Source organism: Glycine soja, chromosome 8 (genome assembly GCF_004193775.1).
Source record: "Glycine soja cultivar W05 chromosome 8, ASM419377v2, whole genome shotgun sequence".
In the NCBI taxonomy this organism is placed as follows: Eukaryota; Viridiplantae; Streptophyta; class Magnoliopsida; order Fabales; family Fabaceae; genus Glycine; species Glycine soja.
This window is the reverse complement of record NC_041009.1, coordinates 23,230,167-23,302,255: the sequence shown is the minus strand read 5'-3', so window position 1 is coordinate 23,302,255 and position 72,089 is coordinate 23,230,167. Positions and strand designations below refer to the sequence as shown.

Below are 72,089 nucleotides of genomic sequence, written 5' to 3'. Positions count from 1 at the left end.
ATAGTACATAAAATTATTATTCATGTATTTTAATTAACATGATATATATATATATATATATATATATATATATATATAAAACTTAAGCTTTTTAAATTTGGGTTGATGACACATATTTTTCTTCTTTAAGAAAACCACACTTGCTATTATCTTAACAATACTGGAAAAAGAGCTTTCTACAATGGTTTTTTTGGCACATTCAAAGACAGTTTTGAGTCATTTTTGAAGTCAACATCGATAGATAGATATAGATAACTTAAGCTTTTCAAATTTGGGTTGATGACACATGTTTTTCTTCTTTAAGAAAACCAGACTAGCTATTATCTTAACACTACTGGAGAAAGAGCTTTCTACGATGGTTTTCTTGACACATTCAAGACTGTTTTGAGTCGTCTTTGAAGTCAACGTCATGGAAAGTTTTAACTTTTCACGACGGTTCTTAAAAAACCGTCTTAGAAAAACTATCATTCTAAAACGATTTTTAGGCAAATAACTGTCTTAGAATGTTTCTTTTAAAAAAAATTGAAAATTCTAAGACAGTTCTCCCAAATATCATATTAGAATGTCTATGATCTAAGCCGGTTTTTAAAAGAGTCATCTTAAAATATTTTTATTTTTTTTAAAAAAAGTTTAAAATAAATTGAGAATTCTAAGATAGTTTTTCAAAGAACCCGTTTTAGAATGTCTTTTTAAAAAAAATATAAAATTGAGAATTGTAAGACAATTTTTCCAAAAATTGTTTTAGGATGTCTACAATCTAAGACAGTTTTTTTAAAAAAATCATCTTAGAATGTTTTTTTAAAAAAAAATTAAAATAAATTGAGAATTTTAAGACGATTTTTTTTTAAAATTGTACTCTTAAAAAAATAATGTTTTTTAAAAATACACAATAAAATAAAATATCATGACTGTTTTTGTACAAATATACAGGTCTACCTCCCTGCACAAATGTTGGAGAATAAAAATGGCCTAACAATCCAAATCTATATGCAATATATTACAAGAAATTGCAAGATTGCAAAAGCAAGACACCACCACACATATAAATTGGAGGCAAATTATTAGCAAACCATGCAATCAATCATTCCCAAAAATCATTTTAAGTGGTTCAGAACATTAAACAATGAAGCCAACATCATTAATTAATAACAAATGAGTTAGAAATATTACTTATTGGGAGTAGAAATATTACTTAAATAATACTCAATCACAAAGAAATTAATTATCATTACTATTATCATGACAATGAGTGCTCCTTCCCTATCTCTGTTGGTACTTTGTACCATCCCACTCATTGCCACACTTCAATTATCCATACTCAACTCTGATTGTAAATAAAACAACCAATATTACAAATATATATGAAACAATAAACATATTATAATAAAATAAAAGCAAAAGAAAAAAATAGTAAAATAAAATGAGTGATATTAGAAAAGAGACTATAAAAATATTCTTGGACTTATTATATGAATGTTATATCTCTTATCTCAATGACTAAATGATTTGTAATCATATACGTAGAAAATAGCCACAAAGTACCAACCAGAGACATATAAAATATGGCAAAGATAAGTACATTAGCTCATCAATCTATTATTACATTAGTCCACTTTTGTTCTTCAGTGTTTCTCTTTGTTGCTCGTTCCTTCTTTGATAACAAATGAGTCCAAAGGAATGAAAGGATTATGACAAGTGCGAGACCAAAAATTGTCATTGCTCCAATTAGCACCCCTTTCATGTAATGTGAAGGCCTTTTGGTAGGGATTGCATATATTGAAATGTTATTATCTTACAAATGTCAACCATGATTCTTAATATGTATATTGGTTATAAATCATGTAAATCAAATATCATTTAGAAATCAAATCCAAGTATATGACTTGCCTGCAACTTCATCACTTTCAGCATGTGGTATCACCACAGGGAAACCAAGTGATGTTTGACATGGCTTTTGGACCTGTCTCCAACAATGATCTACATTGCCAACAAACCTATTTACAAGCAATGAATTTGTTAATACAAGTACAAATATAATAAAAAAAGCTTACAGGTCATGGTGCAAATACATTAACAAAATACCAGAGATGATATAGAAAGTTTAAGAAAATCCAAGATTTTCATTATCCATGTTCAATCACAACAACTATTGTTGTCTGTAAAAACTTAACAATCGCAACATGTAAGAAGTATAGAAAGTAGAAGTCCAGAAAAAATAAGATATTGAGTTTAATCTTTGCTCCACATATTACAACCATAAAATTGAAATTTAAAATTTTATTTAAATTATTTGAAATGAACTAAAAATTGGAAAGCAGAAAAACTTACCATATTTCCATGGATGCTCCTAAATATAGAGCTTTGAACAAAACCAGCTCTCATTAACAACAATTTATTTTATTAATCAACAATATCTTCATTAAGGGCCAATAACTTTCTTTCCCTTCGAACAAAGGTTATGGAAAGGCCTTTGCTAACAAGTGTATTAGTAATCCAGACTCCCACATTTGCAAAAATATCCATGGTTAACCATGCCTAGACACAAAATAGCCCAGATTAGTGAGATTGAACTTTAGACCCTGAGAAAATGACCTGTTAGTTAATTCATTAAACGGACAAAATATTTTAGGCAAACTTTTCTTTATTAGTTTCTCTATGATCACCTGATCATTCAAGCTATTGATCAAGACAAAAATTCACATATATGAAAGAGATGCCCAGATTTAAGAACTTACAATTCTTCTTCTTTTCCACTTTTCATGGCATTCTTTGTCATGCATTGGAATGCTTCTTCAACATTAAGACCTTCTTTGGCAGATGTGTTGACCACCAGTAGAATATCTGAGCTAAATTAATTGGTGATATCCTCATAGAATTAACATTTGGGTAGCATAAATAATGAAATAATGAAATTCCTAATTTTAATCAGTTTCATACTGTAGAAAACATTGCTATTTCTTAATAGTAATAGATTCTATATCAACAGTTTCGATTGCACTCAAGGTTTAAGAAGGCTAATTTGTGCTCTTTTTCTTACACACTACTTTCCTTCTAAAAGAAGACTATAATCAATTCACTATTACAACTAATAAGCTTATCAACTTCTACCAGTGGATACAAATATTTTAAGTACCATAATCATAAAAATATCACTAAGCAGAGTACTAGCCTAATATATTTTTGGCAGATACAAACAACTTAATTGAAATACCAAGCATCTATAATTGGACAGAACCATTCAATTACATACATTTTATAGAAGATAACACTGAATCAACATATCCAAGCCAAGATAACATTGAATCACCCTAGCTTATACAAAATAGATAATTTCATAAAGGAAGCCTGCTAAGCGAATTTTGTCTCGCTAAGCGGCCAATGTCTTTTTCAGTTTTATTTCTCAGTTTTTAAAATTTGAATAATTGTGTCCTGATTAATTGTTTGATTTCGTTGTCTGCAAATGTCTTCCAAGAAAAGAAAGAGTGGTGGTTCAAGGCCCACCACTCAATATGATACAAGAAGATTCCGCTATTTTGAGGCTTGGACCAGATACACTGATAATGTCCTGGGAAGACATATATTAGCTGAGAGGAAAGTGGAAATATATCATACAGAGCTGGATGAATTTAAGGCTGAATTGGAGAGGCGTAACTTTCATAAACGCCTCACCAATTTAGCTGACAGTAGCATTGACCTGGCATTGGTGAAGGAGTTCTACGCCAACCTCTACAGTCCCGAGGGGCCTTCACCAAAACAAGTCAGAATACAGGGCCACTTGATAAGGATTGATGCAGATAGTCTCAATGCCTTTTTAGAAACACCTGTGGTGCTTGTTGAGGGTGAATCTTTACCCGCTTACTCAAGATACTACAGGATGCCTACTGACATAAGGGAAATTGAGGTTGCTTTGTGCATACCCGGGCGAGGGTTTATTTTAAATGTTGAAGGTCACCCTGGGAAGATCATCAGAAAAGATCTAACCACTCTTGCTCAGGTCTGGAGTGTTCTCTCTTACTCCAACCTGGCTCCGACTTCCCACACCTCAGATTTGACTGTGGATAGAGCTAGGTTAATCTTTGGCTTAGTTACTCAGCTGGACATGAATGACGGAGCTCTCATCTCTAGACAAATCACATCAATGGCCCAGTCTAACTCCTATAGACTTGGGTTCCCTGCTCTTATCACAACTTTATGTAGGTCCAGAGGAGTTGCTTCTGACAGCTTGGTCTTTGAACGTTTGAGCCCGGTCATTAATTTGGCCTACATAAGGAAAAACTGTTGGAACCCGAATGATCCAATAGTTATTATTAGGGGGCCAGAACACCAAGGGCAAGGCCAGTTGAGGCTCCTTCTACAATAGTAGCTCCTCATCCAGCTTCTACATCAGCAGCTCCTCCCTCAGCTCGTATGACAGCAGTTCCTTCTACCCTACCTCCTGCAGATTTTCAACATTTCGAAGCCATGCTTCGAAGCATACATCAAGGGCAGATTATTTTATTGCAAAGCCTATAGCTGGTAGCGCCTCCAGACTTCATCCCGACGGTAGAGCAATTTAATGAATGGGTAGCCTGGCCAGGGACTCAGCCTCCTCTTCACAGGGAAGACGAAGATCCCGCCACTCAGGTACCCCATCAGCCAGAGGATGAGTCATCAGAGTCTTCCACTCCTGAGCCCTTGATCAGGAAGAAGAGGGTAGTTGTAACCCAGGAAGTTGCAACCACCTCTGAAAAGTCTCTTGAAGCCACTCTAGAGCTTCCGACACCAGTGGTAGATTCCACTTCTCCACAACAGGCAACAGACCCTTCCACGCCTGAGGATCAAAACAACCCAGTCCTGTCTCCGAACACCTCTCCTGTAGCTACTCTTGTACTTCATTTGTCGAAAGAGGAGGAGGGTCAGACACAGAACACCCAGGACCAATTACAGGATCTTTAAATTCTTGTTGATTTTTTTGTGCTTTTTGATCTATTAGTATAATTATGGTTTTAGTACATTATTTACTTCTTGTTAGATTTGTGTATGTGTAGTGTAGTTGCTCATTCTGAAGCATCTGAAACAGTTCAACTTAACTTTTGTTGGTGTTGCAGTAAAATAGTTGATTTATTTTGAAAAATGGATGTATGCCTTGTTTTAAATTGAATGCATGCTGAAGATGAAATTTGTGTTTCTTTTCATGAACTTGAATGAATATGCATGTTGAACGAAGAAAGAACAAGAGTGTGAACTCACAGTAGAATTGTTAGTCAGTAGACAGATTGATTGTGAAAGAAAAGCTTGAACCAAAACCGGTGATAGTGTGACCTTAAACTGTGAGTGAACGACTAGCTGTGAGTGATAATCTTTGCATGAATCTCTGAATTTTAGAAAGAAATGTATAAATGAGGACATGATGAAGGCCATGATTATACATACACAAGCTCTTTTGACCAAACAACTTACCTTAAATGATAATTGCATCCTTTGCTCCCTTTTTGAGCTGAATGATATTGTAAAAAAATTTGAACCCTAAACTTAAATAAATATCTCCTAATACCTTGTTTAGATTCTAGGAGAGCATGCGGTTCAAGGCAAATTTACTCTAAATTTGGGGGAGGGAAGTCAATTCCAATGAAAAGAAAAAGGTTAAGCATCAGCACACACAACAAATAAGTTGTATGTTAAAAAAAATAATAAATTGTGCTGTTATAATAAGGTCAAAAGCAACTTGAAAGGAAAAGATAGTGAGAAAGATATTGGTATACTACAAGACCATTGGGATAAGTCAAGGATTTGTGCTCTCTTAGAACCTAAACCTTTGAATCCTAGAAAAACCAATGAATTTTTGTAGCCAAACCTCACTACAAGCCTGAGAAAGTCCTTCTGATTTTGTTTATACATTTCTGACTTGATGGCATGAGATGAAATGCAAAGATTGGACCTCTTGTTAGTTGTTATCAATGAATAGCTTAAACACTTGTGCTTGAGTGAAATAGTAGCCGTGAGACTGTGGTTTCAGCTACTTTCCTTGATATCTGTCTTATGATTAACTTCATCTAACTGTATAGTTCACATTTTGTTCTCTTATTTGTCTAGCTGCATATTCTGTGAAAACAAGTGATAGGTACACATTGCTTCATCTTTCTCATCATGCAATCAATAAATTTTGATGCATACACCTTTGTACATAAACACTGCATCTTTTACCACTTGAGAACAAGTGAGCTATTCTCTTTTGCTTGAGGACAAGCAAAATTGTAAATTTGTGGGAGTTGTTAATCGGTGAAAACGACTAACTTTTATGTATAAAACTTGTGTCTATTGTATCAAACTTCTCCAATTTATAGTTGTTTTATAATATTATAAGTACTTTATGTTAAATATAGGTAATAGATAATTTATACTTTTGTTTTGTGTGTTTAATAATCAATTTCTCTCAATTTCAGGTTAATTAGGCAAATTGGTAAAAGTGTTGTTTTCACCTTCTTGCTAAGCCAATCTGCTGACTTAGCGAGCATTCGCTAAGCATGAAACTCAGTGACTAAGCACGAGGAAGAATCCAAAAGAAGATGAGCTGTCAGGTTCGCTGAGCGCACTGCTCCAGGTCATCAAGCGCACCGCTTCAGCTCATTCGCTAAGCGAGAGAAGTGCGCTAAGCCATAATCCACTTATGCGTGCTAAGCGATCCAGATTTGCGCTAAGCGAGCGAGCACAGACCAACCCAACTATTTAAGCTTGAAATCAGATTTTTTGATGGAGTTTGACATTTTTCTTGAAGAAGTCTTTGCATGCACGAGAGTCTGGCCTTGGCTTGAAGCTTTTGCATGTTAGTAAGTTCTAGAGAGAGAAAGGTCCAAGTTCCAAAGAGTTATGAGAGATTTTGTTGTGTGAAGATCTGCAGAGACGAGAGCTCGAAGCGGAAGCCGTTATGAGAACTTGAGATGAGTTTGTGAGTGATTGTGAGATCTTAGAGGTGAATGAGACATCCTCACCACTTGTATTTTTGCTATCTTTCATCTTGTTCTTCTCTATGTTGTAAAGGAGGTTTCTAGATCATGGAAAGCTAAATCCTCTGTTGGATCTTCCCTGTAGGTACCTAATGTAAATATATTTCTATCTATGTAATGATGTTTTGTGTGTTCTTTGTGCTATTTGTTTTTCATTCCAGTATGCCTTTACCTTGATCACGTAGATGCATACTTTGTTAGGGTCATTCAACAGTAGAAACTGATATGATTCTAAAGTCCTTGATAGTACGGGGCTAAGTTGTTGTGCTTTCCCGAGGAATCGGGGTACAAGAACTTAGTTTTGTATGTGTGTCTTAATGCGGTTCTGGTTGAGTTTAGTCTTATAAGAGGAATCTGCGGACGAGGCTTGATTAGGATTAGGCTAGGCTATCATGAGGAATCAGGGTCTAGCAGTCCAGGAGACAACATAGGAATACATGGGCATTGTTAGATAGAGAACATTTGTTTTAGCATCAGGAACCTATTAGGAAGACCAACGAGTTCTCTACTTGTTTTTACACAACATTTCTCTTGCGTGATTTTCTTTCTTTTTGCATAGATAGTTTACATACCTATTCATAACCACAATCATCTTTTCTTACCAGACACCTATTTACCGAAATAGCTTGTCAGATAACACAAGTTCCTCGAGAGTTCGATACTCGGTTCTTACCGTTTTATACTACTTGTGTGATCCAGTACACTTGCCGGCTGCGAACATGTTGCAAAATAGTCCTTTCATTAAATTTTAAAGTAATGCTGTTAGTGAGGTCAATTTTAGTGCCACGTCATTTGATGATGATAGAATGAGTGGCTTCTTCAAATCTGATGGTTTTGAACCAATTGAGGCATATATACGAAAAAGAATCCACACACACTTGCACAAATAAAAAGAACCAAAAATCCACAACAACAACCTTATCTCTGTAGCCGTCAACACCAATGGGCGAGGTCTGCATAACCATTCTTTTTTCCTCTTTTTTTTTCTTCAATTACCATCAATGTATCATTTCGGGTTTTGATTTTTTTTTGTGTTCTGAATAGGAAGAGAAAAAATCAGAGGAAAACAAAGTGGAGGAGAAAAAAGCAGAGGAAGAAGAAAAGAAAGAAGAAGAGAAAAAACCAGAGGAATCAAAAGATGACAAGGAATCCAAGGAGGAATCTGTGCTACCAGAAATCGTGTAAGGCACAACCTTCGCAATGCATGGACACTTTAGGCACGATTTCTGACATCTTTTAAGTTAGGGACTATTTTGCAAAACTTATGTAAAAGATAGCGACTATTTTGAATTTTTCATTAAGTTAGGGACTAATATGCAACAGGGGTACAAAGTCAGGGACTAAATTGCCTATTTACTCGTTTTGTTATCATCAAATGACGTGACATCTTTTATGAGGCACGTCCATGTGCCATGCCACATCATCCTTTAGTGCCACGTTGGATAGTCCATGTGGCACTAAAAGTGACCTCACTAACAGCGTTACTTTAAAATTTAACGGAAGGACTATTTTGTAACACTTATGTAAAGATAGGGACTATTTTGAATTTAACATTAAGTTAGGGACTAATATGCAAAATGTGTATAATCTCAGGGACTAAATTGCCTATTCACTCGTGTAATTTCTCAAATGATAAAAGTTGAAAAAATGCACACACAATACCTCTATTTATAGTCTAAGTGTCACACAAAATTGGAGGAAAATTTGAATTTCTATTCAAATTTCACTTGAATTTGAATTTGAATTTGTGGAGCCAAATTTGGAGCCAAAATTTCACTAATTATGATTAGTGAATTTCAGCTATGATTCAGCCCACTAATCCAAAATCAAGTCTAAGATTCTCCACTAAGTGTGCTTAGGTGTTATGAGGCATGTAAAGCATGAAGGACATGCACAAAGTGTGACTATATGATGTGACAATGGGGTGTAGCAAGCAAATGCTCACCTCCCCCTTAGGCTGGTCCAAAATTTAATAGGATTGGGCTTCTCACAATTCAATTAATTTTCTCTCCCAACACACACACCAAATAGTGCACTTAATGCACGTGAAATTATAAAACAACCCCTAATACAAAAACTAGTTAGGTGCCCTGAAATACAAGGGCTGGAAAATCCTACATTACTAGGGTACCCTCCTTACACTATGGAGCCCTAAATACAAGGCCCAAAAATAATGAAACCCTAATCTAATACGTACAAATATAAGTGGGCTCATACTTAGCCCATGGGCCCAAAATCTGTCCCAAGGCTCATGAGAACCCTAGGGTCTTCTCCTGCATCTCTGGCCCAATCTTTTTGGAGTCTTCTATCCAATGCCCTTGGAGGATAGGATTGCATCATCTCGATCTTTTCTTTCTTTTTTTTAATGGACTCACAATGCATGGTTGCAAATTTGTGATATTAGTAAGGCTGAATTTGAAAAGGTTTATCAATGTCTTGGAGTTCTATTGGAAGCAAGGGTAAGGCTTCGAGTTTCCTTTTTTTATTGACTGAGTTCAACTGTATCTATTGCATGCTTTGTACCTTCCAGGGGGATATTCTAAGCTTTTTAATTTTTTTTTATTATTTTATTGTTTCATATGAACAATACATGACTACCAGCTCTATTCATGGTTAAAATTTTTTGGATTAAATTTCTGTCTTTTGACCATATCTCCCATATTCTTTATAGTTTCTATTAAGTCTTGTGTCTGTTCTCAAACTAGCTAAAGAAAACTAAATAATTTTAGTTAAATGATATCATATATTGTAACTAACCATGACCATGAAAATTAAAGGGTACCTAAAAATGAAACTTCCTTCACTCTTTCTAGCTATTTTTATTTTGAAATGTTGCTTAATTCAAGGAAGAGAGAAGCACATGAAGTTGTATATGCAATGTGTTGCAATGTGGAACAAACATGGGGTATGGTGAGACTTGTGAGAATGCATGGCCCTAAATTCTGAACAATTACAGTAACTGTCTCGCCGAAGGTAACAACAACTCTAGAAAATAGCATTAATAATTGCATTTCTTGTATTTGGCTTTGAAAATTTGAAATATTCTGCTTTGATTTTCAGACAAGTTGTATCCAATTCACAGTTGTGCAATCCAAATTTGGCCGCAAAGGTGGTAGTCCCATGGAGAAGAAGTAGGTTATTCATTCAATTTTCATAATCTTTTAATGCATTCTTGGTTATATGAATGGTTTTTTTTACCTGGAATGCAAAAAAGGGGAAAAAGACAACAGGAAAGAAATAGCACCACTTGTGGAAAAGTAGAGATTCTGCTTAGTCTGGCCAAAAGGCACTTGCTCTTGTTAGGACTGTATGTTTGCCTACCCATTGCTATCCTTTTCATTCAGAATCTTAGGTTTGGGGTATTACTGGATTCTCCACATTCATTAGCACTGTCATGATCTGATATTCGTCATCCTGTGTATTCAAAATTAAACTTAGTTTGCCACTAAAGGGTTAGTTTGGGTTAATTAGATTTAGTTATTTTTTTAGTATCTTTAACTGTAACTTAATTTTTAGATATATCATATTGCTATTATCATTTTATAGATTGAGCACATTCATTTCACTCCAATACAAAGAGTGATTTATCTCTTTTTTCTTCTGGTTTCTGGAGTTTTATAACTCTCCCTTAATTCCTTTACTGATTCTTGATTTCTTATAAGTTATCAGATTATGGAGGTGTAAATGAATGTGGAGAAGTTGGTAATACATGGTATGAAATGGACCATTTATTAAATACTATGAATTGATTATAGAAAAAGTACTGAGAAAATAATTTAATGAACAAGGGGAGGGTTCTTTTAATTTTGATCTTGTGCATTGTGAAACTTGAAATCACAGGTTTATAAACTCCCTAATGAGAAAGAGGTTGTTTATGGGGCATTAGACAAACGAACAGATTGGGAAACAAAGTTCCTAGTGATTGTAGTGTCTAAGGCTTTAAAAATCTTTAAAAAAGGGTAATTGGGTTCGTGTAATTCAAGTAAGATCATAACTATTCTAAAAAAATTCTTGTTTTGCATCATACCAAGTGCTTTGTTTGCCTTTATGAGTTTTTAAAGAATATTTGAAAACAATGGGAGCCATCTCCGCACGCTACCTTAGGCACATTCAAGCGCTCAGCCCTGCATGGTTTTATGCTCATGCAAGTGTGATCATCAACACAATTCTACATATTACTCATTAATTTCAACCATTCATATTTTTAGTTTGAATATTTTATTTTTAAAAAAATAACCATATACATGTTTTTTTTATATAATAGATAGTGAAAAGCTAAGTACCAGTGCTTTCCTTCCTGTTTGTGGAGGTCTTCTTCAAGCTCAGGGCTAATATCTTGGGGAAATGAAATTCAGCTCTTCATGCAAGGTTAGAATCTAAGTTATTGAAGGCTTTGATGAAATGATGTTTGGAGTTCATAATATGAGTTCATAATATGTTAGCTTGAACTGTTTTCCTTGTGCATTGGAACTAATATCGGTTACTCTTCTACTTTTTTAGAATAAGTGGGGAACAATAATCACATCGATTGTACAATCTCCTGACAAATCATTTTCTTTGGGTCTTGCTCAAGCCTTGGCTTAGAAGCGATTTGGTCTCGAGGTGGGGTCATCCGTTCAATTCAGGTAAAATGTTACATAGTGGCAGGGGAAATGAGTGGTGGTGCTGTGATTATTATTGGGGTTGCTAAGACACTTTCATAATGTTATCCTGTAGAAAATATTTGTGTTGCTTCACTTAGTTGATGTTGTCTATATGTGATGATTGTTTGCATGTCTACCTGCTTTGAATTTAGAATGAACTTCTCTAGTCTAGATAAAATTGTTTACTCTGAAGTATGGACAAATTTTTGTTCTTAAAAATTCAAACATTGTATTCGAGTAGTACACTAAAGTTTGAAAGCATAGTTCACTCTTTAAATAAATGTAACATAGTTTGATGGTTTCATTCATGAGAAAAAAGAAGCTTTTGAAGCTATGTTTTCTTGATTTTAATCTTGGTTAAGAAGCATCGGACTATGTGACCAGCCATACTCTATTCTTTAATTTAAGATGTAGTTCAGAGTTGAGAAATTTGGATGTGTAATTTAACTTCTAGTTTTCTGAACTGTGTTTTTGTTGTATTTGTTTTGCCTTTGCTTGGAAAACTATTTGTTTCAAATATTCTAATAACATAGTCGATCAAATGGTTTTTAGCCCTGTGTAAAAGGGTAGAGGGAGACCAAGAAGGACATGGACAAAAATAATTAAAAGGGATTTTATAGTGAATTAGTCCTTGAGAATTTGGTTTTTAATCGGGTCTAATGATGTTGTGTGACCGATCTAGCTGATTTCACTTAATGGGATTAGACTATTGTTGTTTTATTCTGGAAAAATAATAGTGTTTTGGATTAGTTTATTTTTGTTCAAATAGCTTTTGATCAAAATCTTACTGAGAAGGCTTGAGCTTTTTAGAAAAAAAAGCTATTGGCCCTGCAAATTATGCCAGTCTAATATATCTAATGCATCTATAATACAAATGTAACTAATCTTTTGGTGTACTTCATTATTGTCTCCAATTCTCTCGTTAACTTGCATTTTCAATTTCATTCATACACCCGATCTATTTTGATATTCTATATATGGTTAGTGTGTGTCCTATTGTTGGTGGAAGCAATCCAGGGTTGGGGGCATAACTCATTCATTCAGTTAAAGAGAAACTTAATCTAATTTTTGGATGTGCTTTCATGACATATCCTTCTGCCATTGCTTCAGTATCTATAAGTTGTTTCTGAATAAGCATAACTTGTTCTTGAATTATGCAAGAGTTATTTTGGATGTTTTCTAATGTTGAAAAGCATGTTTATGATAGAATGTGAAATCCACGTTATAATTCTTAATGTTGTTCATTAATCATAAAATGACTGTTATCAGTTGATCAGGGAAATATTGGTTCACTAATCATAAGGTGTTGCTTAGTTGCCTAACTGAGCCCTGTAGGATTTTAGGGATTGGGTTGCACGCTAAATTGAAAACTACAATGTTGTAATGCTAGATACTCACATAGGCATGTATACCCTCAAAATATTTTAATTTTTTTTTTGAAAATACATTCTAAGACGGTTTTCTGAAAAACCGTCTTAGAATGTAAAAACAGTTTTGGAATCCTCAAATATATTTTAATTTTTTTTATAAAAAAATACATTCTAAGACGGTTCTTTGAAAAATCGTCTTAAAAAGTCTACTCTTCTGAGACGGTTTTTAACTAAAAATCATATTAGAAAAATATCTTTTTAAGATGGTTTTTAGTTAATAACCGTCTTTGAAGGATACCTTTTACTAAAAAGATTTTTTATAGAACCGTTGTAGAAAATAAATACTTTCTATGACGTTGGCTACGACGACGGTTAATAATAATTGTAGAAAGTGTCTTTTAACTGACATAATAAAATAATTTTTTTCTAGTAGTGTATGGTCTTTGTTTGGTGCTTAGTGCGGGTTTATTTTAAGGGAGTTTCCAACACAATTACAAATATGGAGAGAAATTGGAGGGATCTTTTATATTGGTGAATTACTTTTATTTCTGATTTTAATGAAAAAATAAGGGATATCGAAAATTATTTAGCACTCAATTTGTATCATAGCCTAACCATGAAAAAAACGAAAATTCATGACTGGAAAGATTAAAGCCAACTCATTTTTCACCAATAAAAAAAATCTACTTTCCCAATAGAGAAAAAAGAATACTAAAGCTATAACAAAACAACAATATCCAATCTTACTCCAACTAGGCAAGGTAACTACTATATTCTTGTATGATGTTACTATTCTAGAGTTCAAGGGTTTTAAAAAGAAAAGGATCAGATGCAAAATAAAGCAATTGATTGCTTGAACAAAATATAGATTATAACATGATCTAGTCAAGCAGATTCTACATTTATGGAAACAAGTTATAAAGAAAGTAGAAACTAGTTTAACACAATAAACATAGCAACACTTAACAAACTTTTACCACATAAAAAATTTTGCACTACTATTCCTATTTGTGATGAATAATATTGCACTAGTGGATATTGTAGAGCAAAAGAACAAATTTATTTCACACAGTTTACCATTTGAAAGAAATTACATTGCCTACTAATGAGAAGGTAATCACAAAAATATTACAATATGATACCCAACTATAATCAATTTTAAATTTTAATACATGGAAAATAATTTCCTAGGAAGCTAACCTTGTGATCTGAAACCTCCTTAATGCTACGTTGAAGACTTACAAAGGCAAGTATCCTCTTTACAAGATCATCATCAACAATCACAACAATACCTAAAACTTCAACGAAAACATCAGCACAACAACGAATTGCAGGCATTGAAGTTTGAGACTTTTTTGACGGAGATGCCTATAACCAAATCCTTAGCCATCTAATTATTTAATTCCACTAGAGAACTTCCAAATTCACAAATAAACACAAAACAATTACTCATATAGTTGCATAGGGCGTCTAATATGCCCTTGTCACGGATGCACTACTGCATTATGACCATTCTAGGTAGCCATGCAATAGAAGCTTTCACACCATCAAGAAACCCCCATTTAGTATTCCTTTACAAAAATTAACAAAAACATCATAAGGCTCTCCAACCAGTAGTAGTCTACATCACAATCAAACCAAAAACACATAATAATATCTTCCTAACCTTGTATTAAGTATTTGTACTATTCGAACAAATTCAGGCTTGTCATGGTATGGCAAAGCACACAACATCAAATCCTCGTTGTTGTATACATGAGTCCTAAAAATCAAAACAAACCACATCAAAAATCACAAAAAAGGTAAACTAGGCAGAGGCGAAATGTGATTATCAACACCCCTAGGAAGAAAACAATTCATAACACATTGTTGAAAGCTCACAAGCTTTCTACGTATCAAGTACTCAAGTGTTAAAATAAAAACATAGCTCGATTGAGAAATAGATATTGCACAATGAAAGGAAATTGGATTAAATACCATTTACCTCTCTAATTCATTGATATCATCTTGAAGTTCTGAGTGTTTAGTATCACGATTGGATTGAAAGTAATTTTCCTATTTTTCAAGATCCTAAACCAAGAGTGAATAACACAAGCAACAAATCTACAAACGAAAATGACAATCACCAAAATACCCACTCAATATGGAAGATCGAGGATCAAGAACACGAAGAGGGGCTTTAAGAAACGGAATGAAACTAATCGGGCTTGAAGAACACAGAGAGACCAAAGTCTGTGCCCTTAAGCGGCGAGTTGTCGTCCTTGTTGAGGAACATGAAGTTCTCTCGCTTGAGATCCCTGTGCATCACTCCCATGGTGTGGCAATCGAGGACAACCGTCATGATCTGGCGGAATGGCATGTTCGGAGTAGTGGCCCTTGGCGATGATCCAGTGGAAGAGCTTGCCGATCCCATAAAGCTCCATGATGAGGTTGGCAGAGTGGTGGTCCTTATAAGCACCCTTGAGCTCCATGATGTTGCGGTGGTTGGTGAGGTGGTGCATGATCTACACCTCTTGTTGGACATCCTCCAAGTCGTCGCAGTGGATATGAGTTTGTGCATGGGTCACAAGTGAGCGCTGCAATCCAGTTCGCGTCCTTCCAATTCCTCATTCACTGGAAACCCTAAGCGCAAGAGAGTGGAGGGAGAGACATGTCGCATGCATCATTAAAAATCCCACTTACTTAGAATGACAACCTTTTAAGACGATTTTTTAAAATTCATCTTTATTAAAAATTTCATTTACAAAATTGTAACCGCCTTACGTATTAACATGTTTTTTGGAATCGTCATCGAATGCCTGTGGTAAACAATTGTTTTACAAAACATGGCTCAGATTGTTTTACGATTGATGACAATGAAACGAAAGAATATTGTACATATATAAAGATAGGAATTCAATCATGGGATGACGTTGAAAGAAGAGATTATATTAATTGCATGTGATGGAAGGACCAAAGGCAAAGGAAAAGATCGATCATGCCTGAATTCAATCAGGGACGAGTGAGGACAATGGTACTGCGTGCATGCCTGCGGCGTACAAATTAAAACTTCGGGTGGTGCATGCGTGCCTTTCATCTACGTACGACTCAACTTTGTGTAGTGTTTAAAAGAAATTAATTTTTTTTGGAAATATGGGATATAGACAAGTGAAATGATCCTTGAAAGCAAATAATTCTAAGTCACGCTGCACTATTAGGAGACTAACAATTATCATTCTGTTGTTAGGCCACAACATGCAATTTGATTCTAGCTGCTTGTATATCCATTAAGAAACCTAAGTCTATGAATGGTGACGGGTGTTGTCAGCAAACGTCATTGACAAACTTCTAATTATTTAAACTTGATATGGATATATATGTAAGAAAGTGTGTCAAGTCTATATCATGCATATATAAATGGATATGTATGTATATGTAAAGATCATATGTATCAGGTAGCAGGCATATGACCAAAATGTTTTTTCTAATGACTTTGATATTAATAATCTTTTCCCGAGCTAACTTTTAAAAATCTATTTATTTTTATTTTCTGTTTCAATATTTTTTTTGTGCTTTTACAATAAGACTATGAGATTTGAACATAATATTTCATGTAAACAACTCAAATTTTTATATGTGAATATATTTAGGTTCATTGTCTATTTCAATATGATAGAACATATTTTGATCTTAAAGTTATATCTAGTTAAATGTTTATATAATTATATAAACTTCACGTATGCTTGTAAATATTTAATTGGGAGCATGAAAGAATATAATATTCAATAATATGTCAAATAGAAATATGCTTAAAATACTTCTTATAAAGACTTTTCCACTACAAACTAGCTTTGGGTGTTTAAATCTAGTTTATTCCCAGTTATAATAGTACAATTTAAAAAAAAATAACTTTATCAATTTGAAAACTTCCCATAATACATTTTAGGTCAAATTAAACATTTGGTCCCCAATTTGTTTCCAATTTTAATTTTGGTTCCCCTTTAAAATTATTGACGAATTTTATCCCTATATTTTTTTCAATCAGGCAATCTTAGTCCCCTAGTCCAGAATTGGACGTTGACTGTTATAAAAGAATATTGACTGTCACATGTCACGTTTTTATTGAATGATAACTACCACATGTCATGTTCTGATTGACGAATGACAACAACAATACATTTCATCTTCCATGGAGTTGACATCCCATCAGAACATGACACGTGACAATCATCATCCAATAAAAACGTAATATATGACATTCAATATTCCTTTGTTCCAATTCTGAATTGAGGAACTAAGATTGTGTGATTGAATAAAATAAGAGAACAAAATTCGTCAATAATTTTGCAGAGGAACCAAAATCAAAATTGAAAACAATTAGGGGGACTAAAAATATAATTTTGCCTATTTTTTATTAAGAAAATAAGATGATTACCATTAAATTTAGGAACGAAAACTAAAAAAAAGATAAAATAATATAATAATTTAATTAGAATATAGACTCTAATAATATAAATATTTTTTATACCGTCAATCAATTATATGGTTGTAATGTAATTCACACAAATTATTTTTTAGTAATAATTACTTTAAAGATTTTGGGAAATTTGAGAGTAATTTGGGAATAACATTTTGTTTAGGGAAAAAACTATTGAAAATAATCATAAATTTCAAATTTTTTCAAATGCATGAAAACACTTTATTTTTTATTTTTTAAAATAGCAAATTTCATTAGCTATCCCAAATACACGGATTATTTATCAATTTTTTTTCTTAGAATGAGCTCGAATTTCTCTAACAAAAAATACCCTCAAAGATTAATCCCACTCATCAATGAAGGTGTTGAAAAACCTTATAATTTATTAAAAAGAAAAATAACCTATAATAATTAAAGAAATGTGTCTTTCTTTTAGTCACTTATAATCGTGTCACTGTCATTATTCTTTAAACGTTATGAAGCCACTTGTTCCAGAGCCAATTGGTGTAGAAGAATATGACAAGAGTCAAGAGATATGGATTTCGTCTAGCAATTGAGATGTGAGAGCTGTAAAAAGAATGTGAATTATGTAGATACTACCATAAAGTGGACATCCCAGTTATAATTTTCCCTCTTTTTTCACTTAAAAATATATAAATTCATAACTACCGTAAACTTGCACTCATTCCTAATGCCGTTAACATTAAGAGAGGAATAAAAAATTAAACAGATATTTTAACAAAATAAGAAGACTTTACTACAACATGCTGAGTGTTTATGGAACCACTTTAAATAAAAATTCAAATGAGAGTCAATCATGGTTAATTATGGGAAAAAAGAAAGTTGAGAGAGTGAAGAAAAAGAGAGAAGACCAAACTTGAATTAGGATTTTTGGGTCTTTCATGTTATTTGCGTAAGATTCCTAAAAATGTTACTGATATAAAATATTTATTGATTTTGTTATGATTAATTTTTATCTAAGAATCATATTTTTTATCTACAAAATTTAAATGTGAGTCCAAATTCAAAAACTTTTTTTCTATAGTAATCAAATTTTGGAAGGGATATCCGAGAACTTGAATTAATATAGGAATAACAATATAACATTTATTTTTTGCTTTGTTCTCAGCCCTTATGTTTGCCTGGTATGAGTGGGTTATATACCAATACTGACATGACCACACGATCATATTTCATAAGAAAGAGAGTATAGAGCAGCAAACTAAAAGTGGATCCAAGAATGCAATATGGCAAGCTTCCACTATCTTCACAAGCATCAGAGGAGAAAGAGGGGACAGTAGAAGACTTTGATGCTTATAATAATTATGCATCTTGGTCTTCAGAAACTGACATGTCTGAAATGGTTTCTGCTCTTTCTCAAGTTATGGGAACTACCAATCGGAACCCACACATGCCACAATCAAACTCCTTTCCTTCCTCAACTTCCGTGGTCAAAGATCAACCTCAACCATACCCATCTCAACCTCCTCCAGATCAAGGTTAATTTGCTAGCTATCTTAATTTATTTTAATTAATTAGCATGTTTAATTTCCTAAAATTGACACAATTTATATATGTTATAGTGATCAATCGCTCATTGTTTTGTTTCCTAAAAAACAAAACACTTTAGTTTCTGTATCTTTAAATTCCAATTAATGGAAATGGTGGATTCGTGGATCTATGTTGAATCAATTTTGTTTTCTATGACAAACTAAAAGTGAAAATAGAATCCATTTGTTTTTGGAATTTGCGATACCTCCTTCCTTGTTAAATCCAAACAAGTATATACTTACCATCTCATAAATTTATGAAAATGTCCTAGACTCCAACTCTCCAAGCCACGAACAACGATCTATGATCTTTGTTGTTAATAAATATATGGTAAAATACGTTTTTTTTTCAAAGATTCTCAAATTACACTATTTTCCACCCCAAGAAAATTGCACTGCTTTTCGCCCCAAGAAAATTGCACTGTTTTTCTCTCGTGTATTTTGAAAAATTACATTTCATTTATTTTTCACGAAAAATATTACTCCATTTTAATTTATTTTAACGTAAATATTTATTTATGGTATTGAATAATTAGGAATGAGTCTTTATATATATATGTCTCCTAGCTAGTATTATTAGTAGCTAATTGTAAATACTAAATATACATTATTAGTTTTATTTTTTAAAAAAAATATAATTTTATATTAACAAAACCTGTCAACTTTGAGATTTTATTTCTACAATTTTTTTTGAGATTTTATTAATTAAAATCTCCATCTCATTTTCTAACATTTCAAAATTAATAATTGAAGTTCAAAATGACCTATAAATAACATCGAGATTCATATATAGCAAAAAAATAACCTTAAAAAACCTTAACTCATTTAAATAAAAAGGAATTAAGATATAAGTTACATAATTTCTCAAAAGAAAGAACATATTTTTTTAAAATAGCGGTAATATGAATTAAGCATATAAAAATGTAATTAGTTTAACCATAAATGTAATAACAGTTGATACAGTACTTCTTAAATACCATGCATCTATATGTAACACATATTTAATTTGCCTTTGTTTAGATCCATGTGCGTCTGTATATAAATGTCACGTTATATATATTGAATGATATATCCACATACCACGTAAATGATGCACAAAATTTATCTGATACCAAATAATTTATATGTTGCTTTCTCACTTTCAGGAAAGAAACACACATATATATACATACATATATATACATATATATATATATATATATATATATATATATATATATATATATATATATATATTGTGTCTCTGATCACATCTTGTTTAGAAAAATAAAAAAAATATTCAAAACTAAAGAATTGAATGCCAATATTAGTATAAGTCGCATGTCGACAACTTGGTAAATAAAGAAATTCAATGCATGCGCCTGTCTTATATTCAAGTTGTCGTGACATTTCTTCTTTTTTCTTATCTATTCATCTCTCGTCTTTGGCGAAAATGTCGAAAAGTAAACATCAAGGGAGCTAAAACATGAGAGTTTCTTCACGTAGCAGAATATATATATATATATATATATATTTACACCATTTTTTATTTATATTTACATTTTATCCCTACATTTAGACAAGTGTAAAATTTACACATTAAAATAGAGTTATGTAGAAGAGCACATTAAATTATAAAGTCCAATCTGTTATTGATATGCATGTGATGGTGTAGAGGTGACAAAGAAGCCACACTACAGAGGAGTGAGGCAGAGACCATGGGGGAAATGGGCAGCAGAAATCCGTGACCCAAAAAAAGCAGCAAGAGTGTGGCTAGGAACCTTTGAAACAGCAGAGGATGCAGCCCTTGCATATGACAAAGCAGCACTCAAGTTCAAAGGCACAAAAGCTAAGCTCAATTTCCCTGAAAGACTTCATCAAAATGTTCCCTATATGCAACAACACCAACAAGGTTCCTCAAACAGAAACGTTTTTCCCTTCCATGCTACTTCCTCCACTTCTTCTAGTGCAACTGGGTCTGTTTCTTCTCTTGATGCTGTTGCCCCTCCTTCATTGTCCACACATGACCACCAAGTTTTCCCAAATCTGTATCAATATGCACAGATTCTTTCAAGTGGTGATGAAGAGTTCCCTTATTACACATCCCATCTTTTCAACCAACAACAACAACACCAACCTTTCAGTTCTCAATTCTCTACCACTTTTTCTTCCTCCTCATCTCCCTCATCCTACTTTTACAATCAGCAACAACAATATGATCAACAAGGACATGATCACTCAAACCACTAGCATGGTACTATTATTCTGTGTGATTTCCAACGTACCGTAACATTAAAGTTTTTCAAGTCTTAATTAATTTGTAATCACAGTATTGTAACGGCAATATTGATCGCATGCATGGGCATTAATTAGTCGTCCACAATTTTCCTTTCTAAAAATAGCAAGATTTTTTAGGTATGTAACGGTGGCGGCAATTTAGGGGCAAAGCAATTTTAAAGCTTGACTAGCTAGTAGTATATGCATCTGTCAATTTTGCTGTAGAATATTGAGTCAGGGATTAATGTATCTTTCTTTAAGCGTGCACAAGACATGGTTCCCACATTTAATTTCCAATTTAATTATGGATATGTATAAGTTTTTGTTGGAAAGAATATCGTGTCATTTTTAGTTATTAAATTAATTTGTATGCTTTTGAACTGATTGATAATTTTTAATTAGGTTCTTAAATTTTTATTTTTTAAATAAGATTAGTGATTTTGTATTTATTAAATATTTTTCAATCTTTAAACATCTAAATTGTTGAAAAATTATCATCAAATTTATAGATCAATTCACATCAGATTATGACAACCTATCATTTCTCTCTGTCTAGTCTAAATTCACAGTGGTTGTTTTCACTCTTTTTGAAAGAAAGAAAGAAAGAAAGAAAAGGTGTGGAAAGTTTTAGCGTTGAACAAAGGTCTGCAAATACCAATATACGAAGGATAAGTCGTTCAATATTAGAAGGAACTCACTCTGTTTCGAGAAATTAAAGGAGGGAGAGGTGGAAAAAAAAAGGAAAAGAAAAAGAAGTAGTGAATTGATTGAAGTATCTTTCGTCCATTGTTACACCCGTTTTTCGCAAAGCAAATCATGTCTCATGACGCATGCTTCATATAGAAAGTTCCAAAAGTGTATATGGCTTTACGTATTTGGAGTTCCGACACTTGATATTAATATATTATGTTAGAATGTTGGATTTACCGGTCTTATCTCATATTTCAAGTCTTGATCAAATTAGTTTTATTTTATAAATGATTCAATCAAAATTTTAGGTAAAATAAAAACAAAGATAAATTTATCTTAACTCATTACCTATTCACTTCCAATCTATATATGGGAATCTGAAACCAATTTTGTTGTATGATTTGTGATGGAAATCATAAATGATGGTTGTTTAAGAGTAGCATTATGGATTAGCTTTATTGAAAGAAATTCTAGAAACTAAATGGTATCATTGTCATAAAAGCCTTGAAACATGTTAGACCACACAAGTAGGCCGTAGGCTTGGCCTTAAAAATTATTATAGTATTTCTTAACTTCCCTATATTTTTTTATATTATAATTTCTATTTAATTATAGAAATAACTCATACATAAATACTTACATGATAAATATTTATTCAATACGAACTAGATTATTTAGCCAAAGAAACCAGTAAGTTTGGTTGTGTTATGTCACAAACTCAACCAACCAACACCATGAGAAAAGAGCTAAAATTAACAAGTTTAAAGTCGTTATGAATCACTTTTTCCATTTAAAAACAAATAAAAACAATTAAACATTTTAAAGTTGGGAATAAATAGAAAATTCTAGCAAATATGCATTCAGCAAGTGGAGTACAAATAAATGGCCACTGACAACATAATTAATTCATCACTTGGACCTAAAAGTCTTGAAGATTGCAGCAAACTTAATTAAGACATCAGGAAATAAATCCTCTCTTACGTTGCGCACATATACAAAGTTCAAAATTTATGCTTATTTCTCTCAATAAATATTGAACAAGTGCCCTGACCTTCACCAAATGTTTTTTTGAACAAGTGGTATTCAAAATTTGAACACGACCATCTCGTATCGATACAAATCATTTGACTTTTCATCCCAAAAGAAAGCTTAAAATTGATCCTAAAGCACCTGATGTTTTTTTCTATATAGATAGTGATTTCACGTGAAGGAGTTATTCTGCAAAAAAAATTATACCAGAATTGATATGCGTGATTAATACAACGGCAATATGCTCAAGGTGTTTCCTCAAAATACAGAACCAAATCATTCTTTAAATGGTGCATCACCATGATCACTTTGCATGTGTCTCTCGTATTTATCAGACATCATAGGCAGAGATGGGTGCAACTCTGAGCGGGGAAATAAAAGTTTCAGACGGAAAGCATCAACTCCATTCAAATAGTAGTGAAAGAGACGCTTGGCCCTAATAAAGCCAAGGCGACCATACAGTGCCAGTGCTCCTTTATTTGTCACTTCCGCTTCCAATGTAACCTATACAAATAAATATATAACTCAGAATGTGAGTCTAACCATTAAGTTTGGTTTCTAAAGTCAAGTTCTAAACAATTTAGGCTTAAGCTAAGTGAATATAAGTCTGGTTATACTAGTCTTTTCACTACATGCACATGAATAAAAAATCTATCATGGCACTATGGCAGTAGGATTAGTTACTTCAAAATGAACTAATCTCGTAACTAGCTGTCAGCACTCAATAAGGAAAAACAAAAAATTTAAGAACAGGGGTTATAACAAAATGAGGGACGGAAAATATGCTACTCCAAGAGTTCTTTTACCAAACAAAATGGAAGATAGCATAAAACAAGAATTCAACTGAAGTTTTAGAAGCAGAGAAAAAAGAGGCACAGGCACTATCATAATCCAGCTTTAATTAATGAAGATTGTAGAATCGGACAATGCAAGGCACAGTTCCATAACATGGACATGTTCTCACTGCTATATCTAATTCAACTTTAGAAACAGAAGTTAAAACAAACATCTTTCCATTTTGATATAGGTAGAATTTAGTAAACCTGTACTTTTGAATCTTTCTTTTCCACTAAATATTCACACATATTAAATCAACAAATAGTTTTAGTCTCGTCTTTGCGCCATATATTTAAGAGGTGCATGCCTGCATGGAGTAAACTGCAAGGAGGAAAAGGATTTTAATATTCTAATATACATTCAAGTTGCATGTCCTGCTCTATATCCAAGTGCCCATCCTTGCCTTGTTTTCTCACATGAAACAACATCCAAGTCAGCAAAGTTAAACAATAATCACAAATAAACTCTTGGTACCAATTTCAATTTCTTATCAGTTTCTACATTTTCTCTATTTGCAATAATATATCATAATGCAACTGATAGATAAATGACATAAGACCATGGCTGACAGTAAGATGGTGAGCCGTTGACCTGCATACACATAAGGAAAGGGAAGAAACGAAAAAAAAATGGGCCTTTAGGTGTGTTAGAGAAGATGAGAAAAGGGGGACAGGATGGGATTTGATGAAAGAAGGAAGAGAAGGAGCGGAGAAATCGGTTCAAAGAGGGAAATGCTTAACAGAAAGCACAGTTGGCAAAAGGAGATTGGGAGGAGAAAATTGGAGAGTCGTAAGAGGGGATGGATGAGGGAAATCATATAGGGGAGGGGCTGGAATGTGAGGGGATGAGCATTTTGGGTAGTAAAGGTGGCCTTGGCCTAGGGAGGAGAGTGCACTATCCTGGTAGTATTATGGGGCTGTGTTCTCTAGTTCACAAGAGATTTGGATTTGTGCTCCATTCCTTTAAGCTGAATATGAAATTTTTTTTAAGGTTTCCTGAATTAATAATTATAGGAAATCAACATAATCTTAAAACCTATAATTCTTATAAATAATAGATAAAAAATGTGTATCTTTCTCTATAGTGAGACTTCTCTTCGGTGTACTTTAATTTTCTTAAAAAAAAGAGAAGACAGAACTAGAATTATGAGTTTGACTTCCTTAACTATTCTTTCTATCTCTCTAAGTTCGTGATAACTAGGAATTAAAAAGAATATTTTTTTATTAGGAAGGGAACTTTTCACATTAGTGACTATTAACTCATTTTATAATCACTTATCTTTATAAACTTTTCTTATTAATCCAATTTTAATTTAATTCTTAATTATTATTTATTTATTTATTAATTTCTACATAAGTCACGTGTCTCTTACGTGAGACATTAATTTTAACATAATATTCTTCCTATTTTAAGTTTCATATTCACATGAAAAGGAAATAAAGAAAAATGAGTAATAGACAATGAAATTGCAAAAACTAATTCTTTGCTCCGCATGTAAAGGAATAAATAAGTGTGAATCATATTTGGGAGTTTGCCATTTTCATCCAATCAACAGGGTAATTATTGGACATGTACACCTTAAAGCATTTTAACTGAGATGCAATCATCAAGAAGAAACACATGAATTCTATGATAAATACATAACAATCATTCCCAAATTCCGATCTACTGACTTTTATTGTTTAGGATGAAAACACAGCGAAATTCATGTTTTCAGTTTTTCATACCGACCAACAGGGAAACTAAAAGCTTTCTCTATTTCTCTCCGCCTTCATTCATTTCCACATGCTTAAACTACAGAACACTGCACATACATACCTCTTCACAACCTGATTCCATAATCACCTTGATAGACCTAGTAACAAGCTCTGTAGCCGCAGAAAAATTAAGCAAAAAGCCAAAACCCAAGCATTAGAATTTTTTAGAATATATAATAATAACATCACAAAACAGGAAATTAACACATAAATTCTTTAAAATTTGGTACCAATGCCTCTTCCTCTGTAGGGCTTGATGACAACCAGCATGACAATGTAGCCTCTGAAAGTGTTACGGTGTTCCCCATCTTACATACCATCTGAAAGTGAAAAAGTTGAGGAAGCACCAGGAAAGAAAGCTGAGGCCAGAGATAGACGAAGTAACGGTACGTGAAGATGGAGTAAGGCTCGCTGAGTTCTTGATCAACAAGGTTCATTACGAGAGGGAGGTGTTGCTCCCCACCGTAACTAACGTACTCAATCTCCCAAGCATCCAATTCCACATCCTCGTCCATCGTCCCTCTCTTCTTCTTCTTTCTCCTCACTCGCCACAACCAAGGCTTATTCTATTTGGACCTTACTTCAACACTCCTTTTCGCAAATAATTTCTGGCGGTTCCTATTTCCAACTCTCCTTTTATGAGTATTTGAATATATTATTGTCTCTAAAGATGTTTTAATAAATAGGATACAGAAAATTAAATAGTTTTCAAAATTTGATTTAAAATCAGAGTTTCACTTCTAAAGTGTGAGAGGTCTTATGGGGAACTACCAAATTTAAAATAACTCACTATCCTATCACTTTAAATTAATCTCCAAATTTAATTATTTATTATCACTTTAAATTCTAAAAATATGTTAAAATTAAATTAAGTCATATAGTTATTTAAAAAAACACAAACTAAAAAAATCACATTTTTTTTGTCTTAATTACATAATAGAAAAATATCTATTTTATCATTTTTAAGTTTTTTTTATTTGATGCACCGTATATTTATCTTTACCATACGTAAAAAAGTACAACCATTTTGTAAAAAAAAAGCACGATCATTTAAATTATTAAAATTGTCAAATAAAATTTAATTAGGACAGGGATTGTTTCAACTTGACAAGTATAATATATCAAGTTTGAATTTTATGTATATAATTATGTTAAATACTTGTAAAATAATTTTATTTTTAATAATAATCTTATCCGACTCGAATAGGATAATATCCGGTGAATGAATGAAATTTATAATTTTTATCCAAACACAAAAAACATCATTTTAATTTAAATTTTATTTAATTTTTCATTTTCATTTAAAATATAATTTTATGCTAGTTTTTTAGAACTACTTTTTAACTTTGAAAAATAAATAATAATTGCAAACAAAACATAATTAATCGTGTAAAAGAATAAATGTTTTTTTAGGATAGAATAAAAATTAAAAATGAGATTGTAAAAACTGATCCAAGAATAAATTGGTCCTGAGGCCCAGAGGAACAAAAAGGCCCAGCCCAATGTGGGAAACTGAGGGCTCTATATTATCTAACGAAACGACAGCATAGCAAACCCTAGTGGCAGTGACCAAACTCCATTTCTCACTCGCCGTCGTCTCTTCCGTCTAGGGTTTCTCCTCTTCACAAAAATGGTTGCCGCAAAAAAAACTGTATGCTCTCTCTCTGCAATTACCGTTTTTGATCTGTTCATGGTTATAGCTTTTAGATTTAGGGTTTTCAATTCCAACTCGATTTTAATGTGTTTCTTTTCTGTTATTTATTTTAACAAATGCAGAAGAAGACCCATGAGAGCATCAACAACAGGCTCGCTCTCGTCATGAAGAGTGGCAAATTCACCCTCGGTTACAAGACCGTTCTCAAATCTCTTAGGAGCTCCAAAGGTATCGTTTTTGTTTTACACTTTCAAATTCTCTCTTGTTTTTATTTTTTGGCATTGATTTTCTACACTTGTCTCAGTTCCAGAACTGTTGAAAAATGGTGCATTGAATTTCATATAGTTAAGGTATTATGGTGTTCCGTGATTGAATTTCACACTGGTCCCACTAATAAGGAATGGACCAAGGTTATTATATAAGATCAATATGAGAAATTTTCCCCAACAACAGAAAAAGTGTGTTAAAAAAGTATATGCTAGCATTTTAGTGACAAATGCATTTGATAATGTTAATGTTCCTTGCTGCTGGTTGACTAATTTATTGACTAATTTGATCTCTAAGGATGATGTAATGTAATTTGAATTAAGTTATTGTGGATGTTTGCCTTTGTTTATATTTTTGTTGTTGTATAAAATGATTTATTAATTATTGAATTATCTGCAGGGAAATTGATTATCATTGCTAACAACTGCCCCCCTTTGAGGAAGTCAGAGATTGAATACTATGCTATGTTGGCAAAGGTTGGGGTTCATCATTACAATGGGAGTAAGTTCTTAATCTAATGCTTTTCTTCCGTTTCCAATGTTTTTTTCTGATAATTTTAATGTTAATTTTATGCTAGTTTAAGTAACATGCCTTGCATTTATTCTGATCTATATGGGGTGGGATGTGGGTCTGCAGACCCCATATCATTTAGGTCAATTTAATCTTGTTGGATTTAACTTAGGATACTGTGTTAATGATACTTGTTTATTGATACTGTGTTAATGATACTTGTATCTGTTTTCTGTTAACTTCTTGTTGTCAATTCAAGTCAATGTTTGGCTACGTCTAAAATTATCTATATACATTTTGGAGTCACTGGGAGACCTTGGGTCGGTCATATGTTTGAATGTCCTGCATTAAAACCTGAATAGTGGTTTTAGGCTTATTTTTTAAACACCTGGTGATAAGGTTTTTGGAAGTTTAAATTATCTGCATTTGTAGTAGCCTATTGAAGTTTATAGCTACCGTTTTGATAATTACACATATGATATAGGTTGCTGACCTTTGTATGCACTACTTGCAGCTGTTTCTCTTGTATAAATTATTACACAAACAACCGGATTGTAATTTTACCTATTGATGATAATTGTTGGATGCTATGATAACTGGTAGAAATTGTCATTTAACTCTTTAAGGTTGCTGTATATTTTTGTCTCATTAACAAAATATTTTGATGTTTATAGACAATGTGGATTTGGGCACTGCATGTGGCAAATATTACAGAGTGTGCTGCCTTAGCATTATTGATCCTGGTATCTGATGCCTCCCTTCCTATTTCAATATTAGAAACGAGCTTTTGTTTTGTTTTTCTAATGCTTTTTTTTTTTTTATGAATTTGTGGTTTGCAGGTGATTCGGATATCATCAAGACACTGCCTGGCGAACAGTAAAGTATTCTTGAAGTTCCTTGCTTGTTATTTTCTGGTTTTAGTTGTTGATTCAAACTTTGAAAGAATATCTTGTTGAGTTGTAGACATTGGTGTAAGGTGCAAGGTTTTTGGGTATTCCAGCTGAGCATCTAGTAATTTTGACTTCAAATTTTTCATGATGTTTCATTGTGCCAATTTCTAGAGATGATATGATTATATTTTGGTCGCGCTTGCTGTTAATGCCTGTGTTATATTTTGAAAGAATGTCGGTGTTCGCTTGCAAATGGTTCCCTTGACATTGAGTTTGCATGGTAAACTCCATAATTAAGAACTCTAAATGGGTGGAATTTCTTCATAGCATTTAGGCATCAAGGAAAATACTGCCCAGGATTTCAAAATAAGACTATCATTCTTAACAGACGGAAAAACAAAAATTATTTAGTTTTCTTAACACAAAATTATGTGGGCATATTAAATGCAAATTATGTTCTGTTAACACATAGTTTTTGATGCATTAAAAGGATTGAAAAAAATCAATGGAGCCGCAATGCTACATGACAGATATAGGTGATATAATAAGATTGAGGGAAATAATGAAATGTTAAAGGTTATGTTTTGATTTCATTTTGCTGAAGCTGCTCTGATGTAATTCACGATTCCAAAACATCAACTACCGTTCAAAATATATTTGTTGTTATCGGAACTAAATTGTTAATAATATAGCTTATATTTTGTTTAGTACCCAATTATCTACTTAATTCCTTTCTCTTTTGATATAAAAAAGATTAGGTTTGTGTATTTTCTATTTAGGAAAATTAAACCACAAGATGAAACAAAAAAAAAAGGCCATTTCTATAAAGACCAGTCCTATAAAAGGTATCAATAGATTCATTAGAACTTAGAAGCCATAAAGGCAGCTAAAAAATGGAGGTCCCATGAAGCAAGCCTCCCACTTAGACTTGATTTATTAATAAATTGGCATTGTATATTATTGTTTCTGATAACAAATTACTTTCTACAAGATCTGTATCAACTCAAAATCGATACCACTTAGTATTACTAGAGGCATCCATTAGTCCATCAAGCAACAATCTAATCAAAATTGCACTTAGAATGAACTGAAAAAAATTGCAAAACTGGGACGAGTCAATCAATCAACCAACCTGAATATGTTTACAAAACTGGGAGCAAAACATTCTTTAGAACTGAAACTCAATTGATCTTGTCCATTTTCTTAACTAGTTGACCCATCTGAAACCTCCAAAAGCAAAAATAAGCTAAGCCAATACCAATGAGCACAAAGATCCAAATGCTCTCATCTTGACCCTCTTTTTTAGATCTTAACTCAGCAATCCCAAAACTCTCTCTTCCGGAATCCCCCATTCTCCCTTCATCCAAGTGTCCGTACAACACATACACCCTCTCCTTATCTCCGACCACCACCGACGTCGGGAACCGCCGCACATTAACCTCCACGTTGTCGTACACCGTTCCCTCCGCCCAACTATCAATGCTCTTCACCAACCACAACTCCTTCAACGGCGACACCACCGCCGCCGCCCCGTCCTTCCTCACCGCGATGTCGTCGGCGCCGACGAGGTCCTCGTTCAGCAACACTTTCCTTGCCGTGCCGTCCACCGCGTCCACCTTGAAAACCTTCCCGGTGCTCGATTGCACCACTAAAAGGTAACCTTTGCTGACGTAAGCGATTCCGTTGAGTCCTAGGGAACCGTGAGGTGCGGTGTCGTTGTCGTTTGCTGGAATTTCCGTTGCCGTCTTGTACATCGGAGATGTGGAGAAGATAGAGGCGGATCCGTCAGTGGTGACCTTCCAGATGAAGTTTCCGCCGGAGTTTGTGACGAAGGCGTTGCCGCGGTGGTCGACGGCGACGTCATTGGCGGCGTCGATCTCTTCGGAGGGGAGGGAGGAGAGGAAGAGGCGGCGGCGGGAGCGGAGGTCGTAGGCGGCGAGGGCGTTGAACGGAGGGAGGGAATAGCTGGAGTGGACGACGGCGAGGAGGCGGTTTCGCGGGGAATCGACGGCGAGGCCGAGGAAGGCGACGTCTGCGGGAAGGTCGGTGTCTGAGATGAAGGTTTCCACGACCCCCGCGTCGGAGACGGCGGCGATGATGCGCTGGCGGAGGGATCCGAGGAGGAAGTGCTGCGCGCGTGGGTCCCACGTTAGGGATTCCGGGTAGAGGTTCGGTGACCGGAAATTGATGACGTGGGCGTTGCGAGCGAGGATTGGGCCTGGGCCCAATAACAAGATGGTGATTAAGATGGTTACGAGGAGGAAGGGTTGTTTAGGTGATGAGATTAACATTGTGATTGAAGAGTGAGAAGTGAGAATGGTGGTTAAAATTAGAGTCAGTGCATAATGGAGGGGAAATCGGAAACATGAAAGCCAAATCAAACAAATATAGCAATTGATGGGTAATAGACACTCGAATTTGTAACTATGTTGAGCAATTTAGGGGTTGACATGATGCTTAATTGGAAAATAGTTAAAAAAAAAAAATAACAACTGGAAAACCAATGTGTAACAAATATAAATTAAATTTAACTACAACATTATTTCACAGCAAAAACTCAACTACAACACCATTCAAAACCGTTAGTTATACATTCTCTCCATGAATGTCTTAAGTGTGGTATTTATATTTATATGTACAAATTAAACAAGGTGCCATGGAATGTAGAGGATAGACTTCTTCACTGTAATTCAAGATTGCTCGTGCTAGAAAGGCTAAAAAGAGTTGTTCGAGAGATAGAAACTTTGAGCGTATTTTACAGACAATTATGTTTTCTTCTTTGAATAGTATGTATGAATGAATAAAAAAGAGTTGAACAGTCTATATATAATCTCGGAATCTCCTCATCAATAGTTGTTGGTGTCTATAAGTTATTTTTCTATAGAGTTTTGATAGAATGAATCGTAACTCTGAGTATAATTTGTTCTCATTTTAGTGATCAATTAAGTCATTCATCCCCATATCGTCAAGATCGTAATGACTCAGATAAGTCCATAAATTCTGTTATATTGATTCTCTTCGTATTACACTATGAGAGCATATGCTATAATCTTGAATTTACTTCTTGATGATCTTTTGTGTGTATGAGGTTGTGACATGCATCTTTTAACACCTCGCGTGATGCAAATAGACAAATTTAGAGCATAAAAATACAACAAGAAATGTCATGCAAATACGCATATGGGCATTAATAGTCATGCCATACATGATGTAAAACATATTTGTGGTTGATCTACTTCCTATTATGTTGTTTTTTTTATTATAAAAGAAAAATAATTTGTATATATTTGGCTGCTTAATTATTTATCTGAACTCTGATAAGAAAACTTCTTAGTTCAACAGAGAATGTCATGCAATGAGAGCTTTTAGTATCGACCAAAAGTAACAAATAGTAAGTGAACAAAAATATTCAAGATTGTCTAACAAAATACGAATTTGGTAGCTAAGTATACGCTACTCATGTGATTTTAAGACAAAAAATAGATTAATTCATGGCACTAGATTGTGGAACAAATTTACAAATCACAGTATATTCAGCACCTGATGTTATTAACACGATTATCTGAAGGATGAGGAATGCTGTAGCCACAAAATGACACACTCTTGGGCTGCAAGACAACATTAATTAATGACGAGGAATAAAGTGAGTCATCGAACAGGCATTCATAATTTATAATGTAAGGTCCAAAAAAGAAAAATCCTTCAAACTCCATTTAACAGAAATGCAAATGGGTGAATTAATCATGCACAACAGAAGGAAACGAAGTCAAAGGATAAAGCTGAAGTCAATTATGTTTTGGTGAGCATGGATTCCTACTTTGGAGCAGTTTTATGGCAATAATGGAATAAGCTAACCTAACCTTCATAGGAACTCAGAAAGAAAAAAAGAAAGTTTGGCAGAGACTTCAACATTTAGTTTCTCATATTCCTTGTTATATCTCGAATTTACTGTTTGGCAGGGATATCTTATGAAACAGCATAACACTTTGGAGGAAACTCCAAATTATAAGAGAGAAAGAAAGAAAGTTAAACCAAATTAGGAACACAGAAATTAGAGTATTAGTGACATAATAATAACTAACTTACTCTTGATTTAAGGTGAATCTGACAGCGTTTGCAAAAGTATGATCCTCATATCTACGAGAGAAAATGTTGATGTACTCTGATCACCAAGGACCAAAGGAATAAATCCGACGTCGTTTTTCTACAAACAAAATAATAATTCTTCCCCTTTCTGTTATATAATCCTCGCGTAAGTCATCTGTCTTTGTTTATGATGGGTAAATTATAACTTAAAATATTAGTTTTAACCGACTTTAGTATCATTGGAATTCATGCAATCGATTTTACTTAATTAGAATAAAGTTGTTTACTCTACCAATACATGGAAAATTAAACTCATAAATAAATTTATATTTAATTGTCATCAGTAGCATGGCATCAAATAGGAAAGAAAGAAAATATAAACAATAGTTTATGAAAACATATTATAACAAATTATCATTATTATTATTAGATAAAAAATTTCTAATAATACTCTCAAATACTCTTTAATATTGTTTCTTCCCTCTTTTTAATCACCAATTTATCTATGACACATCACACTTTTTTCCCTGAAAAATGATAAACCTCTGCCCCAATTTGGGGCAAATGGAGGAGAGACAAAACAAAAGATAGAGAAAAAAAAAGGATAGATGTGATATGATGAAAAATGCAGAAAAAGATAGAGTGAAAAATAGGGAGAAAGTGAGTTATATGATAATCATAATTTATTTTAACTTGAAAATGCACAGTGTAACATACTCTTTCCACCCATCACAACCTCCCAAGTCATACCTTAATTTCATTCTCCCTATTATATCACCTTTATCAAAATTATGATCGAACCAACAAATAGACATTTCAAATAAAGAGTCATAAACATAATAAAATTTGCTTGAAAAGTGAGTCTTATGAACAAATAAAAAAATTGATTGTTCATCACATTCACTTATTCATAAATTTTTTATCATGTTTATAATTTTTTGACCGAACATTAATTAATTTTTATAATTTTGATATAAATGAATTTAATTGAAAAAATTTCACGTCTTAAAACAATAGAAAAAAAAGTAAAATATGAAGCATTTTATGAACAACCTCAAGTAACATGGCTTTTATTACACACTACTGTTCATGGTTGTGTTAATAAATGGAAGAAAGGACAACATTTTAAAATTTGAAATAAATGTAGAAATTGAAAAGAAAAAATTGAATTTATTAATGTTCAAATTAATTTTCTTTCCTCTTTACTTTTTTCTTCATTATCATTTCAACAAAATAAATAAATAAATAATCTTTTGAAATTTAAGAATTTCCTTTCTACTATACGGGATAAATGTACAACCACGTACGTCAATAGTTTTTTATGCAAATGGTTATATAACCCCACCACATATATTTATTATATTTTCATATTTATTTCTTCCAGAGCTATATTCTTTCTCCCACATGTATCCTCCTGTAAATACAAAGATATAGAAATTTTATATCATGAGAAGAATAATCATATACATAAATTTGTATCAAGGGTCTAACCTTATTGATTTAGCACAATAAGTGAATAAATATAAATTTCATGGTATAAGTTTTTAACTTTTACGAATAAAAAAAATACATAAATTTGTAGGAATAATTCTCATATTATCAATTAGGTTTTTATACTACACTTGGGAAAATTTGTAATCATACATTATATTAGAAAAAATTAAAAGATTGGGGGTAATTTCCCCAATCACTAAAGAAAATTAAGCATTGATGACAAAATTTAACTATGAAAATTACTTTTTCATCATTAATTCAAGCATTACAAAAGATTTAGGGACAAAATTTTAAAATTTACATATAAATTAATTCTTCACAAACATATCTTTATGTAATGAATGTCCATAAGATGGATCCGTCCTTGTTAGAACTTCGGAAATAATCCTATTTAAAACGTGTCGAACACAATGAAAAGCTCTATTTTCATATTTATTTCTTCAAAAGCTATCTACATATAGTATTTTAATTATATTATTCATATTACCATTGATGAATTTTACATCAATAAACAAGTAAATATCCTGACTAGTTGTTTAACAATTGACTTGTAAGACGAAAGTGATAAGAACCTCCGTATACGGATTCAAAATGCAGAACAAAAGCATGCACGTGAAGCCCGAGCTGTCAGCCAAATTTCACCACAAGAACACAACAAGCCATGCCATCACTTACTATTTTACATAAAACACAAAAAAAATGGACCACGAGAGATAGAGAGCGACACACACGCCACAGTTCATCCCCTTCATATTACAATTTGAAATTGCTCTTTGAAATTTGCAATTGCTCTTAACTTCTCTATTTTCAGTAATAAAGCACTGTAAAAATTGCTTGCATGTGTGTGAGTGAGAAAGAGAATCTCAACCATCATGCATGTACCCCCTTTATCTTTTTTTCAGCCTCTTTATCTTTTGCCAGCTTTGAAGTGAGTGAGAAAGATGTTATTCCTTCTTTGTCTTTCTTTTTCTCTTTCTCCCTTTTTTTTTCTCATCCACGAAAAGCACCCACTTTGTTTGCAAAGTTGCTCCTCTTTCTTCCTCCACACCTTCTTTTCTCTTTTTGTTTCTCTTGTCTCCCATGTTTCTTCATCTTTCTCTTCCACCTGCACATGCATTTGCCACTCTCACATCAATGTCATGCTTGGTATGATGTGCCTTCTCAATCCCATTAATCAGTTCGGAATGTTGCTAATTTAGGAAACACTAATCAACATCAGTTCAATCATGTGTCATCTTTTGTGGGAAAATATTCGATCATGAATTTTTTGACATGGAAGTTACAAACCCAAAGGTTGAATTCAAGTTTGTTACATTTGGTAAGAAAGCTCAGTAAATTGGTAAAATCTTTGTGTACATATGTAAGCCAATCTTAGATACTGGCTACGGGTGTTGTAGTACAATGCAGATTCGTCAATATATATATATATATATATATATATATATATATATATATATATATATATATATATATATATATATATATATATATATATATATATATATATATACTTTTACGAGCCTTTTGCTAAGATCAAGTGCAGATCATTTAAGCATACACATAAATCAATTGAATTTTAATTTTATGAGATTTTTAAAATTTTAAATTATTGTATTGTAAATTTTTTTATTGAATTGATATATTATTTTAATTGAAGGAATTTATTTATTTTAATCTGGAATACAGTTTTTCTTAAGTAGCTATTATCAAACTCAAATTATTTTAATAAAACAAAAAAATCGAAGATGATTTTACACTGCCACTTTTAATTAATGCCAAACAAATTAGTAAAGCAGATTTATAAGCAAACCAAGTTTTGATTGACGATAGGTCTCGAAGGAAAACACCTAGTTTCAAGTAATCCATTTTCAATTTTTATTTGCAAAATTAATATTCTCAAAGTAATGCCTTTTAAAAAGTTTTCCTTCATTTTAATCTTAAAATAGAGAAAATAAAATGAAAGAAAAAAAAATAGTTTAGAATGAGTGGGTCATATGGGTACGATTTTTCATCTTACAGAGAATTCATTTCTTTTCGATTATTCTCATATCCCTTTTTGAATTTTGTCTTTATTATATATATAAAAAATCCTTTCTATTTTGAAAACTCACTCAAGTCTCTCTATTTTGAAAACTTCAGAAACTTCCATGTCTGGGAAGGCTTATTAAAAAATTACAAAAAAATAATCATAACAACTGGATCAGTTTATTAATCTAATCAGGTTTCCCCACACCCTAGCTAATTAATGTGAAACTATTAACAACTATTATGTTTATTAATTTTATATGTTAATATTTGCATATACATTAAGAATGGAATTGAATCGGTGCAAACACAGTATATAGTAAACCAATTAGCCAAACCAGATAAATAATATGTCCAAATCAAACCAAATCAACCGTCGGTAATAACTATATAATTTGATTTAATTGTAACAACAAAATATCTATAGTACTGAACCAATTATGCTTAGATATAAAACTAATCCTATCTTAATATCAATGTTTTGAAGGTTAAATTGAAATAATGTAAAATGATTTTTTTTTTTTGGTATAGATAATACTTTTTGATTTAATGCACCTGTGCCGTGTTTCTACCTAATATGCCAATTTTGTTTGGATGTTACGAACCGACATTTTCTTCTGACACAGAGAGAGATTGGCCAACTTATCGATTGCAGAATTCATATAAATTTAAACTGAAGCAAGAGATGTTCCATTTGAATAAGCAAAAGACAAAAGATCATTATTTATGACTAGCTTACGTATGGAATAATAATTCAATCTCTAACAACTTTGTTGGCTATATCATGTTCATGTGTGTGACATTTGCAAAAAAAACTATTGGAATGTAGCACAGTTAGTACAACAGTTACGGGAACCATTTGCATTATCCTTAATTGAAATACGAATCATTTACAGTTTCCCGTGCCATATTTCCTTAATGTGACTATTCTATGATGTTATTATTGCTATACAATAATTTAGTTTACATTCTTTACTCTCTCTGTTCATTTGTATGTAATTCTAATGAAGGAAAGGTACGTAGCATGACAGTGAGTAGACATTTTGTTGAAGTACCCATGAAGGTAAACTAATGTACTTTGGATTTCAGAATCTTCAGTGCCTTCATATGAGACAAAGGGAAGAGCTATATATGTTCAAAAAGAACCACACTGCTGCCATGTTTAAATCATTCAAGAGGAAGAACAAGGTTTGATTGAAGAGTTATGAAAAATTTGACACTCGCATCTGAGATCACACTTCGATGAGTGAAAAATTGATTCCCAAAATCACAGACAAGTGCAACCGTATGTGTAGTATAAAGCAGCCTCCTAGGGGGGAAAGTAAGTAGGGGCCAAAAATAAGTGATACACTTAAAACATGAAATCCAGTGGGACAATATAACTATCACTGCCCCACACTTGAAGGTTATAATCTAGACAACAGATTTGATTCTTTAATCTTGGAAACTGCACTATGTTGTTCTCTTTCTTTCCTTTCGATTTGAATAATTTTGAAAAATTGAAATGCAACCTGGCTTTTTATCTCATTTTTTGGATACTTCTTTAGATCATACATGATATTAGATAATACATTATATGTATAATTTTTAAAATAATTATTATAAAAGTAAACAAATTTACTACACATTATACTATGTAATTAGATTGGATTATACTTTAAGTTCATACACTATTTACTCTAGTTTTACAATTTCTATTTTGTCAAACAAGAGGAAAATAACAAATTAAGTACAATCCAAAAAAAGAGGCACAAACAAATTACAATAGTTTAAAACTCTAGCAATTTCTTGTGTCTTGGTGTTTTTATCTTCACTCACTTAATGGCATTCATAATTGAGGACCAAAGAAAAGGGAAATATGAATTGAATCTAAAGTGTTTGAGGTCTTGATTAGAACGTTTATAAGATTTTGAATTTCTGATAAACTCATTAAAGGAAATTAAATACAGTGAAAAATGTGTTGCACATACCTCTTCGTCGGAATTTGTTGTTTTTGCATTTAAGTTAAGGGAGTCAGAAATTCGAGGTTTTGATCTCTCTGTGATGGATGGAGTTGAAGCAGGGCTGGGACTGGTTGAACTAAGATAAGGGGGTGTGCTTTGAGTACCAACATCTCTTGTGATTCCCTCTTTCTTCTTTTCTGAATAGAGAGAGAGAGAGAGAGAGAGAGAGACAAAGTAGAATCGGGAAGTAAATTGAACTGTTCTTGCAATTAAAAAGGAAATAAAGAACATCATGGCTTGCTAATTAAGTGTTTGAACCTGGATTGGGAAATTGAAGAGCCACTTCTTCTTGTATGTAAGTTGCTGGCTTTGTTGGAATGTGCTTTGAGGAATAAACTAGAGGAGCAGACATGGCAATTCTGTTTATTGAGTTTCTAAAAGATCTTCCACTAAGAGTTTTTGCAGATAAACACTCCAATGGTACCTCCCCTGAGAGAGGGTTGCATATATACCTTTCTGCTTCATTCCACTTGGAATTTAAAGCAAAACCATCTGGAGATAAGCATCCCCACCTGTTATAGCCTGCCCTTGCTTGCAATGCTGCAATGGACCACCACCATCATTTATTTGATTAAAAAACCTTAAGCACAAAAAAAAAAAAATCATAAACATGCTATGCTAATGATCAATGTGGTTCAATGTTCATTCACTTGTAGTTGTACCTTTAAGAGCAGTTGTGAAAGAATATGTTGAAGGGTCTATATCATCTGCAACAAATGAGAGAATTTGAGGTGAAAATGAGATTAAGACTTAAAACAATGAACTCCTTTGAATTGGAGGGAGGAAAAAAAAGGTACCTTTTAAGGGGTATCCGGGTGAAGAAGCAGTGCTAGAAATGGTTATGTTTGATCTAAATGACCTTGTGTCTTCTCTAAAGCTTCTCATGTAAGATCCTGAGTACCTTCTAGAGTTGGTGTTCTCTCGGCGGATTCTAGCTTTCACTGCCCATTCTCTCAAATTGAACTCTGACTCATCTCTTCTTCTTGAGCTATAAGGAAGTGGTTCAGCTGTTGAGGCCATGAATTTGAGTTAGAAAATAATTCAGCAGAGTGGAATGTTGTTGTTGTTGTTGTTGTAAATGTTGGTTCAAGTCACTTTCACTCCAACTCAAACTAGCACAGTTTTGAAAGTGGGTGCTGCATGTTCAGACATGACAAAAAAAGAGTGTTCTGAAGTTGAAGCTTTTTGTCTAGGTAAGGTATAGGTAGGTGGAATGTGCCTTTGGTTTGATATCAAAGACTAGGGCCTGCCTAAGTAGTTCTGTGAGGAGTGTTCGTCTCTCCTAAATTTTGCTCTTTCACTTTTTGAATCTTCATGGTGCAACGACATAGCCTCAAATAATACCATTCTATATTGCTAGTATCTTATTTCTTTTTTTGGCCTCTGCATTAAATTCATTGGACTCTCTCAGTAACTTTTATTCTTCTTTGACCCCTAATATCCTACACCAGTAGGTGAGTTTTAATCTTCAAGTGAATCATGGGACACTAACTATTAGTACTCCCTATTTTTTATGTGGTTATTTGCTGAAGAAAGACAAAATGGAAATTTGTCCATCTTTTATTTCCTTCTAGTTCCATAAAATTAGGATGCTGTAATTCAGGCCAAAATGACGTTGATATCACAATCCATCCAGCACACAATTCCACATGGAGAAAATTTTAAAGCTTATAAAAAGGAATGGATTTCTCATTTAATTTGTTAGACATTTCATGGTGAATTTTCATTTTATTCACATTGCAGAAAACAACACGAAATAATGGATTTGCCCCATGTCCTTGCATCAACATCACCCACCTTTGGGTGATGATGGCTTCTCATATTTGCTGTAGCGGATTGTCACAGCACCTACTTGGCATACCAAAATCTAAACTCATGAAGGAAGGATTATTTTGACCTAAGAAAGGAAAGAACAAAACAATACTCTAATAATGATGAGGAGACCCATAAAAAACTAAGAACTAATCCATCATTTTAAGAAGCCAGATTCAAAGAGCAATTTGAACTTAAAAAGATATTTAAAACTATACAAGTTAAATCCATAGAAAACTAGATAAACCAATAAACTTATGTGTAAAGTCACGAGACAGGCAATATTTTTATTTTAAAAAAATTAAGCTTAAATTTATATTGCAACTTCTAATTTTAATTGCCAGAAAAGCTATCCTTTTAGCTTTTCAAATTAATTCCCATATCAGATGGACATTGACGTGGCCTTCATTTTGTTGGTGTGGATTGTGCATAACTGCATATCATTTTCGTATATAAGTTAGTAATTAAGTGATCCACCAAATTATATGTCATACTCACAAATACGCAAAGTTCCTCAATTAAGACAACACCGAATTGATGTATGTGTGAACTTAATTGCGTCGACTTAAAAATTCTGATAAAGTCCTTTAATATAGCTAATATTGTATATCAGCAGGCCAGGGGATATAAGATTGTGTAGCGCAGTGCAACAAACCCTTTTCTTTACAAGCTTCCTTTTTCTCTGTCTTGAGCATGAGATTAATTACTAGTTATCACTCCAATAATTCGTTCTTCTATTTAAGCAGACAAATCTGATTTAGATAAAAGTTTTCATATACCAATAATGTTTAGGGGAGTGGTCAGAGCCTCCATTAGTATCCATCGAATCCACCTTTAATGATACTCGTATTATATTTAATTTAAATGGTGAAAGTGGGTATAATTTAGATGGAATTTTCAATTCACTATAATAGTTTCCTCTCCTAATAGGGTTGGATGCTTGATGAAATTGATTATTTGCTCATAGTCAATATATTTGGTTACAATCACACACGAGGACGATGTTAATAACATGAATGATTAGGGTAGGTGAGGATTTAAACAAAACATATTCTTTCTTTCTTTTTGTCTTTTTGGTGAGGATTTAAATGAGAAAGGTTAAACTCCCTACGACAACTCCTTAATTATGTTACCCTAAGGTACAAAAGAAAACAACAATTGGTCCGGTACATAAATAAAAAATAACAATACATTGTACCCAAGAAAAGAGAATAACCATACATTTAGTAGGCCAACATTTATTGTAATTATGGCAATTCCATTGAGAGAGGCTGACACATAATGTACCAGGCTCAACAAATCACTGATTTCTGTTTGATAAAATACAATTTTTTTTATTATCCTGATACCCAAACCCAATTCAGGAAACTCCATTGTATTGCAAATGCAATCAGGTAAGTTAGATGCTTTTTCAATAAAAAACACATGGGAAAAAACAACTAGGAAAGAATCCGGGAAGCTTCTCAATCAAAGACAGAGAATGCATAATTGAATTGTTTACTCTAACAAAAGTTTCTTTTCATGGAAATTTGAAGAGATAAATTTGTGGTACATGTTTTAAATTTTAACAACAACTACTAGCTAGGAAGGCTAAAGATATAGGTTAGTTAAATTTTGCATCTGTCAGTACTGGATCAGTAGCATGTAGCCATATATATATTGTATAATCTTTTTAGAATAAATATCTACTTTTGTATTTGAATTTTTAGGAAATTTGAGTTCCTACAAGATGAATTTTTTTAAATGTGTAAAAAATATGATAAATTTATTTCACAGTTAATTTTTATATTTTAATTTATTTTAAATTTGAAGGAGTAGTTCTAGTATAGAATGGAGTTTATTTTCCCTCCTATGACTAGTCCAAATTTGAGCTAGTTGTAACCTAGTGAAAGCCCAATGGGGATGAATGCATATCTGATATTAAGTTGAGGATGTGGTTTTCCAAGTTGAGAATGAGGTATGTGTAGAGAATACTGCATAGCATCATAAATAATATCATGAGTTTGCAGTTTGCATTGCTGGGTTGTTTTCAGTGTAGGTTGGATGTGGAGATCAAAAGAGTGGTTGTCAGCGCATGCAGTGTTGGAGGGAATGGTTATGGTGTGTGAGTGAGAATGTCTTCCTTCCGGGTTCAGCATGTGCATGTCACATTCTTGTCGTGACCCTGTGAAAATGAGTGAGGATGGGGCCCTCACAGGACTAGGGTCCCACACTGAACCTCATCATAGCCCTCAGTTTTGTCTGATGTGTATGCAAGGTTGGTATCAAGAAAGAGAGAGGTTCTGTTACCCCCCTCAGCTCTGGGCCCCATTTACTTCATTTATTTTATAAAGTTTTTTTTCTTTTTTTTTACTTTTCTAGTTCAAGTTCCAGGAGATATATTTTGTCCCCGCAAACTACTTTCCACTAAATGTATTGTCTCATCTTAACTTAGTAGTGTTTGGTTTAATTATATTTGGATGTATTTGAAATAAATTTTTTAAAAATTAGTTTGAATTTTATAGATTCATCACAATCGTCAAGTCATGTCAAAAAAACTTAACAGGTAAGACTTAAGAGTAAGAACATAACTATGCACTATAAGTTAAGAGAGCAGAACTAATGTTCGTTAACATGTAAATATCGTGGATCAATTGACAATAATTAAACTGTAATTGTTAAGTTTGAGTCTTGTATAAGTAGTTACTTTAAACATAGGGAGAAAAAATTGTCATCTACAGTGACTTTATCTTATTTGAAAGAGAATTATGTGGTCTTTGCCCAAAAAGAAAGTTGAGATGTCTTGTCAGAATATCTCTCAAAAAAAAGAAGAAAAAAAACTAGTATAGTAGTATAGTGGCTAGAACGAGGAAAATTGCAATATCAAAGACACTATGTTGCAACAAGTAGAGTAATACAGTTTGCCGAGATTGCGGCTTTTCTATCAAACATGGGGGAGTCAAACAAGTTAACGAAAAGCCAACATTCATATATTTGAAATCATGAAGACCTATTCTTGCAGGCTGTGATAGAGCTTGTTCATGTGCATGTGGCCGTAAAAGCTGAGCTCTATACAAATATTTAACTAGACCCATGATCGTAGGTGTCAATCTCACACATAATCACGATAGCATTAGTAGAATTAGCTATATATTAATTGAGCACGTACTACTTGAGTTGTATTGTAGTTGTGTATCTTCAAATAAAAGAACCGTTAAAATTCAATTCGATGTTTCACCAAAAAAGTGTGGCAAATTAAGTGGATGAGGCCACTAAGAGATTCAACAATAAATAAATAAACAAATAAATCGACTTATATAACAAATCCAATTAAAAACTGATCTTTGAACCAATACAATGAGTGGGAGACAAAATAACGGTCTGATTGTGTTTTTTAGTCGTGATATATTTCTGTAATGACGTCGAATATATTATATCATTGATAACTTGATGTTCACGTCCAAGAACCCGTTTCCAAAATAACTTCACAAGAGGTGATTGCCAGTGCCACAAAGGTTAGATCCGAGATGGGAAATGATGTACATATGTTACTAGAGTTGTGTGTGATTTGAGGGAAAAATAAATCTAACCTGATTTTTAAAAAAATAATTTGAGTAACTTACTTTAGTCTCTCTTATCTTGAATATTTTACGCAATATTTATAAGTATCTTGACAGGATTTTGTCAAAATTCTCCATGGCAATTAAATTTTTCTCAAAGATATGTTTATAAATAAAAAATAAAAATCCAAAAGAGTGGAGTGGGGTGAGAGAGAGATAAAAAAGAGGAGGGAAAAAGAAATTAATCATGGGCCGGTTTTGTTTTGCATCTTGTTTTTTACAAATATATATAGGACCAAATGGCAAGCCCAACTATGCTTTCGGTGGGTCTCATATTTTATGTTCAGTTTCTCACTTTTCTGCATATTTTAATGTTCTCCACAATTTTTTATTTATTTTTTATCAGTAATTATTAGTTTGTTAGTTTTATTAAAAATATTAGTTAGAAAACTCAAACCAACCACCTCTTTTGCCTTCTTTCTTTCTTGTTCTTTGTTAATTACTGGATCCATTTTATATCTTTATACAAACTTTTTGCTTATGTCTCTATTGGCATTATGGATCACTTTATGTGATTTTGACATTTTTAGTGCATGTTTGGATATTTTATAAAATTAACGTTAAAATAGTAATTAATATGTTTTATGTTAATATCCACATTAACTATGTCTTGCAAACATTCACCCAAAAACACACTTGTAAAATCTGGCTGACTTGATTACAACTTATTCATTAATGTCTAGAACTAGTTCGAGTAGAGAATGGAGATAAGAAATGTAACACTAGCCGTTAATACAAAGAAAAACATGTCATATGATATGAGCTGTGGCTAACAGCGGGACACTGGAAACTAGATATGTGCCTCTTTCTCTTGAAAAACAAACCGGTTCATAGCAGAGATGAAAACAGTAAGTAAAAACAAGCAAGCATTCTCTCACATGGCTTTCATATCAAAGGACATTCACCCTCACATAACATCAGCAAACATTTCTATCTTGCTCTTTCAATGACTCCTGCAATGCAAGTTCTCTGACCTCCTAACACAACACAACAACAAAAAATGAGAATTAAACTAAATACTCGTTAGTCAACCAAATGTTTATTCCTTTTTTTAGGTTCATTGCAATCGAGTTTTGTTCTAAAAAAAAAGCCTTAAATAACCTGTGTGGGTTCCCGAGTAGACTGGACCATGTTGTGATGAGAATCAATGGCAGTAATGGATTTATATCCGTCAACACCAGTTAGCCTAATTAATGATATACTGTGAGAAGATAATGGGATTTCATTTTCTTGGCGTGATTGCTGCCATTGATTCCCATCACAACTTGATGCAGCCAACTCGGCTCAATGAGATGCAACCATTATATTAGCGGGGATTGGTGGCGATCTGTTACATGCAATATATTATTCATTGATTGATACTGTATTTGTCTATCGTGGAACATGCACTCGATGTAGTACACAAGCTTCATTGATTAATTAATTAACAAACACTACGTAACCCGTTAAGATTGCACTGGCTTCTTGTACTAGAACCTAAGAACCCTGTACTGCAACGTCTCCTTGGTAAATCAATTGTTCTACTATTCATTTTTTTTAATTACCTACATGTGCATACTGTAACTCAGTGGCTACCTTGAAAAAATAATTTGAAACGACTAAAATAATTAAAACAATTTTGTTAATATAATAATCTTTTATGAATGATGTTAGGTATTTAATGATATTATTTTAATATTAACTATTTTTTATTAAAATATTTTTTTACTTTATTAGTAACACTTTTCAAGTTTCTTTATTTACAACATCTATAGCGCCTTCTCCTATTGAATCAAAAAGTTTAGTTTTATATGTGAAACAAAAAGTTGTATAAGAATACCAAGAAAAAAAATAATCTATGAATTTAACGAGTTTAAGAAAATAATCATATATTTGCTAAAATTGTAGCAAAATTTTTAGGAAAAAATAATATGCATAAAAAATTCATAAGAAATATAAAAAATGTTTCATATTAAAAGCACACTCTTCAGCTTCTTTATTGGCTCTTTCATATTACTCCCTGTCTGTCATCTTGCTTGGATTCTCTCTCCCCTCCCATCTTATTTCAATATTAAAAAAGTTTTCCTTTTATGCTCAAATCGGTATTATTGGAAAGAGAATACAACTGGGTAATTTTTACTTACGTCGATTAAGCTGCTTTGGAAATCTTTTCATCACCCTCATCATCTAATCTAATTAAATTTAAGAATAGTATTTGACATCTCTCCTTGCCAATTGTTTAGTCACGTATATATTCCTTTTTTTTAAAAAAGAGATCACGTATATATTTTTGGAGCAAGTGGTTCACACACACAATTTCTGTTTAGAGAGAAATTAAGAGGATGAGAGAGTAAATGAAATTGAGAATGAGAGTTCTATTATTGATTTCTGTAGAATGTTTTACAAAGAATAATTTTTATACATGGAGGAAGCTTGCAACAACAAACTCGATTAGTTATAATTACCTAGTTGTCTAACCGTCTCAATATACTAACGGCCACAAATTAACTCATATAAGCTTTTGAATTAGTCTACTGCATCATCCCCCTTAATTCAAAATGCTACAACACTTAAAGCTTTCCTTAGCTTCTCAAATCTTTCAATCTTTATTGTCTTACTCATCACATATGCTACTTGTGATTCAGTGAGACAATAGACAATTTTGATCACACCTTTATTCATGTGTTCCCTTAGAAAGTGAATTTTTGTCCCAACATGTTTGCTCCTTCTATGGGAGATTGGGTTCTTGGCCAAGTTAATTGTAGATTTATTATCTACAAACATCTTTATAGGCTTCTTCAACTTGATCCTCGATCCTGTCACCAATTAATGAATTAAGCCAAATAGCTTGACAAGCAACAAATAAGCCTGCTATATATTTTGCTTCACATGTTGATAATGCAACTACTGGTTGCTTCTTATAACACCATGAAATTGGTGCTCCTAAAAACTGAAACATGTAACTAAAAGTGCTTTTTTTAATTTGACTTATCTCCACACCAGTCAACATTAGAGTACCCTACTAATTAAGCTTCTCCCTAATTTGATTCACATAGGAACAACACTTCATAGTTCCCTTTAGGCATCTCAGTATTCTTTTGGCAGCCATGAAATTTGATTTCCTTCGTTCAACAACAAACTTACTCACCAAGCCAACTGCAAAACTGATATCTAGCCTATCGTTGCACAGATATCTCAATGATCCTATCAACTGCTTGAACAAAGTTGGATCAACAGGCTCATCATTACTTGTATTATCCAATTTCAGTACCACTTCAAGTGGAGTAATTGAAGGATTACAGTCAGTCATATTGAACCTCTTCAATACATCATCCATTGCATACTTCTTATGATGCAGACTGATCTTACTTTTGGATTGTCACAAACTCCATTCCCAAGAAATAAGCCAATTTGCCTATATCTGTCATTTCAAATTTAATTTTCATCAATGTCGAATTATTCAATTTCTTCAAATTCACTACATGTTACTAGCAAATCATCTACATACAATCAAATTAGTAAAACAGTTCCTGCTTTGCTTCTCACATACATGCAATACTAAACTGAAACACTTAGAGAACTCATTTTGGATAAAAAAAATGAGTGTATTCTCCTTTTGCAAGCTCTAGGAGCTTGCTTAAGGCCATATAGAGCCTTATTCAACTTGTACACCATTGATTCCTTGCCTTTAATTTCAAAACCTAGTGTTTATGTAACATAAACCAGTTCATCCAAGAGAATGCAGATTTAGCATTCATATGAGATAGGGACCAACCATTGCTACTGGCCAAAATAACTACTAAGCTTACTCTCTCCAGCCTAGCAATCGGTGCAAACACCTCAGTATAATCTACATCGGGCTTTTGTTTGAAGCCTTTTACCACTAGTCTGGTCTTTTATCTTGCTATAGATCCATCAAGATTCAATTTGAGTTAAAAAAAGCTATTTAACATCAATTGCCTTCTTGTTTGGTGATAGTTCAACCAACTACCAAGTATTGTTCCTCTTCTCAATATCTTTTCATTCTTCTATCATGACTTGCTGCTGTGACACCCTCTACCATCACAAGTAACGAATAAAAGGAATTAAAATCATGTAGATTTTTTTTTTAAAAAAAAAACATTGACTTTAAATTGATTTCAAAAGATAAAGGGTTCGCATTCACTTAATGAAAACATAGTAGAATTTTTTCGAATAAAAACAACAAAGTTATCCCGTCTCAAAACAAGGTCGTCCATGCTGAATGAATAATAATAATAAAAAAAACTAAAACAAAAAACATAACACAACTATATCGTTTATGGAAAATATAACATGTGAAGTAAAATCCTATGCCCCAATGTCACACTTATCAGAGCATGTCTCTATCACAGACTAAGTCTCTCCGGCTCTAACATGGAATTCATCATGTGATGGCTCACTTGAACAAATGACAATCAGCCCAAACACAAACACACATCAGGAATGAGTTATCACATTCATATATAATAAAATATTAGAGCATGTAAAACATATAATACTTAAAGCTGAATTTATATAATTAACATCACTTTACAAAATCACACACATTATGCACATCCATTCAAGTTCATCCACCCTAGAAAATAACATCAAACCACAATTGTTAACTCAATGAAAGTCAAACACATGCGTTATGCAACAAATACTCTAGACTCGAGCCTACATGCAATGTGGTACCATTTTTCTAGTGAAAAACCTGGTCGGGCGCCTAGGAGTACATGACAGGACATGCCTCACAATGGGTAAGTCAGATCACTCTCACTAAGTGAAATCATAGGGAGACCAGTCAGGGTCACACTATTTTGCGAGAATGCTCCAACCATGTGGGATCAGCACATGCTTAAAAGAGCACTCAAACCGAATGACCCCCAAGGCCTACACTCCGAAGAGTCCGTCAGGGCCTTTCCCTTCTGATTCAGGTCCAACCCAAAAAAACGTTTGAACACACAGACTCTACCTATGAATTATCCAATAACTACTCAATTGTTTTCAAAATCTCAATTATATATATATATATATATATATATATATATATATATATATATATATATATATATATATATATATATATATATATATATATTAAAATATATTTTAACTTAGTGCGCCTCAAGTGATTAAACTCGTCGGGTTCTCACAGTGGATCCCATCACAACTCATCGCGAATTAACTCGTCGCCCTTGAAGGGTCTTACAGTTGTGTGATTACATAATTCATGGCTCACGACTCAAAACATACAACATCTCAACAATCATGTAATTCACAATCCATTACGTACCAAACAATTGTCACTTACACGCAATCTCAACCACAATTCCATAATAAAATAATTTATCGTATCCTATGCATCATACACATATCATTCAATAGTAACATTTACTTGACACAAAAAATAAATATAAATTAAACCGAAATATATTAATTCAACAAAAAAAAACTTCTATAACAATTAATCTATAAAGTCACAACAATAATCACTATGAAACAATAATATCTATAACCTTAATTTTTTTATTTATTATTATTATTATTACACATAATAGTGAAAGTGCATACTTAGAATACACTAAGACAAAAATAAATAGAGTACTAAACCATTTTTTTTATACTTCCAAATGTTTCTTAATGCTCAAATATATTAATTCAACAAAATAAAAATAAATATTATTAAGCAATAATTTTACACAATATTTAATTTATTATTATACAGATATAACATATACAATTGAAAAGAAATAAACTAATAATTTCACAACACTATTTAATTTATTTCTAAAAAGCAATAAACAATAGTTTCACAACAGTATTTAATTTATAATATTAAACATATTAGTTTACACAAAAAAATAGCTTTCTTACATATGTATTTGATAGTTACAATATAATATTTTTTTCTAAAATAAAACTTACTTTATTATTCATTGTATTTGCTAAACAAATATTAAAACACGTAACTAAAAAGAAGAATACATACCTGCCACTTCCAAACTAAAAACAAAATACGTACCTGCCACTTCCAATCTAATTAATGGCCACTTTATTAGGTACCAACCAAATGAAATCAATTAAATCCATTAATTAGTACATTCAAAAGCTTTTATTTACAAAAAAAAAAACATCTCAATTAAGGTGAGCGTCAATCTTCTCATCTTTCTTTTCAAAAAAAAAATTAAAATCAAACCTCAACAGAGGAATTCCTTAACCCCAATCCCTCACCAAAAAAAATGATCAAGCTTCAATTCTTACAACAAATTTTGTGTGCAACTCAAAATATTACCTTATAATAATCAAATAACTAAGATTAAAATTAAATAGAAAGAAACAAAACACAACAGTGTTTTATCCATGCTTGGTGATATAATAATAATAACTAATAATAATAGTAACTATACACGTTAATATTTAGTAATATATGTATCTACTAAAAAAAATTTGATTTCATTAGGTGATTAGATATAATTCAAAATCAGTCATATACGCATCCGGTCAAACGTGGGTAAGCAATTCATATAATTCATATAATGTGCCTACATATATGATCATTATTATGTAATTTAAATTGAAACCAAAACATTGAAACAAGAAAATAATTCACATGAAATCAAAACTTGCAATATATGTAAATAAATCAAATTTGTAAAAAGTGAAATTCAGTCACATGACAAGCATAAATTTGGGAAAATAAGTTAATAAACAACCCAAAATACCCAAAAATTGATCCTCTAGGGATTTCTATACATGTTCATTCTAAGCCCCAAGCGTGAATAACTCATCCCTTACCTCGACATAGTCCCTCAATCGTTCTTCGTTAGCAATTGTGGTGTCTCTGGTGCTCTCTAGAGCTCCTCCTCCGGTTGCTCTGTTAGGGTTCTTGTGCGTCAGAAGAAGAAAAAGGAATAAAAGTGTTTTGTAAAAACTGCTCTAGGTTAACATTTGGTTTATATAGTGGAAATTTATGACCTAATTATTTTTTTTACTTATTTATTTATTTTTAATTTATTAATTTCTTATTTATTTATTAAAAGTTACGGCTGTTACAGCTTCTATGCATTTTCCTTCAAAGAATCTTCATGATTGATAGGTTCTACATTTGTTAGCAAAGAAAAATGCACCATGTCCCCTTTAGCAATTACTTCACTATCATGCAACATCTCAAAGTTTGCATACCTTGATGGGGGTTGCCTTTCTCTAACTGGTCTCTGAATCTGAACGCCTTGAGGAATGGTGTCCTCTTTAGTCTCATTCAGTTCCTCTCTATTTCCTTCATCATCAATATGCATTTCATCAAGTTGTATAGGAATGATTGAGTCATGCCCATTTCTCTGATTTTTCTTGTCCCATGACTCATTTTCACACACCACTACATCCCTGCTAATTTCAATTTTTCTGTTTGGCTGGATTATACAGTTTGTAGGCACCATTTGTTGGATCAAGTGGTCTCGGAATAATTAAGAAGGGGGGTTGAATTAATTATGAACGTGTCTTGACTAATTAAAAAATTTATCCTTCTTAATGTTACTAGATTCAATTAGGCTTTACTACTAAGTTATGAGAAAGAAAAGAATAGAAACAATAACTTAGACAAAAGTAAAACGGAAATAAAAAGTACACAGCTGAAAAGTAAATAGTGTAGGGAAGAAGAAAACAAACACAAGATTTATACTGATTCGGGCACAACCCGTGCCTATGTCTAGTTCCCAAGCAACCACCGGTTCTTGAGATTTCCAATAACCTTGTAAAATCATTTACAAGCAAAGATCCACAAGGGATGTACCCTCCCTTGTTCTTTTTGAACAACGAAGTGGATGTACCCTCCACTTGAACTGATCCACAAGAGATGCATCCTCTCTTATTCTCAGTATTACAACCCAAGTAGATGTACCCTCTACTTGTACCACAAAGGATGTACCCTCAAATGTGTTAAGACAAAGAATTCTTAGGCGATTAGTCTCTTGAATTCTCTGTGATGGGGATACAAAATATATCTCAGGTGGTTAGTCCTTTGAAATCTTTTGTATAAAGGGAAGGAAAAAAATATATCTCAGGCGGTTAATCCTTTGAAATCTTTTGTAAGAAATAAAAGATATCTCAGGCGGTTAGTCCTTTGAAATCTTTTGTAAGAAATAAAAGATATCTCAGACGGTTAGTCCTTTGAAATCTTTTGTCAAGAGGGAGAAGGAAGATTCAAAAGAATTCTTAGGCGGTTAGTCCTTTGAATCTTTTGGCAAGAGGGAGAAGGAATGAAGAAGAAGAATAACACAAGTTTTTGGCCAATGACCTTTTCTTGAATAAAGAAAGTATTGAACAAAAACTCTTAGAAGAATGCTTTGAATGAATGAAAGAAATCTGAAAGTTATTTTTGAATGAAAGGAATCTCTATTTGAAATTCGTGCCATGGTCACATATTTATAATCATTTGATGACTCAAGTTAAAGTTTGTGACTCTTGGCAATTTCTTTAAAACTAGTCACTTTAAAAGTTGTGACTCTTTTTAAAAAACTAGTCACTTTAAAAGTTGTGACTCTTTTTTGAAAACTAGTCACTTAAAGGTTGTGACTTTTTGAAAAACTCTTTAGAAACAAGTCACTTTAACAATTGTGACTTTTGGTAATTTATTTTTCAAAATAAGTCACTGGTAATCGATTATCATTGTAGTGTAATCAATTACACATCAACAGATGTGACTCTTCATGTTTAAATTTGAAAATCAAAACGTTTAGAAATACTGGTAATCGATTACAAGTATTGTGTAATCGATTACACAAGTTTGAAATGATTTGAAAATATTTTATCACAAGTTGTGACTCTTGAAATTTGAAATCTAATGTTTTAAAACATTGGTAATCGATTAATGCTTTGTAAATCAGTTTGAAAAGATTGTTGGCTACTGGTAATCAATTACCAGAGAGTAAAACTCTTGGTAAAAGATTTTTCTTTGAAAAATTCTCTTGAACAAAATTGTGCTATTCAATATTTTGAAAAACACTTTTAGTACTTATCTTAATTGAGTCTTCTGTTGAATCTTCAACTTAATCTTGAATTTTGATTGAACGACTCTTTGATTCTTGAAACTTGCTTTGATTGAACGACTCTTTGATTCTTGAAACTTGCTTGACTCTTGATTCTTGACTTGAGTCTTTGGCATCATCAAAATAATCTTGGAAAGCATTGCTTCCACACCATTGATATGGTATCCAACCAAGATCATGGCTTCACTTTTATCTTGTAATTTCTTTCTTTTCTCATCAGGTACATGCTTGAAGCATAGTGAGCCAAACATTCTCAAATTACCTACAGTTGGTTTCCTGCTAGACCAATATTCTTCTAGTACCTTCTCTTTAAGTCTCTTTGTAGGGTATATGTTCCACAGATAGGTGGTTGTAGTTACTGCCTCACCCCAGAAATTGTGTGGCAGATTTTTCTGTTTTATTGTGATCCTAGCCACATTCAACACAATCCTATTTCTTCTCTCAACCAAACCATAATGTTAAGGAGTATATAGGGTTGTAACTTCAAGTAAGATACCAAACTTCTCACAAAATGACTCAAATTCACTTGATGTATGCTCTCCACCACCATCAGTTCTTAGAATTTTAATGATCCTTCCACTTTGCCTTTCAGCCATAGCCTTAAATCTTTGAAAGATATTAAACACTTCATTTTTAGCCTTAATAAGATACAACCACATCATTCTATTATATTCATCAACAAATGATGTGACATATCGATTTCCTCTTAGTGAAGGTATTTCAAAAGGCTCGCACACATCAGAATGTACTACATGAAGTAATCCTAATGCCCTTCTTGGCAAATGTGCATTAAAACTATGCCTAGGTTGTTTACCAACAAAGCATGCTTCACAAATTTTCTCAGGCACACATACTTTTGGTTATCCTATCACCATCTCATTAGAATGTAACTGTCTTAAGCTTCCTAAAGTTTAAATATCCAAACCTAAAATGTCATAGCCAGTTCTCTTGATCAGTTACTGTGGTTTAGAGGCACTACACTTTAGTGGTTCTGATATTGGCTTGAAGGATCCTATTCTTTGAAATAGGTGATCTTAGCACCAACCTATGACTTGGCACTTGGATCAAATAGCTCCAGTTTGTCATTCTTCATGACCACTGAGAAACCCTTTCCAACCAATTGTTCAACACTTATCAGATTTCACTTCATTCTTGGCACAAATAATATGTTTTCTATAATAGTTGTTTCACCATCATTCTTTTTCACCACAATGTTCCCAACACCTTTAGCAACCAAAGTTCTACTATCAACCAACTTGATCTTAGTCTTTCTGCTAGTGTCAAGATCAACTAGGAAATCTTTATGACCTATCATGTGATTTGAACACCCAATGCCCAAATACCAGGCCTTTACAAGTGAGTTTCCTTCAACAGTTGTTACCATCAACAAAACAAGCTCCGAATCTGAATCATCATCTTGTGCCACATGTGCCTCTTGATTGTCACTTTTTTATTTTCCTTTGCTTTTTCCTTTACCATGCCAACATTCAGCTTCATAGTGGCCCTGCTTTTCACAGTTGAAGCATTGTATCTTCCTTTTATCTTTCTTCTTTTTGTATCCTTGATTTGAGGGACCAGTTTCTCCCCTATGAGAGGGCTCTAGTTTGTTTTCAGCCTTTGGCTTGCCTTGGTTATAATTTTAGTCCCTTTTGACAAACTTCCCTTTGTCTTTCTTTCCTTTCCGCCTTTCTGATTCTCCTTTCTCTTAGGCTTGCAAAGCTTGATCAGCCATTTTTTCTTGATTTCTTTGAATCAATTTTAATTCTTGTGCCTCCAAAGAACCTTGAAGCTCCTCAAACTTCATATTTTCTACTTCTATGTATTCTTCAATGGCTACAACAATGTGATCAAAGCTTTGAGTCACCGCGGGCATGACTTTTTCCATGATTATCACGTCTGTGATTTTTTCACTGCATCTTCTCATCTGATTGACAAGATTCAACAACTTGCTGAAATAATATGCTACCCGCTCTCCTTCTTCCATTTGAAGTAGCTTGTACTACCTTCACAATGATTGAAGCCACACCTTTCGAATCTTTCCTCCACCAATGAAGCATCTTCCTTGGTTGTAGATGCCTTTAAGATCTTATAAAAAAAATACTTGCATCCACACTCTGAAGAATCAAGAACAAGGCTTTGCTATCGCATTTTATAGCATCTTTGTAGGCAACTTTTTGTGCGTTTGTAGGATTGTTTTCTAATTCTAGGAAGCCTGCTTGAACAATCTCAAGAACATATTGAAATCGAAAACAACACCTTCATTTGAATGTTCCATTGTCCCTAATTCTTGCCATCAAGTATTGGTAAATTTCCTGGAAAACCCGAATTCCTAGCCATGGTTGTAGCAACGATGATCAATAGTAGCGAACATTTCTTAGTTTCAATGGAAGCTCCCTTGATTGCACAAGGCTCTAGATACCAAATCTGTTAGAGCAAGGGTGATTCACACAGTTTTTGTTTAGAGAGAAATTAAAAGAGTGAGAGAGTAAATGGAATTGAGAATAAGACTTGTATTATTGATCTCTGCAGAATGATTTACAAAGAATAGTTTTTATACATGGAGGGAGCTTACAACAACAAACTCTATTAATTATAACTACCTAAATGTTTGATTGCCTTTTCTTCCAATACTAACTACCACAAACTAACTCACACAAGCTTTTGAATTAGTCTATTACATCCTATATTCCTTGATCGGGATTCATGACTACTTTAAATGAACATCAATTTTGGATGAATTTCACACTTATTATTACGTGAAATACACATGTTTGATATTCATTTCTTCCACGTACATAACAAATTATTATATACTATACAATTTGTTATCTCAAATTCAATTATATGAATGCCTAAAACCCATAATAAAATTGAAATTATCTAGTTAAATATATTTATCATGTCTATCTTTCAAGTAGACCCTTTTTACAAAACATTTCCAAGTTTTTGAACATATAAGCCACAACATTAAAAATATAAAATTGAATTTATTGAGTTATGAGAACTTGAATAGTAAGGAAGAGTGTTGCACACCCAAAAATAGAAGCAATGCATTTAACCTTTCGGGGAGTCCTTCAGACTCAGACAAGTCAATTCAGAAAGGAAGCCAGCCAATTTACAAACATTTTTATCTAAATAAAGGAACTGAAACCAAACACCAAATGTTCAAAAGTAATTTGAAGTAATGGATAGCTGACCTATGAGAAAAAAATAGAGGAGTTCCTACAAATCATCTCTAAACAAATAACATTGCATCCTTGTTAGAACTGGCACCTAGAACCAAGGGGATGAGAAAAGTATTGAAAAATACTTCTGTTTTATTGACGAAAACCAAATACAAGAATTCTCAGACATTTCAAATCGTTGGCCACTACTAATCCTAGTTTCCTCCTTTTCATCCTGGATACCTAAAATCCTGATTAAATAGCCTACTTATACTTCATTTTACTTATCTACCTATTTGGGCCACTATTAACTATTATATTTTTGTGCCCAAAATAATTATTCTATTTGTCAATGGTAGCCAAAATTATAGGTTATATTCGACATAACTAGTTGAAAAGCTAACAGGAAATTAAAAAAATAACGTATTAAATTATAAATGTTCGATAAAACTACCTATTGAAGTAACTGAAAAGTGTAAAATGACTGAAAAATAATAAAATCATAATTTATTTAAAAATGATAAGCATAAAAATTGATAAATGTATTAAGAATAAAAATGAAAGAAAATATAAAAAGTTAGAAGCTTTTAAAAAATGTTACTTCAAGTAACGTTTAAAAAAATGCTAGAAGCTATTGAGAAACTACCAAATAAAGATTATTTACCAAACGGTCAAATGAGCTTTTTAGCTAGTAAAAAAAGGTTAAAAATTTATTGAAATATCTTATTGCACATGACCATAGATTACAAAAGCATGTAGAAACATTCAATATCTTATTTAACTAGTAAAAATATTAGTAGAAGGATGCATAGGAGGATTTTTAATGTAATATTTACAAACTAAACTTTCTAAAATAAGTACATAGAACACACATATTTTATCATGCCACATGTGTGAAATATTTAGCAATCAACAAAAAGATTCAACCAAGAAGGAAGGTAATGCTTAGACTACTGACTGTCATTTACCATTGCTATATTATAAGAAACACAAACAAATAATTCAATTTGAAAGAATAGAGTCATGGGAAAGAAGAGACATATTTTTCTCAAATCCCTTTCAAATATAATAAGATATATCCCTTCTAGCCTAAGTTCATCCACTAGGAACTATTCCCTTAATAATTCATAAATCATGTCATTGCATGTAGCAACTACAAAGAATACAGGGTAGTGCATCTAACCTTGTTGTTAATATATACCTGCTCCACACAGCATAAGCAATATGGATAACATACAACAAACTGAGCAATAGAAGCTTGAACACATAATACAAGGAAGCCTTGACTCAAGCAAGAACAAATGGACAGGACTCAGAGAACTCATGCTTGCCATGGATGAGTGCAGAGCTAACCGAGAAAGCTTGCAAAGGAAGCTAGAGAGAAAAAAAGATATAGGAAGCAATGAATAACATGGAATGAAATAAGCTTTTAAAGTTGGTTGTTACAATTGCTTATATAGTTAGTTGCAAGAATAACTAACTCACAACTAACTCTAGTTACATAGTGATTAACCAACTAAGCTAACTCTAGTTACAAGATGATCTATGCTAAGAGTCCCCCGCAAGCTAGGAATGGATATTAGACATTCCTAGCTTGGAATAAAGAAACTGGAAAGCGCCATGAAGTAAAGCCTTAGTGTAGATATCTGCTAATTGGTTTACAGGAGGGATAAGAAGTTGTTGGATCAAGTGGCCTCGGAATAATTAAGAAGGGAGGCTTGAATTAATTATTAACGAACCTTTACTAATTAAAATTTACCCTTCTTAGGATTTTACTATGTTGTTAAGAAAGTAAAGAACAGAAATATAAACTTAACCAAAAGTAAAAGTGGTAATTAAAGTGCACAACGGAAATTAAAAGAGTAGGGAAGAAGAAGACAAACACACAAGAGTTTTATACTGGTTCGGCAACAACCCGTGCCTACATCTAGTCCCCAAGCGACCTGCGGTCCTTGAGATTTCTTTTCAACCTTGTAAATTCCTTTACAAGCAAAGATCCACAAGGGATGTACCCTCCCTTGTTCTCTTTGAACAACCTAGTGGATGTACCCTCCACTAGAACTGATCCACAAGAGATGTACCCTCTCTTGTTCTTAGTCACAACAACCCAAGTAGATGTATCCTCTACTTGTACCATAAAGGATGTACCCTCCAATGTGTTAAGACAAAGTTCTCAGGCGGTTAGTCCTTCGAAACTTTGTGAAGGGGGAAACAAAAGAATTCTCAGGCGGTTAGTCCTTTGAAATCTTTTCTTTATGGGAAAGAGAAAAATCAAAAGAATTCTCAGACTGTATCGTTTTGAATTCTTTGACAAGGGAGACACAAAAGAATTCAGGCGGTTAGTCCTTTGTTCTTTTGGAAAAGGGAGAAGAGAGACACAAAAAGAATTCAAACGGTTAGTCCTTGTCGAATTCTTTTTGGCAAAGGGAGAAGAGAATGAAAAAGATGAATGACACAAGTTTTTGAACAAAGAACTTTTCTTGAAAGAGAAAATTTTGAACAAAAACTTTTAGAAAGATGAAGAGAAAAAGAATCAGAAAAATTCTGTAGAAAGAAATGAAAGAAGATGTTGAAAGATAGAATAATTGAAAGAGATGATGGATCAATCTTAACTCATGCCATGGTCACATATTTATAATCTTTTGATGACTCAAGTCAAAGTTTGTGACTCTTGGCAATTTCTTTTAAAACTAGTCACTTAGAAAAGTTGTGACTTTTGAAAGAATCTTCAAAAACAAGTCACTTGAAGAATTGTGACTTTTGGAAATGAATTTTTCAAAAACAATCATTGGAAATCGATTACCATAAAGGTGTAATTGATTACACATCAACAAATGTGACTCTTTATTTTGAATTTTGAAAATTTTAACGTTTTAAAACACTGGTAATCGATTACTACAATCTGGTAATCGATTACCAGAGAGTAAAACTCTTTGGTAATGATTTTGTGAAAAACTTCTTGTGCTACTCAATGTTTTGAAAAACTTTTTAATACTTATCTTGATTAAGTCTTCTCTTGATTCTTGAATCTTTGAGTCTTGAATCTTGATCTTGATTATTTTTGAATCTTGAATCTTCTTGATGAAACTTGAAATTAATCTTGATCTTGAACTTAATCTTGAAATCATTCTTTGGGCTTTTTGTCATCATCTTTGTCATCATCAAAACTTCTTGAATCAACTTGATTCATCATCATGAAGCTTGCTTCTACAGAAGCAACTTCACAAGACCATTCAACATCTTCTCTCGAACTAAATGACAGTCAATCTTAATGTGCTTTGTCCTTTCATGAAACACAGGATTTGCAGCTATATGAAGAGCAGATTTGTTATCACAATACAAGGTAGCAAGCTACTGGGAATCAATTTTAAATTCTTCCAGCAGATAGGTGAGCCATTGTAGCTCACAAGTGGCACTGGCCAGTGCTTGATACTCGACCTCTAAAGAGTTTCTAAACACAGCGGCTTGCTACTTGGATTTCCATGAAATCAATGAGTCACCAATGTACACAACATAACCAGTGATAGATCTTCTGGTGTCAATACAACCAGCCTAATCTGAATTATTAAAGTCTTTTAAATGAATGTTACTTGTAGCAGAAAGAAAGATCTCTGCACTTGGAGTTCCCTTGAGGTATCTAAGGATTTGAAAAGCAACCTGTTGATGAATTGAGGTAGGAGTAGAAACAAACTAACTTAGATATTGCACATACTAAGTAATATCTGGCCTGATGTTAGTTAAGTAGATTAATCTCCTAAAAGAGGAAGCATCTTCTGCTGAAAGAAAAGTTCTTGAATGTTGATACAACTTGGTGGTATAATCAAAAGGAGTAGATATTGGCTTAGAGCCAAGCATACCAGCATCACTGAGAATGTCCAGAGCATATTTTCTCTGACATAAATTGATACCAGCAGTTTTTCTGGCTACTTCAAAGCCTACAAAGTACCTTATATCACTTAAGTCCTTTATCTTGAAAGCATTATCTAGTAGTTGTGTAATGCTTTGAATTTTAGTCAAATCATTGCTTGATAATACAATATCATCTACATAGACCAGCAGAGCATTGATTGTCTTGGAACCATGTTTAAGAAAAAAAGAATGATCATAAACACATTATTTATATCCATGTGAAATCAGAAAAGATGAAAATTTGGCAAACCATTGCCTACTAGCTTGTTTTAGGCCATATAAGGACCTTTGAAGCTTACAAACTTGTCCAGGTTTGGTCACCTGCATGCCTTGTGGAATAATCACGTACACCTCTTCATTCAAGTCACCATGTAAGAAAGAATTGTTCACATCCAATTGCTTAAGATACCATTGATTGATAGCAGCTAAGGACAACAAAAGTCTCATTGTGGTTAACTTGGCCATTGGAGAAAAAGTGTCTAGATAATCATGTCCTTCCACCTGAGTGTAGCCCTTGGCCACTAGTCTTGCTTTATACCTTTCTATCTAATCATCAGATCTGTGCTTGATCTTATACACCCATTTACAACCAATAACATTCTTGTGTTAAAGAAGATTAGTAAGAACCCAAGTATTATTAAGTTCTAATGCTTGAATCTCTGCATCCATGGCCTTAATCCAATAAGGATCCTTAGATGCTTCGCTGTAGGATTGAGGTTCAACACTTTGTGTAATGGATAGAATGACACTATTATAAGAGGGAGACAATCTGCTATAAGAAAGAACAAAGCTAAAAGGATAGAGACTAGTACTTGTAGAGTGACTGGCAGCAGTTGAGGATAGGTATGAGACATGGAAGTCCTTATATTTGCTTGGTTTATGTATTTGTCTTATAGATCTTCTAGTTGTATGAGTGGGCTGCTCTGAAGTTGAGGAATTAGAATTATTATCATTGGCTACAGGCATGGTATGATCAGTTGGTGATTCTGGAAATGAATCTTCAAACTGATCAACAAAATTATGTAAGGGGTAGAAAGAACAGTAACAAGATCAAGCTTATCCCGATTAGTGAATGAAAAACAATCCTCATAGAACATCACATTCCTAGAGACCGAAATGGCTTTGGGTTGGAGATCAAAGGTGATAAATCCTTTTGAATTTGGCTTGAAACCCAAGAAGACAAAAGTAACAGCTCTTGGATCAAGTTTATTTTGGTTGGCTGCCAAAGTGCTAGAAAAGCATAAACAACCAAACACTCTTAAATATTCAATATCACAGATGGTTTCATGTAGTTTTCCCTAAGGAGTTTGATTTCCAAGAAAAGGAGAAGGCATGCAATTAATAAGGACATCAGAATGAATCAAAGCATAAGACCAGAAAACAATTGGGAGATTTGATTGAAATAATAAGGATCGAGTCACATTGAGTAAATGTGGGTGTTTCCTTTCAACAATCTCATTATGTTGGGGAGTTTCAATACAAGAAGTTTGGTGTACAATGCCAATGTCATCATAAAATTCTTTCATAATGAACTCTGATCCATTATCTGATCTAATCACTTTTACTTTTGACTCAAACTGTCTGTAATAAAACTCTTTAAATGATATTGGGTTTTGACTTTTGAATGCATGAGGAAAACCCAAATAAGACTTGAATGATCATCTACTATAGTAAGGAAATACTTGTAACCATTTAAGGAAGTTACATTTCAAGGACCCCATATATCAACATGTATAAGAGCAAAGGCACAAGAAGAATGATAATCATTGTTAGAAAAGGACAATCTTTTATGTTTTGAATGATGGCAAGTCTCACATACAAATTGTTTATCTGTTGTAAGTATAGGATAAAACTATTTTAACAACAACAATCTTTTAAAAGAGGGATGACCAAGTCTAAAATGCCACAAATTTATAGGTGTTTTATTACATAAGAAAGCTAAAATACTAGAAATACTAGGACAAACTGAATTAGGGTTGTACTCAAGCTTGAAAGGAGTCATCTTGAGTCTATAAAGACCTTCCACCATCTCAACTGTACGAATCCTCCGTAAATTTTGTATATCCTGGATAAAACATTTGGCATTCATGAAATCAGTTTGCAAGGCATGGAAGAAATCAACTTGGATGTTGAAATCAAATTGAATTGAAAACTAGGTATGTACAGAACATCTTATAGGTATATAAACTGAGAAAACAGAATTCTGCCTGCATGAGTTGCAGTGACTGTGTGACCATTAGGAAGTCTAACAATTATAAGATTTATTTTCTTGCATAAAGAGAATAAATGAGGAAAGTCTGTGACATGATCTATGGCAACCGAGTCAAGGATCCCCTCATCTTGACTTGTCTTGCTTACAATATAAGTAGTGGATAGTACACTACCTTTATTGTTGACTGTACCAATTTGATTCACTTGTGAGTTGTTGTGGGCCGAGCCTTGTTGTTGAAGCAATGTCATCAAAGCTTTGTACTGCTGAGGAGTTAACTTCACTTCTTCATTATGTGTCTCTTGATTTCAATATATAGTCGAGTTGACACCTTCTTCTTTCACAACATTGACATTGTTGATGTTTGAACTTTGAGACTTATGAAACTTCTGGCCAGGTGGATAGCCATGTTTCCTGTAACACTCATCGACAGTGTGGTTAGTGAAACCACGATGTATGCAGAGTTTGTTTCCTCTTCCTCTTGAGTCCCCTCTGCTAGAACTGCTTTGACTACCTCTTTTTCCTCTAGAAGCATAGTTATGAGGAAAACCATTCTTCTTATAGCACCTATCAACAATGTGATTGTCTTTCCCACAATAGGTACATGAGTATCCTAAATTTGATGAGTTGGTACTTGCTGCATTGATCAAACTTGTGCTCCCTATCATTTCATTGTTGTTAATTTGTCTTTCTTGTCAAACAACATATCAGAAAACCTTAGCTATGCTAGGTAATGGATCCATCATGAATACATTGGATCTAACAGTGCTAAATTGATCATTTAAGCCTCTAAGAAACTACATAACACGATCTTGTTGTTTCCTTTCCATGACACTAGTAAGAGCATTACACACACACTTTGGATCACATGAACACACTAGATTAGGCCTATAACTCTCTAGTTCATCCCAAATAACACGCAATCTTCTAAAGTAATCAGTTATGGTTTGATCATCTTGTCTTATAGAAGTCATGTCTTGTTGTAATTATGAAATTCTCAACAAATCTCCTTGTGAATACCTCGACTTCAAATCCTTCCTTATGTCACATGCATCATCCATCCAAAGGATGCTCTTTCTAATCGAAGGTGAGACTGGGTGAATAAGCCAAGAAACCACCATATTGTTGCATCTCTTCCCAGCTGCATGAAGATGATGATTCGAGGCATATCTCTAGATTGATCCATCAACAAACTCAGCTTTATTTTTCACACTTAATGCAATAAGCATCAAACAGCTCCACGAATTGTAATTCGTCAAATCTAGAATTGGAGAAACCAGTACAATCGTAGGATTTTCTCATGGATGAAGATAGTATGGACTGTGAACATTCAAGGATTGATCTTGTGGAGGTAAATCGTTGGCCAAGATGAAGGAATCGAAAGGAAACTAGAAAAAGATACAAGAACAGAGAGTTGCGCATCAGAGCTCTTTAATGGAAGAGCTCTGATACCATCATAGAACTCGTGCCTATCATGGATGTGTGCAAAGCTAACCGAGAAAGCTTGCAAAGAAAGCTAGAGAGAAAAAGAGATAGGAAGCAATGAATAGCATAGAATGAAATCAGATTTTAAAGTTGGTTGTTACAATTGCTTATATAGTTAGTTGCAAGAATAACTAACTCATAACTAAGTAAATTAACTCTAGTTACATAGTGATTAACCAACTAAGCTAACTCTAGTTACAAGATGATTTATGCTAGGAAGGACAGCTAAGGGCAAACTTCCATAGACAAACACATTCATTCAAATGATAAGACAAAAACAGAATTTCTGGTTTGATTCTCTAAGACAAACTAATGACACATCCTTCAACAGCCAAACCCAAAACTTAGCAAGAACATCCCTAAAAATATGGTATGACCAATTTGTTCTCAGCTTTACCTGTTACAAATTTGAAATTTAATTGCTTGTTGAAGTAAACAAATAATATATAATCAAAACCTTCCCTAATACATGAACAGGTTAGCTCTTCTGCGTACCTCCTGGTACCATTAAACAAATAAAAACATCCACTTTCATTAGAAGTCTCAAAGCACCTCGTAAACAAGGCAATTACAATGTTGCAAGCTATAATTTGCTGTACAAAAAGAGTATTTAGGACAAGGAGAAAGGTAAGCATAAAATAGACAAAAACTGGATACTCTTTAAACTTCTCTACTTGAAGAACTAAGAACGGATATCATTTAAAAAGGTGTTGTTTGTGAATGATATCAACTTTGTAGGCCATTGGAGTGTTTTGAAGCAAGTACTCCAGTACTGTGTTGACTTTCTTGTTAGATATTGTGGCAGATACCTGCTGCTTCACTATCAACAGCTCCAATCTAGCAAAGTTAGGAGGTTGAGCTTTCATTGAAATGGGATTTGAGAGTTCCTACACAATTAGAGTAATTTGGAGTCATATTTAAATGAATATTTCAAAAGGCCAAAAAAAATTTGACATATGAATGCCAACACGTCATGAACATTAAAATAATAATAATAATAATAATAATAATAATAATAATAATAATAATAATAATAATAATAATAAAAACATATAACTTATAAAAACATATAACTTACAAGATGCAATATGCGAATGGCATGCACACACAATGCCAATATATTTACATTGGCAAGCACCTGCAGCCATGCTGTGATAGCTTTCCCAATGGAGAATTGAAGCCACACGTCAATCTGACTGCATTTGGAGGAGAGTTGGTGACCAACAGAAGCAAAGATATTAAAAGAACTCAGAATTGGAGTAGAAAGCACAACACTGTTAGCAAAGCGGAAAGGGTGGAATTAGATATATAGAGGACTCGTGCATCATCATTCAGACAACAATTAGAAAGGTACAAAGTATCTAACACATGACAGTTTGAGAAGGAACTCGTCCTGAGTCCCCGAAAGACACCTCCACCTTTTTGCCGTAGTGGAATATCCAACGGGTCTCCGGCGGGGGAAGTGGTCGGAGCTGGTGAAAACTCACGGTTGATTTCTCCGCCACGTTAGGGTACAGGACCAGGAACCTGTCGGAAAACCATGACCTGCCGAGTGCACCAGCACCACCGTCGATGCTGACTTCCACTGCGGAACCCGGTTCGAAAGCCATATTTAGGGTTTCACGGTGTGAAACTGTGGATTGTGTATTGTCATGTGCAACGGTTCTGTGATTGCCAAAATTAAGAAACGGAAGCGAGAGGGACAGGAAGAGGGAGAGTGGACCAAAAGAGTTTTCGAAATCCATCTTGGCCCATTTTGTATATTGTGGATAATTTAAAAATATACGCTTATGACTTTGTGGTGAGTCAGGAAGTAAGATTAGTCTTCTTAAAGAAATTTTCTAATTGTACCTCTCTTTTTCATAAGTACACCCTAATCTTTCTTTTTAAATTAAATACACATTATATCCTTTATTTCATTTCTTTCACATGTAGGCAACGGTATTACCTGTGACGTACCCACTGATATGATACTAGTTATGTGCATAAAAAAAAAACAATCATGTGCTTGGAGGGAGAACTGCATGTGTTTATTACATATACAAATTTTTAACTAACCATTACTATTTCAAAGATTAAATTGGGATTCAATAGCAAACTTCAAAATGGTAAAAAAAAAGAATTTATTTTTTTAAGAGTTTAATCTCTATAAATTAAAAATGTAAAATACTACACTGTCCATAATAGATGACTGTGTTTTACACCATCAATGTATAAGTTTTCGTTTTCTTTCTTTAATAGGACAAATTAAAAAAATAATAACAACCCTCGGACCAAAATATTTGCTCTCTATGTTTAAGATCAATCTCACAAAATAATTATTTTTTAATAATTAAAAGGTATACGATAACTAATCAAACTATGAAAAGTTAATATAAAATATAGAGAAAACTTAATTACATTTTTTATCCTCAATTCTTTATTTTTAAAATTTCTCTCAATAAATTAATTTAACATATTTTATTTTCAACTTCAACTTTAAAAAACTGCAGATTTTACTTAGTCATTTTACTCCAACTTTATAAAAAAAAATTATTTTTTTTCTAACAAATTGCACCCTCAATTTTTTTTTTTTTACAAATTTTACTCTATTTTTTTGTTCTTATTAATGAAAAAATAATTAAGATAAAATTTACAAATGTCTTAAAAGATAAGAATAAAATATGTAAAATGAAAATATCTAAGAATAAAATTTGTCAAAAATTAAACTTATACAAAAATAATATTACAACCACAATTCGAAAAGATAATGAAATGGTGGCAAACACACTTTTCCTTTCGTTATTCATTATATTTATTAAAACACCACTAACTGAATAATGTCAAGCTTTTCATCATACTCCCCACATATTATTACTCAGTAACTTAAATCAGACTACAAAGGCCAAAGAAAATACAAAAAAAAGTTGATGAATTAGTCGGTGAAGCCAGCAATGGTAGCATTTGGCTCAAGGGCCTTAGCAGCAGGGGAAGGTTCAACAGATGGAATTGGCTCAACAGTCTTGACAAGAAGCTCCTGAGGCAAATCCTTGATGCCCTTTAGATAAAATGTGTACAAAATCTTAAAAGGATACACAATCTGATGCAGCTTCACTTGACCTTTAACACCCTCAAATATGCCAGACCCACCAGTCACAGCCAAATATGAGTCCTCATAGGTCAGGTAAGGTCCCTGCACTGCTATGTGACCATAGTCTCCAAAGTAGAAGCTGAAGATTGCTTCATACCTATCCCCTTTCTTCTCAGCTTTGTTTTGGATCAAAATACAGATACCAGATGTTATCCCAATGCGCTTTTGCAAATCCCCAGTGTACAACTGCATAATCCAAAAACAAAATCAATTACCAAAACATAAGTCACTTTCCTAACAACAATTGAAGCTATGCAGTTGAATCATAACAACAGAGAATATATACCTTTTGCAGCTCATAAAGTTAAGGTTTGAACATAATACAAAAACAACAAATAATTCAACATAACAAGATAAACTTCAGAATATTATAATGTTAAAATAAAATTACCATAACAAAAGTAAATGCGTTCAAATGCAGCAAAACAGTGAAGGATAAAACTTATGTACTAGATTTTTATTGTTGCTATCCAATTAGAATTGAAATTTCAATTTATTAATTTGCATAATAAAACTTTGCATTAAAGTTCAATATAGGTTATTTAGTTAAAATTCCAATATTCACTATAAATACTTATGAAATTATATCTAAATGTTGTCAAAACGAAACCGAAGAAACTTACCTTGTTGCTAAAGGGGACTAAATCACCTAGGGAATTGACACTTTTATAGCTCAATCGAAGATAAACAGGGCTTCCACGGTCACGCTCGTTGATCTCATACACAGTCAATTCTTGGACTTTTTCTACAAATTAATCAAGCCAAAAAAACAGAAGGGTCAACGCATGATCAAGCCAAAAGAAAAAAGTACAAAAAAAGAAACAAAATTGAAAATTGGGTATGTCTACCAGAGTCAACAGGCTCAGCCTGGCTTCTACAAGTGAAAGATTTCTTGGGGACTGAAGACAAGCAAAAGTGTGGCAAAGTGGAGTTCAGCTTAAGGTTTTCGGTGAGAGAGTGGTTTGATGAGGTGAAGGGTAAGAAAGGTTTGGTATTTGAGGGTGTGAGGTATAATGATGTTGTTTTGGCACTAACAGTAACTGGTTTCACGAAGGAAGAAGGGATGGTTTTCAAAGCATGGCTCGAGTAGGTTGCCATTGTTGCTGATCAATGTGCGCTTACTCTAACTAAGTTTAGATGACAAAAACAAAAGTTTATGTTATGTGTGATGAAATGAAGGCAAAGGTGATTTATATATATATATATATATATATATATATATATATATATATATATATATATAGGAAAGGAGAAAGATTGTGGACGGTGGAAGAGAGGTGTGAATCATATGGTGAGAAATAGAAATGTAACAATGGGAACGACACACTTTGAGAAGGTCAAACGTTCAATAATGGCTAGAGGGATAGTGGACGATCTCATGAATAGTCTCTCATTTTCTTTTGTTGGAAATCAGAGTGCACTTCGTTCTGGAGGGGGAAATAATAAATTAAGGTACTAAATTAATTAGTTAATGTGTTCATGAGCAGAACCTTTTATGTAGGCCTTCCTATGAGCTTGTGTTCTCTATTTTATTTGTCTTTCTTTTAATCATGTGATGTTATACTGATAAAAAAAAAACATGTGTTGTTCTTGCAATTTAGAATTGCCCAATGAATGCTGCATGCGTCAGCTTTGCATCTAATGTAGCGCACAATTCGAAGAATTTGTTATGAAGAATGGGCATGGAGGAATAATACAGTACTCTTGAGGAAGATGGTTATGTCTTGCGTGAGTGGCGTTCTACTTCTACAGGGGAAAATCCCACTTGAATGTTGGAGGATTATTACTCTTCTAGACTTCTAGTTATTTTTCTTATATTTGTATTTTCATTTTATGGATTTTATTCATTTTTTGTGTGTATTTTATTAAAGATTTAATTATACAATTTTTCTCTTAATTATATTTTGAAGTTTAATTATACATTCTTTTACATCAACGGTCAAGCAATTGATCTGAAAAACATAACATTTTTATATTAATTGTGTTAACAACTGGTACAAAAAGTATCAATTTTGTCAAGTAATTAATGGAACTAACAAAAAAAAAATAATTATTTCATTTGAAACAATTGAAAGTTGAGGGAACAAATTAAATTTTAAAATATAATTAAGCCTTTATTCAATTCTTACAATATTTCCACTGCGTCAAAGTTTCTTGGTGCAACTTATAAAAGAAAAAAAAAGAAGAAAAAAATAGGTTTTCTTCTTGCAAGGAATGTGGTGGGAACTTTAGCAGTAGTGGGTAAATTGATGTCTAAAGTCCTGACTCGTGAGTTGAGAACCCAAGGGACTATGACTCTTAGCCCAAATGTCCATTAATCATTATTGAATAATCCAGTAGTTATGCAATTAGCTAGAATGGCAGGGAAGCAAACACAAGCTCTTATTAATATATTAAAATCTGTGTTAGTTGGTTGAATAAGGTTTCTAAATGATTGTAAATGATTGAAATTCTTAATACTTATCTTTAATTTCTACATAAAAAAAACTCTTATTATTGATAAGTGATTTTGAAGCATAATAGTATTTTTTTATTAAGTTATACTACTATTTATATCCATTCTTCTTACTTTCTTTTTTTAATGATAACTATTAATTATTAATTTATTAATTTTTGTTAGTATAAATCAAACTCACAATCTTTCTCTATTTATTAATTTTTAACCATTCAATCAATCTTATATTTCCATCAATTAGGTAAAAGGAGTTCATCACTAACATATACAGGATGTACTTGTTACATCACAAAATTGGTATGCACTATGCATTATTTTAGAAGATACATGAGAACCAAAAAGGGTGTTGCTTGAGGCACCCAACAACTCGGGTGAAAGGACGAAAATGTCGTTCAGCCTTCTTCTTCCTCTCGTTCAGCTTCTTCTTCCTCTTCAGCCTTTCACCCTTTGTTGTTCGTTGTTGTTGCTGCTCCATAGGACTTCTTGTGTTCGTGCTTGGGCGAAGTTCATCTTGTCTTCGTCCATTGCTGGTTCTTTTTCTTGTATGTGAGTGGTTCTTCTTCTTCTACGTGGTGCTTCATCTTCTTGTTCGTGGTCGCTTTTTCTTCTTCTATGCGGGTTCTCCTTCGAGGTAAGTCATTTGTTGAGTTTTTTAATTTGATGAGTGTTGTCGAAATGTATGCTTGTTGCTGCTTGTTGTTGTTCGTGATTGCGTTTTTCTTCTTGTGGTTGTGGCTGTTATCTGTGGAAAAACCCATACGGATTGGATTGTCAATCCCAAGGAGGAATGCAAAGTTGTGATGACAAGGAGTAAGAGGCTTATGGAGGCAGAGGATGAGGATAGTGTTGTATCCAAGAAGAAAGCTATTGAAAAGAAAGGTATTGATGATAAGAAAGATGATGTGAGAGGTGAAAGCAATCAGCAAAAAGAAAAACAAATAATGGTCAAGAAAAAGGAATTAAATGACCAAGAAAAAGAAAAAGAAAATGAAAAAAATTGAAAAAGATGAAAAAAATAAGAATGAAGAGAGTAGAAGTGAACAAGCTAGAGAAAAGAAAAGAGAAAAAGCTGTGAATAAAGGTGTGGAAGTACCATATCCTGTGGTACCTTCCAAGAAGGAGAAGGACTGCCATTTGGCGAGATTTTTAGATATTTTCAGAAAACTGGAAATATCCATGCCCTTCAGAGAAACTTTACAGCAAATGCCACTCTCCTCCACGTTTTTAAAGGATATGTTAATAAGGAAACACAAGTATATTCACCAGGAAAACATTGTTGTGGAAGGAAATTGTAGTGCTGTGATTCAAAAGATCCTTCCACCTAAGCATAAAGACCATGGGAGTGTAACCATTCCTTGTTCAATTGGAGAAGTCACTGTGGGAAAGGCTCTTATTGATCTGGAAGCCAGTATTAACTTAATGTCACTCTCCATGTGCAAAAGGTTGGGAAATTTGGAGATCATGCCCACTAGGATGACTTTACAACTTGCTGACCGCTCCATTACCAGACCATATGGTGTAATTGAAGATGTGCTGGTCAGAGTAAAACATTTTATCTTCCCGGCAGACTTTGTGGTAATGGATATCTGTGAAGATAATGACATTCCTGTAATATTGGGAAGGTCATTTATGTTAACTGCAAGCTGCATAGTTGATATGGAAAGAAAGAAGTTGGAGCTAGGCTTTGAAGATCATAAAATTGATTTTGATTTATTTGTTGAAGACAAGTCTGCTCCAGAACAAAATGTTTGCTTACAGGTAATGGAAATGGATAAGGAGGTTCTGGAAGTACAGACCAAAATGTGATCACCCATTTAGTTAAAAGCATCAAGCTAGTGACGTTAAAGAAGCGCTTCCTGGGAGGCAACCCAGTTTTAATTTTTGCTTTCCTTTTCTTTTATGCATTGTATCATGTGGAACTTGCTTCATAATCAGTACATTGAGGTATATTAGCTTGTTTTTGAATGATAGATATAAGGGTTCCAATTTCTTAAGGAAGGGACTGAAAAATAACTCAGAATTTTTTTTTTCTTCTAAAAAACAGTCCTTTCACTAAGCGCAAGACTCGCGCTAAGCACATCTTTGGTCATGCGCTGAGCGGCGAGCCTCTAGCGCTTAGCGCTCAACCCTTGCATCTCAGGCTGATTTGGTCCGCTAAACTAACCAAGGCTGAGCTAAGCCGATTTCAATTCGATCTGAATTTGGCTAAGCGATGGCCTGATCGCTAAGCGCATTGCATTCACTGACTAAGCGCCACTCATGGCAGCTAAGCTCAACTCTTTGCGGCCTAAACTGGGTTTCATCGAGCTAAGCGCCACTCATGCTAGCTAAGCCCAAATCCTTACGACAATGTCAGCACTAAGCGATCCATTTTCCGCTAAGTGCATGCTCCTCTGTACTCAAGATGCATCAATTTAGCTAAGTCGGCCTAGAGCCTGGCTTAGCGAGAGTTGCAGGTTTTATGACCTGTAGAATTCGCCAAGCGCTGCTTCTGTGCGCTATGCCCAACTATTTGTTCAAAAAAAATAATTTTGAATTTCAAACGTGGGCTAAGCACGCAGATCCGCTAAGCGAGCCTCTTTGAGAAACCAAACGTCTCTCTGGCTCGCTTAGGTGAGTGTAACATCAGTGACACTCACAATTGCCAAAATTTTCAGAACTACCTGCATCTTCTCTCTCGCACCCAGTTTCCTGCATTTTCGCTTCTTCTGCATCTTCACGCATCAAAGCATCAACGATACAAGTAAGTTCCTTGCTCCCTTTATTCTTTTATTTTGTTGAACCATAGGGTACAAAA

At 33.2% G+C, this 72,089-nt stretch overlaps 5 protein-coding genes, 1 long non-coding RNA gene and 2 pseudogenes across 8 annotated transcripts; 3 read left to right on the top strand and 5 right to left on the bottom strand.

Annotated features, from left to right (window-relative positions):
* Window positions 1-15,139: 15,139 nt before the first annotated feature.
* LOC114424044 lies at window positions 15,140-15,622 on the top strand (annotated as a pseudogene).
* Window positions 15,623-18,612: 2,990 nt separating this feature from the next.
* LOC114424387 (ethylene-responsive transcription factor ERF113-like) lies at window positions 18,613-21,574 on the top strand. The gene is made up of 2 exons (XM_028391228.1): window positions 18,613-18,951; window positions 20,657-21,574. The coding sequence occupies exons 1-2, from the start codon at window positions 18,693-18,695 to the stop codon at window positions 21,229-21,231; spliced, it is 834 nt and encodes a 277-aa protein (XP_028247029.1). The 5' UTR covers window positions 18,613-18,692; the 3' UTR covers window positions 21,232-21,574.
* A 1,210-nt stretch (window positions 21,575-22,784) lies between these two features.
* LOC114421489 lies at window positions 22,785-26,157 on the bottom strand (annotated as a pseudogene).
* Window positions 26,158-27,083: 926 nt separating this feature from the next.
* On the top strand, window positions 27,084-29,101 carry LOC114422810 (60S ribosomal protein L30-like). Its single transcript, XM_028389346.1, has 5 exons — window positions 27,084-27,222; window positions 27,348-27,453; window positions 27,892-27,993; window positions 28,677-28,745; window positions 28,842-29,101. The coding sequence occupies exons 1-5, from the start codon at window positions 27,202-27,204 to the stop codon at window positions 28,880-28,882; spliced, it is 339 nt and encodes a 112-aa protein (XP_028245147.1). The 5' UTR covers window positions 27,084-27,201; the 3' UTR covers window positions 28,883-29,101.
* Window positions 29,102-29,888: 787 nt separating this feature from the next.
* Window positions 29,889-31,852, bottom strand: LOC114422809. Its single transcript, XM_028389345.1, has one exon. It carries the CDS (start codon window positions 31,181-31,183, stop codon window positions 30,074-30,076), a length of 1,110 nt encoding a protein of 369 aa, XP_028245146.1. The 5' UTR covers window positions 31,184-31,852; the 3' UTR covers window positions 29,889-30,073.
* A 3,182-nt stretch (window positions 31,853-35,034) lies between these two features.
* LOC114422808 lies at window positions 35,035-40,371 on the bottom strand. Of its 3 annotated transcripts, none has more exons than XM_028389342.1 (5): window positions 39,298-40,098; window positions 39,163-39,207; window positions 38,759-39,040; window positions 38,468-38,637; window positions 35,035-35,577 (listed from the first exon to the last, which is right to left on the bottom strand). In XM_028389342.1, exons 1-5 carry the CDS (start codon window positions 39,518-39,520, stop codon window positions 35,380-35,382), a joined length of 918 nt encoding a protein of 305 aa, XP_028245143.1. In that variant the 5' UTR covers window positions 39,521-40,098; the 3' UTR covers window positions 35,035-35,379. The 3 variants fall into 3 exon arrangements, with proteins under 3 accessions (XP_028245143.1, XP_028245144.1, XP_028245145.1); XM_028389343.1 differs by having other exon boundaries at window positions 35,415-35,662; window positions 39,298-40,371; XM_028389344.1 differs by lacking the exon at window positions 35,035-35,577 and adding an exon at window positions 36,133-37,806 and having other exon boundaries at window positions 39,298-40,244.
* A 23,824-nt stretch (window positions 40,372-64,195) lies between these two features.
* On the bottom strand, window positions 64,196-65,444 carry LOC114420871. Its single transcript, XR_003668458.1, has 2 exons — window positions 64,786-65,444; window positions 64,196-64,594 (listed from the first exon to the last, which is right to left on the bottom strand). It is a non-coding gene; the product is annotated as an uncharacterized LOC114420871 (long non-coding RNA).
* Window positions 65,445-66,454: 1,010 nt separating this feature from the next.
* LOC114423435 (allene oxide cyclase, chloroplastic-like) lies at window positions 66,455-68,032 on the bottom strand. The gene is made up of 3 exons (XM_028390197.1): window positions 67,686-68,032; window positions 67,461-67,582; window positions 66,455-67,023 (listed from the first exon to the last, which is right to left on the bottom strand). Exons 1-3 carry the CDS (start codon window positions 67,933-67,935, stop codon window positions 66,622-66,624), a joined length of 774 nt encoding a protein of 257 aa, XP_028245998.1. The 5' UTR covers window positions 67,936-68,032; the 3' UTR covers window positions 66,455-66,621.
* Between the last annotated feature and the right edge of the window lie 4,057 nt (window positions 68,033-72,089).

Bases quoted from the DNA above. Each gene is read 5' to 3' on its own strand.
- LOC114422809 (XM_028389345.1), bottom strand. From the start codon at position 31,183: ATGTTAATCTCATCACCTAAACAACCCTTCCTCCTCGTAACCATCTTA.
- LOC114423435 (XM_028390197.1), bottom strand. From the start codon at position 67,935: ATGGCAACCTACTCGAGCCATGCTTTGAAAACCATCCCTTCTTCCTTC. The intron at 67,583-67,685 runs GTAGACATACCC...ATTAATTTGTAG, and splicing joins GGCTGAGCCTGTTGACTCTG to AAAAAGTCCAAGAATTGACT. The intron at 67,024-67,460 runs GTAAGTTTCTTC...TGGATTATGCAG, and splicing joins TAGTCCCCTTTAGCAACAAG to TTGTACACTGGGGATTTGCA.
- LOC114422808 (XM_028389342.1), bottom strand. From the start codon at position 39,520: ATGGCCTCAACAGCTGAACCACTTCCTTATAGCTCAAGAAGAAGAGAT. The intron at 39,041-39,162 runs GTACAACTACAA...GGTCCATTGCAG, and splicing joins TTTCACAACTGCTCTTAAAG to CATTGCAAGCAAGGGCAGGC. The intron at 35,578-38,467 runs GTATGTGCAACA...ATGCATGTGCAG, and splicing joins CAACAAATTCCGACGAAGAG to GTGGAAGAGAAAGATGAAGA.
- LOC114424387 (XM_028391228.1), top strand. From the start codon at position 18,693: ATGCAATATGGCAAGCTTCCACTATCTTCACAAGCATCAGAGGAGAAA. The intron at 18,952-20,656 runs GTTAATTTGCTA...GTGATGGTGTAG, and splicing joins TCAACCTCCTCCAGATCAAG to AGGTGACAAAGAAGCCACAC.
- LOC114422810 (XM_028389346.1), top strand. From the start codon at position 27,202: ATGGTTGCCGCAAAAAAAACT. The intron at 27,994-28,676 runs GTAAGTTCTTAA...TGATGTTTATAG, and splicing joins GGTTCATCATTACAATGGGA to ACAATGTGGATTTGGGCACT. The intron at 28,746-28,841 runs GTATCTGATGCC...TGTGGTTTGCAG, and splicing joins CCTTAGCATTATTGATCCTG to GTGATTCGGATATCATCAAG.